General features: G+C 45.6%; 4 protein-coding genes across 6 annotated transcripts in view; 1 reads left to right on the top strand and 3 right to left on the bottom strand.

Annotated features, from left to right (window-relative positions):
* The window catches only part of ippk (inositol 1,3,4,5,6-pentakisphosphate 2-kinase), a 17,674-nt gene extending 12,847 nt beyond the window's left edge, over positions 1-4,827 (bottom strand). For both annotated transcript variants that reach the window (XM_084167248.1, XM_084167249.1), the window contains exons 1-4: positions 4,594-4,827; positions 4,087-4,146; positions 3,327-3,422; positions 3,030-3,096 (exon numbers count right to left, since the gene is read on the bottom strand). In XM_084167248.1, coding sequence (XP_084023374.1) covers positions 3,030-3,096; positions 3,327-3,422; positions 4,087-4,146; positions 4,594-4,674 — 304 coding nt within the window. In that variant the 5' untranslated portion in view covers positions 4,675-4,827. The remainder of the gene's footprint in view (positions 1-3,029; positions 3,097-3,326; positions 3,423-4,086; positions 4,147-4,593) is intronic.
* A 2,969-nt stretch (positions 4,828-7,796) lies between these two features.
* Positions 7,797-9,376, bottom strand: LOC311133580 (protein BTG1). Of its 2 annotated transcripts, none has more exons than XM_084167089.1 (3): positions 9,210-9,376; positions 8,906-9,042; positions 7,797-8,449 (listed from the first exon to the last, which is right to left on the bottom strand). In XM_084167089.1, the coding sequence occupies exons 2-3, from the start codon at positions 9,021-9,023 to the stop codon at positions 8,055-8,057; spliced, it is 513 nt and encodes a 170-aa protein (XP_084023215.1). In that variant the 5' UTR covers positions 9,024-9,042; positions 9,210-9,376; the 3' UTR covers positions 7,797-8,054. The 2 variants fall into 2 exon arrangements, with proteins under 2 accessions (XP_084023215.1, XP_084023216.1); XM_084167090.1 differs by having other exon boundaries at positions 8,826-9,042; positions 9,210-9,361.
* Positions 9,377-10,788: 1,412 nt separating this feature from the next.
* atrip (ATR interacting protein) lies at positions 10,789-42,625 on the top strand. The gene is made up of 14 exons (XM_084167752.1): positions 10,789-11,425; positions 11,722-11,798; positions 11,963-12,133; positions 14,392-14,510; positions 21,740-21,921; positions 22,458-22,538; positions 26,193-26,316; positions 26,424-26,951; positions 28,419-28,658; positions 34,504-34,646; positions 35,778-35,869; positions 36,011-36,097; positions 36,370-36,649; positions 42,101-42,625. Exons 1-14 carry the CDS (start codon positions 11,107-11,109, stop codon positions 42,172-42,174), a joined length of 2,517 nt encoding a protein of 838 aa, XP_084023878.1. The 5' UTR covers positions 10,789-11,106; the 3' UTR covers positions 42,175-42,625.
* A 1,960-nt stretch (positions 42,626-44,585) lies between these two features.
* Positions 44,586-71,069, bottom strand: shisa10.1 (shisa family member 10, tandem duplicate 1). Its single transcript, XM_084167586.1, has 5 exons — positions 70,930-71,069; positions 67,107-67,272; positions 63,207-63,331; positions 49,784-50,050; positions 44,586-46,952 (listed from the first exon to the last, which is right to left on the bottom strand). Exons 1-5 carry the CDS (start codon positions 70,991-70,993, stop codon positions 46,744-46,746), a joined length of 831 nt encoding a protein of 276 aa, XP_084023712.1. The 5' UTR covers positions 70,994-71,069; the 3' UTR covers positions 44,586-46,743.
* Between the last annotated feature and the right edge of the window lie 419 nt (positions 71,070-71,488).

Here is a 71,488-nt window from a genome sequence, read left to right as displayed (position 1 = left end):
TGTACATTACACCAGGGACGTCGGTAGACACAATGTGGGTAACCTAATTTAGTTCCCTACCATTGTGACGCAGAGTTGTCAAAATGCTCCAGCAAATGTACATTACACCAGGGACGTCGGTAGACACAATGTGGGTAACCTAATTTTGTTCCCTACCATTGTGACGCAGAGTTGTCAAAATGCTCCAGCAAATGTACATTACATCAGGGGCGTTGGCAGACACAATGTGGGTAACCTAATTTTGTTCCCTACCATTGTGACGCAGAGTTGTCAAAATGCTCCAGCAAATGTACATTACACCAGGGACGTCGGTAGACACAATGTGGGTAACCTAATTTTGTTCCCTACCATTGTGACGCAGAGTTGTCAAAATGCTCCAGCAAATGTACATTACATCAGGGGCGTTGGCAGACACAATGTGGGTAACCTAATTAAGGTCCCTCTAACTGCCCTGAATGCCTCTGCTGATCCTGCAGCTATTGGATGCAGTAATCATGTGCCCAAGAACCAGATTTATACTGTTAGCACTGAGCTGGTGTGCCCGAGGAGGAAGGCCACTGTGTGCAGCTCATCCTGTACTAACATAAAGAACATGACCACATCTACTGCTGCTAAGCTTCCCAGTAAAGCCATAAAAACAAGTAAGCATCCCAGAAGAAAAGTGCTCAAAATATAGCCCACGTTAACATATGTAGCTTAAGAAACAAGGTTCATGAAATCAATAACTTGCTAGTAACAGATGACATTCATATTCTGACTATCTCTGAAACTCACTTAGATAATACCTTTGATTATACAGTGGTAGCAATACAAGGTTATAACATTTACAGACAAGACAGTAATGCCAATGGTGGAGGTGTTGCTGTTTATATTCAGAACCACATTCCTGTAAAGATTAGAGAGGATCTCATGTTAAATGCTGTTGAAGTAATATGGCTACAGGTTCATCTGCCTCACCTAAAGCCCATTCTGGTGGGAAGCTGCTATAGACCACCAAGTGCTAACAGTCAGTATCTGGATAACATGTGTGAAATGCTTAATAATGTATTTATCAATAGAGAGGTATACTTTCTGGGTGATTTGAATATTGACTGGCTTTCATCAAGCTGCCCACTCAAGAGAAAGCTTCAAACTGTAACCAGTGCCTGCAACCTGGTTCAGGTTATCAGTCGACCTACCAGGGTAGTTACAAACTGTACAGGAATTAAATCATCTTTACTAATGTTGCATAGATTTGTTTGAAAGCAGTATCCAAATCCATTGGATGTAGCGATCACAATATAGTAGCCGTATCTAGGAAAACCAAAGTTCCAAAGGCTGGGCCTAATATTGTGTATAAGAGGTCACACACGACGACAAGTCCACACACACACGACAAGTCCACACACACACACACACGACAAGTCCACACACACACACACGACATGTCCACACAAATAATTTTGGTTCCTGGATCCTTTCACAGCATTATAAGCCTGCATTGTGACAATGACTTATCAATGACCCAAGCCCAGCTCAGCTAATCCCTACCACTGTGACTCAGAGTTGTCAAAATGCTCCAGCAAATGTACATTACATCAGGGGCGTTGGCAGACACAATGTGGGTAACCTAATTAAGGTCCCTCTAACTGCCCTGAATGCCTCTGCTGATCCTGCAGCTATTGGATGCAGTAATCATGTGCCTAAGAACCAGATTTATACTGTTAGAACTGAGCCGGTGTGCCTGAAGAGGAAGTCCACTGTGTGCAGCTCACCCTGCACTAACATAAAGAACATGACCACATCTACTGCTGCTAAGCTTCCCAGTAAAGCCATAAAAACAAGTAAGCATCCCAGAAGAAAAGTGCTCAAAATATAGCCCACGTTAACATATGTAGCTTAAGAAACAAGGTTCATGAAATCAATAACTTGCTAGTAACAGATGACATTCATATTCTGACTATCTCTGAAACTCACTTAGATAATACCTTTGATTATACAGTGGTAGCAATACAAGGTTATAACATTTACAGACAAGACAGTAATGCCAATGGTGGAGGTGTTGCTGTTTATATTCAGAACCACATTCCTGTAAAGATTAGAGAGGATCTCATGTTAAATACTGTTGAAGTAATATGGCTACAGGTTCACCTGCCTCACCTAAAGCCCATTCTGGTGGGAAGCTGCTATAGACCACCAAGTGCTAACAGTCAGTATCTGGATAACATGTGTGAAATCCTTAATAATGTATGTGATATCAATAGAGAGGTATACTTTCTGGTTGATTTGAATATTGACTGGCTTTCATCAAGCTGCCCACTCAAGAGAAAGCTTCAAACTGTAACCAGTGCCTGCAACCTGGTTCAGGTTATCAGTCGACCTACCAGGGTAGTTAAACTGTACAGGAATTAAATCATCTTTACTAATGTTGCATAGATTTGTTTGAAAGCAGTATCCAAATCCATTGGATGTAGTGATCACAATATAGTAGCCGTATCTAGGAAAACCAAAGTTCCAAAGGCTGGGCCTAATATTGTGTATAAGAGGTCACACACGACGACAAGTCCACACACACACGACAAGTCCACACACACACACACGACAAGTCCACACACGACAAGTCCACACACACACACGACAAGTCCACACACAGACACACACGACAAGTCCACACACACACACGACAAGTCCACACACAGACGACAAGTCCACACACACGACAAGTCCACACACACGACAAGTCCACACACACGACAAGTCCACACACACACACGACAAGTCCACAGACGACAAGTCCACACACAGATGACAAGTCCACACACAGACGACAAGTCCACACACACACGACAAGTCCACACACAGACGACAAGTCCACACACAGACGACAAGTCCACACACAGACGACAAGTCCACACACACAGACGACAAGTCCACACACGTCCCACAGCTTAGTCTGCTGATATATTCCACAACACGAGGAAATGTGGTGTCATATTTCATGAAAACCTGAAGATGCCAAACCCTGACAATAAGTAAAAGACAACACGTACCTGGCCTTTCCTGCTGGACCTTCAACGACAGCTGTCGGACAAAGTCTAACGGGAGCTTCACAGCCTCCTACACAAACAACAATGTATTGATTGATTTATCTATATCATATACTATCATACAAAGCTATATCAGGGAATATAAGAACTGCCCATAACCTTTTAACTGTATTTGATTACTTTATTAGTTCCATGTGGCAAAGAACTGTCTTTTAACCAAACAGTTAATCTCATAACTACATAAATCATTTAAGATATTGGGGGAAAGGCACCATGCTATTAGCACAGAAGAAGTCTTACTCCGTCGTGGACAAATTTCTCCCCCAGCAGTGGCTTCATGACATTTAGACTATAGTCAACTATGTTCTGTATGTGTCGGAAAGCTTGTTCTGTTGTCTGGAAGAGAAGAAACAGATCATCAAGAGAAATTAGGTTTCTGTGTTCAACCCTGGAGTGTTCATTTTCAGAGCTATCCATGATGCATACTTGTGTTTGTGCCTTCACTTGCTTGGTTGATACAAGCGGTCACTTTTTTTTCTTCCATTTAGCAGACGCTCTTATCCAGAGCAACTTACAGTTAGTGAGTGCATACATTATTTTTTTGATTTTTCATACTGGCCCCCCGTGGGAATCGAACCCACAACCCTGGCATTGCAAACGCCATGCTCTACCAACTGAGCTACATCCCTGCCGGCCATTCCCTCCCCTACCCTGGACGACGCTGGGCCAATTGTGCGCCGGCCCATGGGTCTCCCGGTCACGGCCGTCTACGACAGAGCCTGCCATTAAACCTAAACTGGACCTTTGAGGACCTTACACAAGTAAGGATCTAGGATCAGCTTCCCCTTCCACAACCCTAACCTTTAGTGGGGAAAATACAAAACGGACCCAGGATCAGAATCTGGGGCAATGTCACCCTACCCCGCCTTGCCTGACTCTCACAAGTGCTGATTAACAAAAATGTGTTACAAAACATGATCTGACAGGTTATGGTTGTAATTGTTATTAAATAATTAGTAAACTGATGAGACACATATTTTGCTGGATAGGATTTTCTAACCTTATGCGAGTTTTCGGCATCTTCTGTAGAATACTTCAGGAGCCGAAGGACTCTGGCGTGCTAGATAGGAGAGGAGGGTTAATAAAACACATCAGCATGGGGAATCATTTTTTAAAAAGGTACCTAAATATAAATACGGGAGAGTGAGAGTTATTTGCTCTAACCCATGTGATAACTCCGCAAGGTTAAAGTTAGCTAGCTAGCTTGCTACCGTATATTCATTGCTAGTTTGATTTCCAAGGGACCAAAAACAGGCAGCTAAGTTTAGCTAACGTTAGCTACGACGCTTGCTAGCTAGCAACTTGTGTGGAAAAAAGACCACAATAATCAGATGACTCCTAGGCAAACTATCTTGTGACAAGTAAAATAAACAATATTTTACTTTCCACTGTTCCGCTTTTACAAACGTGGCCGGCGCCAGACAACCTGACCAGTTAGCTAATGTTAGCTAGTAGCATATGTTAGCTACCAAGATTGTTGCTACAGACCTAACGTTTGCTAACTCACCTGGACATTAGAAACCACTAGGCTTTTGTTGCCCTCTCCGTGGTATTTCCAGTCGTTCTCGTCCATTTTGTCCAGTTCCATAACAGAACTGTACGTTATAGGCAAAAATAATCTCTATAACTATTAACTCCAGCAACTTTGCCAGGCAAACACACAAGTTCTGAAGCTAAAACAAATAATTATATCTACTGACACCAAATGACCGCTTCTACTGCTTTCTGGAGGATCTTCTTCTTTTTCAATGAGGTTTAACGGCGGTTGGCATCCATTTTGTTGCATTACCGCCACCTACTAGACTGGAGTTCAACTTCCTTACCTTTCCTTGAAAAATAAACCAAAGCAAACAAATATCCTACCATCTAACATTACACTCACACCTTCAACACTACAACTAATAATGAACCCCACCCTTCTCCACTGTTTAAATACACTCACTCCTACCTCATGCCCTCAACCTGAATTGATGGGACACCACCACTGAACACTCCCTGTAACTCTTCTGCTGTCAAGTCTCGCACACCCAAATTTCTCTCTGCAGCTGCCACCACAACCTCAATTTTCTTCGATTTGCGTTCCATCCCTGCAGTACCATTAATAACCATTGCTATAAACGCTAAAAATCCAATCTTGCTGAACCATATATCACTTTTTGGTTTATCCCTCTGTACTGGTACATCTCTACTACTCCCACCACTCCTCTCAGGATCCCTCCCCCTTGACCCATCTTCCTCTACTTTCTTCACTGCCTCCGCATATGACAACTTCTTCTCTACTCTTACCCTGGAAACCTCAACCTGCTTCTCTCGCACGGGACATGTCTGATCCCCAGCCCCATGGCCACCCCTACAATTAGCACATACCACTACTTTCCCTACTGCTTCACACTCCTTAGTCTCATGCCCTTCTGCACACTTCTCACACCTTGGAATCTCCCTCCTACCCACTGCTGCCACATGCTCATAAGTTTGACACCTGTAACATCTTAAGGTATTTGGCACACATGCTCGCACTGGATAACTTATATATCCTAACCTCACTTTCTCAGGCAAAGACTCAACTTCAAAACTCAAAAGAACGGACAATGGCTCTTCTGTTTCCCCACTCCCCTTTTCTGGAGGATGTCCCGCCCACTCTCATCGTATTGGCCAGATGTTTGTAGATGCGATTTTCATTGGATACTTCAGCCAGACACGCCACTTTTTGCCAATCACACCTGTTATTCTAATGACCCCAAGATAATTTTCCTGTGATCTAAGATTCACTACATGACCAAAAGTATGTGGACACCTGCTCGTCGAACATCTCATTCCAAAATCATGGGCGTTAGTATGGCGTTGGTCCCCCCCCCCTTTGCTGCTATAACAGCCTCCACTCTTCTGGGAAGGCTTTCCACTAGATGTTGGAACATTGCTGCGGGGGACTTGCTTCCATTCACCATTCAGCCACAAGAGCATTATTGAGGTCGGGCACTGATGTTGGGCGATTCGTCCTGGCTCGCAGTCGGCGTTCCAATTCATCCCAAAGGTGTTCGATGGGGTTGAGGTCAGGGCTTGATGCAGGCCAGTCAAGTTCTTCCACACCGAACGCAACAAACCATTTCTGTATGGACCTCGCTTTGTGCACGGGGGCTTTGTCGTGCTGAAACAGGAAAGGGCTTTCCCCAAACTGTTGCCACGAAGTTGGAAGCACAGAATCGTCTAGAATGTCATTGTATGCTGTAGCATTAAGATTTCCCTTCACTGGAACTAAGGGGCCCGAACCATGAAAAACAGCCCCAGACCATTATTCCTCCTCCACCAAACTTCACAGTTGGCTCTATGCATTGGGGCAGGTAGCGTTTTCCTGGCATCCGCCAAACCCAGATTTGTCCAATGGAGCCGACGCTTGGCATTGCGCATGGTGATCTTAGGCTTGTGTGCGACTGCTCGGCCATGGAAATCCATTTAATGAAGCTCCCGACGAACAGTTATTGTCCTGACGTTGCATCCAGAGGCAGTTTGGAACTCCGTAGTGAGTGTTGCAACCGAGGACAGACTATTTTTACCCTCTACGCGCTTCAGCTCTCTGCGGTCCCGTTCTGTGAGCTTGTGTGGCCTACCACTTCGCGGCTGAGCCGTTGTTGCTCCTAGAAGTTTCCATTTCACAATAACAGCACTTACAGTTGACCCGGGGCAGCTCTAGCAGGGCAGAGATTTGACAAACTGACTTGTTGGAAAGGTGGCATCCTATGACGGTGCCACGTTGAAAGTCACTGAGCTCTTCAGTAAGGCCATTCTACTGCCAGTTTTTGTCTATGGAGATCGCATGGCTGTGTGCTCGATTTTATACACCTGTCAGCAACGGGGTGTCCACAGACTGTTGTGTATATATAGTGTATCTGACTCACCGTTCTTATTTTGATTTCACTTTATATCGACTTATTCTAATTCTTAAGTTAAAAAACGGTTATTCCACAGCATAACTTTATTAAAATATATTTCAAAACGACCTTTTAGAGATGTTTTACCTCACTTGAAAGTTCAAAATATGTAAAAGATCTCCATAACATAAGGCAGTGGTTCCCAACCTGTTCGGTAGATGATCCATGTGTTAGTGGAGTGTACACCAGTGGTTCCCAACCTTTTTCCATTACTGTACCACTAACTGAATTTGGCTCTGCCCGGAGTAACCCTGAAGTACCCCCTTCATGTGCATTTTACCAGTAGGTCTATGGTCTCATGAGTCTTCTCAAGTACACCCTGTGGATAGACTGAGTACCCCCAGGGGTCCTAGTACCCCTGGTTGGGAACCACTGACATAAGGCACAATTGGCCCAGCGTCGTCCAGGGTAGGGGAGGGAATGGCCGGCAGGGATGTAACTCAGTTGGTAGAGCGTGGCGTTTGCAATGCCAGGGATGTGGGTTCGATTCCCACGGGGGGTATGATTTTTTTTAATTTTTATAATAATGTATGCACTCTAACTGTAAGTCGCTCTGGATAAGAGCGTCTGCTAAAATGACTAAAATGTACATATGTGTTCTGTATTATCAATATAATATCAGACACAACTTTTTGCGTCTTTATGGTTGTTTATATTTTTTGAAATATTGCCTTCTGAGCCTCCCGGACCCTCCCTTTTCAAAGTCACACTGCTGACCATTTGGAGATGCAGACATAATCAAATAATATGATGTTTGACAAAATCATTAGCCTATGACATTCCATTCAAATGCAGTGTGTTTAATATACTGTGTATAAATTAGCAACATCAAGAACATACGTTAAAAATTAATCTTCTGTCAATAATCTATCTCAAAATAGACCCATGTAGTATCAATATCCATAAAGGTGAACAAGTTGATCTTCAAAGTAGTAAACATGTTTTTTAATATTAAAAAAGAAAGAAAGAAATGAACAATTATTCTAACCAATATGTGTGTAACCTAGGTCCAAGTGTCCAGGAGGGTGGGGCAGGTAAACATTTAGCTGCTGGAGATCCTTATCATGGTGAAGGACTTGGGCTTTTTGGACCTCCCCATCCCCACTCTCAGTTCACCTTTGCAACTGCCTGCTCTGTTGTTGCTGTCCCCTTGGCTCTGGTTAGAGGCTGTAGATGATGATGATGATGATGATGGCTCAGATTCATAGAGGACGCAGATGGAGCCGTCCTCTCCGATCCTGTATGACACCTCGTACGGGTCCACCCACATGGTGAGCTCGCTGGGCAGAAGGGAGAAGAGCTGTTCTCTGGTCAGTCCAATGGTGCCGGCGGCCTCCCCGATCACCGGGTCCATCTTGTGGTTCTCATTGATTCTGATGCATCTGTAAGCTGAGCCCCGGCAGGGAGCGTTAGGGAACCAGTGGTGCTTGTAGTGATCTGCAAAGAGAAATTACAAAGTCATGTCAGAATTGACGTATAGAAAAGGATTGGCCGTTCAAAAATGCAGTTCTTTACCCTGATAATAATAGACATTTTTGTTCTCTGTCCTTCATGTTTCGTCATTGTGTGTGTGTCAATGAATGACACGTCTGCTACTCAGACATCAATCACCATTGAAGATTTTAACAGCAAGAATATCCCCAGAAATGACAAAACAAAGCAATCCACACAATGATTATTATGGCCTATCCTGGTGTCTACGTTGTCTGTCCTACAGGTAGCTAGCTAAGTGACAGCCTAATGTTCATACATAGCCTGTAGCCCTAAACTACTACTTGATCTGCATAAGAAAAAAGAAGACAGTGTTACTGACCATGTGATTGAATGCATACTTGTCTGGTGATTTTATAGGCTACGCTATGCATGAACAGACATATTCCCCATCCATTTTACCTCCCAGAGATTTTTCGAGGGAATGGCTGAAATGCTGAAGTTGCTCCTGGGATAGCAGTCCAGTTGTTTTCAGTAATCTGGAGATGAAATTCGCTGCAGTGGATACTTCAGTTTTCATTTTATATCCGTATCATCAGCTATAGAGTCAACCAAGGGAGAACATTAGTTCACAACCAACGTATAGGCTACATTTAGACCAAGATTGTAACGGAAAGAACAACCTAGGTAATAACAATGTTATAACCACCGACACGTCTCTCTTTGTTGCAATTATTAACATAAATTACGAGCAAAAACAACAAACCTGGTCTACAATCAGGAAAAAGTTACTGGATCGCTTCTTCTTCTTGCAAATAGGACTGCGAGATTTTGAAAAGGGGAAAATGTAGATTACGTGGAAAAAACGTATTTCAGTGCAATCTCTTTCGCGCTCACTACACAGCTGCTTCTTTTTCTGCTCAGCTGGTAAACATTCTAGAGGACCACAAACCCAGCCAACCAATCCTGTCACACATCACCTATGACGTCATAAAGAAAGATTTCCGCTCATTTTGTAAAACTGGAGAATTTATAGAAATGTTTTTTCTCAATCATTTACTACACAGAATAATGCCATAATGATATCACCACAATATTCACCCATATTAAAACATTTGGTCGATGTATTCATGATCTGCTATGTACCACTGACACAATATCATGGATTGAAATGGTGCGTAAACAATCTCATGGGCATCAATTAAAAAGTATTGTCTGTCCCTTTCTTTTTTTGTGCAGATTTTGGTCTGTCCGCGAGAGTAGAGGGACTAAGAGTGAGAGTTGGAGTGAGAGTGAGAGTTGGAGTGAGAGTTATCGTGAGTGAGTAAGAGCGAGGGTGAGAGAGAGAGAGAGAGAGAGAGAGAGAGAGAGAGAGAGAGAGAGAGAGAGACAGAGAGAGAGAGAGAGAGAGAGAGAGTGACTATGTACAGACTCAGTGAGCATAGCCTTGCTATTGAGAAAGGCCGCCGTAGGCAGACCTGGCTCTCAAGAGAAGACAGGCTATGTGCACACTGCCCACAAAATGAGGTGGAAACTGAGCTGCACTTCCTAACCTCCTGCCAAATGTATGACCATATTAGAGACACATATTTCCCTCAGATTACAGCGATCCACAAAGAATTCGAAAACAAACCCAATTTTGATAAACTCCCTTATCTACTGGGTGAAAAACCACAGTGTGCCATCACAGCTGCAAGATTTGTGACCTGTTGCCACAAGAAAAGGGCAACCAGTGAAGAACAAACACCATTGTAAATACAACCCATATTTATGTTGATTTATTTTCCCATTTGTACTTTAACTATTTTGCACATCATTACAACAGTGTATATATACATAATATGACATTTGAAATGTCTTTATTCTTTTGAAACTTCTGAGTGTAATGTTTACTGTTAATATTTATTGTTTATTTCACTTTTGTTTACTATCTACTTCACTTAACACACGTTTCCCATGCCAATAAAGCCCTTAAATTGAATTGAGAGAGAGAGAGAGAGAGAGAGAGAGAGAGAGAGAGAGAGAGAGAGAGAGAGAGAGAGAGAGAGAGAGAGAGAGAGAGAGAGAGAGAGAGAGAGAGAGAGAGAGAGAGAGAGAGAGAGAGAGAGAGAGAGAGAGATAGACAGAGAGAGAGAGAGAGAGAGAGAGAGAGAGAGAGAGAGAGAGAGAGAGAGAGAGAGAGAGAGAGAGAGAGAGAAGAGAGAGAGAGAGAGAGAGAGAGAGAAACTCTCGCGTTGTTATTTTTGTCCCATTTGGCTACCCATACAGTTTTATCAACGGAGCGCTTTCTAGACCAATAGGATTGCTGTTTAAGTTGAGGTCGTGAATAAGGAGCGTTGTAATTTGCTCATTCTGTAAAACGTTCGAAACATGGTTTGATAGCTTGCTAACTGAGCTAGCCTGAAGGTGTTTTTTTGTGAACTATTTTAGGAATGCCTTCTAAATTGTGACACGTGCGACAAATAACTAGTCAGAGGTTTGCTTTGAATGGCCATACCAGAGAGGTTCAGGTTTTATGGTTGAGTTCCCTGACCCACATTGACTGGCTCTAGTTAGGTAGCTAAAACGTTTCTACTTGGCTATCCAAGCTATACGTTTTCTAGTAACGTCAGGGGCAAAACAAAGTAGGTATTCCAGCCCAGCCGCATCCCTGGACCGGTAACATGGACTACCCACCCAGCAAGCGCCTCAAGAGGATGAGCCATACGGCTCCATGTAACGACCCCTTCGGAGATGACGATGACTTCACCCAGGATGATCTAGAAGAGATTGATATTATAGCATCTCAGGCCGTGAACGGGGAGCTAGCAGAACCAGGGCCAAGCTCCAAAGGGACAACTATGGCGATGGGGTCCATTGGTCCTCGACCAGGGGAGTTGAAGAAGTCTTATTCGGGGAGCAGACAACAACCCTCTGGTCTGGCCATGAGTAACCCCATGAGAGACGGAGAGATCCCTGAGTTTCCATGTAAAGAAACTTTTGGTAAGACGTCTGAAATAAATGTACTGTCTGTGGCCTAAAGCACTTAACGTACCTATTCCTGACAGGATATATATTGTTCTCTTGTTTTTTTAAATTCCTGACAGAATTTTTTTATTTATTATTTATATTTTCCTCTTGTTTTTCTGCTCCTGACAGATATATATATATATATATATATATATATATATATATATATATACATACACCTGTTGTATCTGGCGCATGTGAGAAATAAATAAGATTTGATTTGTTCTTCCAATGCCGACAGAATATATAATTTCCACTCGTTTTTGCAGGAAACGGACATCAGTCAAAAACTGACGGGGAGCATTTAAAGCAACTGGAAGCCCAACAAGCAGACCTCAAGAAAAAGGTTGGAAACTGACATGCTGAGGTGTTAAACTCAAATCCTGGAAAGTCTCATGACATGTACTCACATTGCTAGTTTACTTTTTAGAAGTCTCAGCAGCATGCTCAATAGCATGTTTGGCTAGTCATAAACCAAATATGACGGTGTGATGTGGTTGTGTTCTACAGCTGAAGGAGGTAGAAGAGGAGATCCTGATGAAGAACGGAGAGATCAGAGTTCTGCGTGACTCCCTCAGGGTCGCCCAGCAGGAGAAGGAGGCGCAAAGACAGGCTCAGCTCCTCCTGGAGAGGGAGAAGAGAGACGCTCAGAGCGAGAAGGAGAAGGAGCTTTCCAAGAAGGTAGACGTCCAAGTCTGTTTTTGATACTGTACAACTATCAAACCCTGATGTATTAAGAAACGACCCTTTACACACTATCCTGCCGAGTCCGACCTAGAGTTGCAAAATTCCCAGGTTTTCCAGAAATCCTTGTTTTAAAATTCCAGGTATCAGGAGGGAACAAGCAGGAAATCCAGAATCCTCCAGCCTGGATTTCTGGAAAACCTTATCCTTTTTTCAAAGTGACAGGAATTTTGCAACCCTATGCTGACCCGAACCGTATGTAATGTAGTTAAGAGCGTACCCTAAGCTCACTTCACAGTTGGCTTGAAATGTCGCAGATGAAACCATCCAAGAGGTACCTTTTGGGTTGCTCAACCCGTTGGTACGTTGTCAAGGAGGACAGTCACATGTGTTTGCGAGCAGAGTATCACTGGTTCGAGTCGGACAGCTGTTAGCAGCACACTGACCCCCGTTGCAGTGGAGGAAGCTCAACTGTTAGCAGCACCTTGGAAGTCAGTTTTGCGTACACAGGACAGTCTGGCTCGGCTCAGCTTGGCTTGGATCAGTAGTGAACAAAGAGTACAGAGGTAGCCTACTCCTTTACTTGAATGGTTATTTACATGTCTGACACAAGATGATGGGCCACTGCTTTATGGTTTAAATAAATAAACCTTTCTCATCCATTCTGGCTGATATTGTATGCATCCCAAATGGCATCCTATGCTACTTTTAACCAGAGCCTTTATATATATATAAATATATATATATATTGCACTATAAAGAGAATAGGGTGCCGTATGTATGTATATGTAGATATATAATGGTCAACTGGCAGCTTCATTAAATAGTACCCGCAAAACACCAGTCTCAACGTCAACAGTGAAGAGGCGGGATGCTGACCTTCTAGGCAGAGTTGCAAAGAAAAAGCCATATCTCAGACTGTCCATCTTTTTATTGGCCAGTCTGAGATATGGCTTTTTCTTTGCAACTCTGATTAGAGTGGCACAGTGGTCTAAGGCACTGCATCACAGTGCTAGCTGTGCCACTAGAGATCCTGGTTTGATTCCAGGCTCTGTCGAAGCTGGCCGCGACCGGGAGACTCATGGGGCGGCGCACAATTGGCCCAGCGTCGTCCAGGGTAGGGGAGGGAATGGCCGGTAGGGATGTAGCTCAGTTGGTAGAGCATGGCGTTTGCAACGCCATTGTTGTGGGTTTGATTCCCACGGGGGGCCAGTATGAGAAAAAAATTAAATAAATGTATGCACTCACTAACTGTAAGTCGCTCTGGATAAGGGCGTCTGCTAAATGACTTAAATGTAAATGTAGAAGGTCAGCATCCCGGAGTCGCCTCTTCACTGTTGACGTTGAGACTGGTGTTTTGCGGGTACTATTTAATGAAGCTGCCAGTTGGGGACCTGTGAGGCGTCTGTTTCTCAAACTAGACACTAATGTATTTGTCCTCTTGCTCAGTTGTTTACCGGGGCCTCCCACTCCTCTTTCTATTCTGGTTAGAGCCAGTTTGCACTGTTCTGTGAAGGGAGTAGTACACAGCATTGTACGAGATCTTCAGTTTCTTGGCAATTTCTCGCATGGAATAGCCTTCATTTCTCAGAACAAGAATAGACTGACGAGTTTCAGAAGAAAGTTATTTGTTTCTGGCCATTTTGAGGCTGTAATCGAACGCACAATTGCTGATGCTCCAGATACTCAACTAGTCTCAAGAAGGCCAGTTGTATTGCTTCTTTAATCAGCACAACAGTTTTCAGCTGTGCTAACATAATTGCAAAATGGTTTTCTAATGATCAATTAGCCATTTAAAATGATAAACTTGGATTAGCAAACACAACGTGCCATTGGAACACAGGACTGATGGTTGCTGATAATGGGCCTCTGTACGCCTATGTAGATATTCCATTAAAAATCAGCCGTTTCCAGCTCCAATAGCCATTTACAACATTAGCAATGTCTACACTGTATTTCTGATCAATTTGATGTTATTTTAATGGACAAAAAAATAGCTTTTCTTTCGAAAACAAGGACATTTCTATGTGACCCCAAACTTTTGAACGGTAGTGTATATATATATATATATATATATATATATATATTATATTTATAATGGTCTTCTGATGACCATCTAACCCTAACCCATTGGTTTGTCTGGCTGTATTTTAACTCTCCAACCTATCCAACCTATGCGTGTCTTACGGAGGGGTTGGAATGAAGCAGAAGACAAGTTTCCGTTGGACGTCCAATAAAGTGATCTGTGTCAACAGGTGCAGTCCCTGCTGTCTGAGCTGCACTTCAAGGAGGCTGAGATGAATGAGATGAAGACTAAACTACTGAACACAGAGAGAGGAAGGAAAGCAGCGGCTTCACCTGTCACCAGAAACAGGTAACCAAACACACACGCTGTCACCAAGAAACAGGTAACCAAACACACACGCTGTCACCAGAAACAGGTAACCAAACACACACGCTGTCACCAGAAACAGGTAACCAAACACACACGCTGTCACCAAAAACAGGTAACCAAACACACACGCTGTCACCAAGAAACAGGTAACCAAACACACACGCTGTCACCACAAACAGGTAACCAAACACACACGCTGTCACCAGAAACAGGTAACCAAACACACACGCTGTCACCAGAAACAGGTAACCAAACACACACGCTGTCACCAAGAAACAGGTAACCAAACACACACGCTGTCACCAAGAAACAGGTAACCAAACACACACGCTGTCACCAGAAACAGGTAACCAAACACACACGCTGTCACCAGAAACAGGTAACCAAACACACACGCTGTCACCAAGAAACAGGTAACCAAACACACACGCTGTCACCAGAAACAGGTAACCAAACACACACGCTGTCACCAGAAACGGGTAACCAAACACACACGCTGTCACCAGAAACAGGAAACCAAACACACACGCTGTCACCAGAAACAGGTAACCAAACACACACGCTGTCACCAGAAACAGGTAACCAAACACACACGCTGTCACCAGAAACAGGTAACCAAACACACACGCTGTCACCAGAAACAGGTAACCAAACACACACGCTGTCACCAGAAACAGGTAACCAAACACACACGCTGTCACCAGAAACAGGTAACCAAACACACACGCTGTCACCAAGAAACAGGTAACCAAACACACACGCTGTCACCAGAAACAGGTAACCAAACACACACGCTGTCACCAAGAAACAGGTAACCAAACACACACGCTGTCACCAGAAACAGGTAACCAAACACACACGCTGTCACCAGAAACAGGTAACCAAACACACACACTGTCACCAAGAAACAGGTAACCAAACACACACGCTGTCACCAGAAACAGGTAACCAAACACACACGCTGTCACCAGAAACAGGTAACCAAACACACACGCTGTCACCAAGAAACAGGTAACCAAACACACACGCTGTCACCAAGAAACAGGTAACCAAACACACACGCTGTCACCAAGAAACAGGTAACCAAACACACGCTGTCACCAAGAAACAGGTAACCAAACACACACGCTGTCACCAAGAAACAGGTAACCAAACACACACGCTGTCACCAAGAAACAGGTAACCAAACACACACGCTGTCACCAAGAAACAGGTAACCAAACACACACGCTGTCACCAGAAACAGGTAACCAAACACACACGCTGTCACCAAGAAATAGGTAACCAAACACACACGCTGTCACCAAGAAACAGGTAACCAAACACACACGCTGTCACCAGAAACAGGTAACCAAACACACACGCTGTCACCAAGAAACAGGTTAGCTGCTCTTCAGTCTACCAGTCTTTCTGTATATGATATGTAATGAGATGATTGAACATAAGACGAAAGTACGCAGACCAACAATTTTCAGGCAGACATTAGACCGTTTTCAATCTGGGAGGGTTAGCTATTGTCTTCATTTTGTTATGACTTTACTAATATTTGTCTGATATGGATCAGGGTTCTCGCCAAAGAATGTAAGACAGGCGCTGCGCCACCTTGTGGACTGGCTGCACCATTTTCCTTTATTTGTTATTATATAAGGCCTTTTTTTTTTTTTGCTTTCGGTTGCTGGAAATGCGTAGTTTGCAGGATTTTACAATATTTGCACATTATTCTTTTAAAAATTCTTCAAACTCTTGTCAAGTTGGGTGTTGATAATTGCTAGATAGACATTTTCAAGTCTTACCATAGATTTCGAAGCCGATTTAAGTCAAAACTGTAACTAGGCCACACAGGAACATTCAATGTCGTCTTAGTAAGCAACTCCAGTGTATATTTGGCCTTGTGTTTTAGGTTATTGTCCTGCTGAAATGTGAATTTGTCTCCCAGTGTCTGTTGGAAAACAGACTGAAACTGATTTTCCTCTAGGATTTTGCCTGTGTTTAGCGCTATTCTGTTTCTTTTTAATTAAATAAAACTCGCTGGTCCTTGCCGATGACAAGCATACCTATATATAAGGAGGATGGGATCCACACAAATCATTTGGGTTCCTGGATCCTTTCACACCATTAAAAGGCTGCGTTGAGACAATTACTTAACAATGACCCAAGCCCAGCTCTGTTCATCCCTACCATTGTGATGCTGAGTTGTCATAATGCTTCAGCAAATGTACATTATCCCAGGAGCGTTGGAAGACAATGAAAGTAACTTCATTTATGTCCCCCTAATTGCCCTGGATACCTCTGTTGATCCTACAGCTGTTGTATGCAGTAATCATGAGCCTATGAACCAGAGTTATACTGTTAGCACTGAGGCGGTGTGCCCTAGTAGGAAGTCCACTGTGTGCAGCTCACCCTGCACTATCAGCTCCAATATAAATAACATGAGCAAGTCTACTTTTGCTAAGCTTCCCAGTAAAGCAATGAAAACAATCAAGCATCCCAGAAAAGTGTTACAAATAGCCCATATTAACATATATAGCTTAAGAAACAAGGTTCATTAAGTCAATAACTTGCTAGCAACAGATGACATCCATATTCTGACTATCTCTGAAACTCACTTAGATAAAACCTTTGATGATACAGTGGTAGCAATACATGGTTATAACATTTACAGACAAGACAGTAATGCCAATGGTGGAGGTGTTGCTGTTTATATTCAGAACCACATTCCTGTAAAGATTAGAGAGGATCTCATGTTAAATGCTGTTGAAGTAATATGGCTACAGGTTCATCTGCCTCACATAAAGCCCATTCTGGTGGGAAGCTGCTATAGACCACCAAGTGCTAACAGTCAGTATCTGGGTAATATGTGTGAAATGCTTGATAATGTATGTGATATCAACAGAGAGGTATATTGTCTGGGTGATTTAAATATTGACTGGCTTTCATCAGGCTGCCCACTCAAGAGAAAGCTTCAAACTGTAACCAGTGGCTGCAACCTGGTTCAGGTTATCAATCAACCTACCAGGGTAGTTACAAACAGCACAGGAATGAAATCATCAACATGTATTGATCTCATCTTTACTAATGCTGCATAAATTTGCTTTAAAGCAGTATCCAAATCCATCGGATGTAGTGATCACAATATAGTAGCCATATCTAGGAAAACCAAAGATCCAAAGGCTGGGCCTAATATAGTGTATAAGAGGTCATGCAAGAAGTTTTGTAGTGATTCTTATGTTGATGTAAAGAATATTTGTTGGTCCGTGGTGTGTAATGAGGAGCAACCAGACGCTGCACTTGACACATTTATGAAATTGTTTATTCCAGTTACTAATAAGCATGCACCCATTAAGAAAATGACTGTAAAAACTGTTAAATCCCAATGGATTGATGAGGAATTAAAAAAAACTATGTTTGAGAGGGATGAGGCAAAAGGAATGGCAAATAAGTCTGGCAGCACAACCGATTGGCAAACGTACTGCAAATGGAGAAACTAAACTGAATAAAAAGAAAGATGAAGAAGAAACTACACTATGAAACAAAAATAAATTACATAAAGAATGATAGTAAAAAGCTTTGGAGCACATTAAATGAAGTTTTGGGCAAAAAGGCAAACTCAGCTACATCATTCATTGAATCAGATGGCTCATTCATCACAAAACCCACTGATATTGCCAACTACTTTAATGATTTTTTCATTGGCAAGATTAGCAAACGTAGGCATGACATGCCAGCAACAAACGCCAACACCACACATCCCAGTATATCTGATCAAATTAATAAAGACAAGCATTGTAATTTTGACTTCCGTATAGTGAGTGTGGAAGAGGTGAAAAAATTATTGTTGTCTATCAACAATGACAAGCTACCTGGGTCTGACAACATGGATGGAAAATTACTGAGGATAATAGCGGACGATATTGCCACTCCTATTTGCCATATCTTCAATCTAAGCCTACTAGAAAGTGTGTGCCCTCAGGCCTGGAGGGAAGCAAAAGTCATTCCGTTACCCAAGAATAGTAAAGCCCCCTTTACTGGCTCAAATAGCTGACCAATCAGCCTGTTACCAACCCTTAGTAAACTATTGGAAAAAATGGTGTTTGACCAGATACAATGCTATTTTACAGTAAACAAATTAACACCCGACTTTCAGCATGCTTATAGGTAAGGACATTCAACAAGCACAGCAGAAATTGATGATAAAAATATTGTGGGGTCTGTTTTGTTAGACTTCAGTGCGGCTTTTGACATTATCGATCATAGTCTGCTGCTGGAAAAACTAATTAGAGCTGCAGTAAAATAAAATAACAGTAGGGAGGCTGTATACAGGGGGTACCGGTACAGAGTCAATGTGCAGGGGTACAGGTTAGTCCAGGTAATAATGAGGCTATATACAGGGGGGTACCGGTTCCGAGTCAATGTGCAGGGGTACATTTACCAGGTGGCGAATCGCGTCTCTGCATGTCTGGCAGACATATCAGTATGGATGACGGATCACCACCTCAAGCTGAACCTTGGGGGGTACCGGTACAGAGTAAAGGTGCAGGGGTACAGGTTAGTTGAGATGATTGAGGTAATATGTACATGTGGGTAGAGTTAAAGTGACTATGCATAAATAATAAACAGAGTAGCAGCAGCGTAAAAGAGGGGGTTGGGGGGGGGGGGGGGGGGGGGGCAATGCAAATAGTAGCCATGATTAGCTGTTAAGAAGCCTTTTGGACCTAGACTTGGCGCTCCGGTACCGCTTGCCGTGCGGTAGCAGAGTGAACAGTCTATGACTAGAGTCTTTGACAATTTTTAGGGCCTTCCTCTGACACCGCCTGGTATAGAGGTCCTGGATGGCAGGAAGCTTGGCCCCAGTGATGTACTGGGCCGTACGCACTACCCTCTGTAGTGCATTGCGGTCGGAGGCCGAGCAGTTGCCATACCAGGCAGTGATGCAACCAGTCAGGATGGTCTCTGACCTCCTCCCTATAGGCTGTCTCATCGTTGTCGGTGATCAGGCCTACCACTGTTGTGTCATCAGCAAACTTAATGATGGTGTTGGAGTCGTGCCTGGCCATGCAGTCATGGGTGAACAGGGAGTACGCACCCCTGAGGGGCCCCCGTGTTGAGGATCAGCGTGACAGATGTGTTGTTACCTACCCTTACCACCTGTGCTATGGGTCGGTAGTCATTTAGGCAGGTTACCTTGGTGTTCTTGGGCACAGGGACTATGGTGTTCTGCTTGAAACATGTTGGTATTACAGACTCAGTCAGGGACATGTTGAAAATGTCAGTGAAGACACTTGCCAGTTGGTCAGCACATGCTCGGAGTACACGTCCTGGTAATCCATCTGGCCCTGCGGCCTTGTGAATGTTGACCTGCTTAAGTCTTACTCACATTGGCTACGGAGAGCGTGATCACATAGTCATCCGGAACAGCTGGTGCTCTCATGCATGCTTCAGTGTTGCTTGCCTCGAAGCGAGCATAAAAGGCATTTAGTCCATCTGGTAGGCTTGTGTCACTGGGCAGCTCGCGGCTGTGCTTCCCTTTGTAGTCTGTAATCGTTTTCAAGCCCTGCCACATCCGACGAGCGTCAGAGCCGGTGTAGTACGATTCAATCTTAGTCCTGTATTGACTCTTTGCCTGTTTGATGGTTCGTCGGAGGGCATAGCGGGATTTCTTATAAGCGTCCGGGTTAGGGTCCCGCTCCTTGAAAGCGGCAGCTCTATCCTTTAGCTCAGTGCGGATGCTGCCTGTAATCCATGGCTTCTGGTTGGGATATGTACATACGGTCAATGTGGGGACGACGTCATCGATGCACTTATTGATGAAGCCAGTGACTGATGTGGTGTACTCCTCAATGCTATCTGAAGAATCCCGGAACATATTCCAGTCGGTGCTATTAAAACAGTCCTGTAGCTTAGCATCTGCGTCATCTGACCACTACCTTATTAACCGAGTCACTGGTGCTTCCTGCTTTAGTTTTTGCTTATAAGCAGGAATCAGGAGGATATAATTATTATCAGATTTGCCAAATGGAGGGCGAGGGAGAGCTTTGTATGCGTCTCTGTGTGTGGAGTAAAGGTGGTCTAGAGTTTTTTTTCCTCTGGTTGCACATTTAACATGCTGGTAGAAATTAGGTAGAACGGATTTAAGTTTCCCTGCATTAAAGTTCCCGGCCACTAGGAGCGCTTTCTCTGGATGAGCGTTTTCCTGTTGACTTATGGCCTTATACAGCTCATTCAGTGCAATCTTAATGCCAGCATCGGTTTGTGGTGGTAAATAGACAGCTATAAATAATATAGATGAAAACTCTCTTGGTAGATAGTGGATCTACAGCTTATCATGAGATACTCTACCTCAGGCGAGCAAAACCTCGAGACTTCCTTAATATTAGATTTCATGCACCAGCTGTTGTTTACAAATATACACAGACCGCCACCCCTTGTCTTACCGGAGTCAGCCGTTCTATCCTGCCGATGTAGCGTATAGCCCGCTAGCTGTATGTTGTCCATGTCGTCGTTCAGCCACGACTCGGTGAAACATAAGATATGACAGTTTTTAATGTCCTGTTGGTAGGATATCCGTGATCGTAGGTCGTCTATTTCGTTTTCCAATGATTGTACGTTGGCTAATAGGAATGATGGAAGAGGCAGATTACTCGCTCGCCGTCGGATCCTTACAAGGCACCCCAACCTATGTCCACGATATCTCTGTCTCTTTCTCATGCGAATGACGGGGATTTGGGCCTTGTCAGGTGTCTGTAGAATATCCTTTGCGTCCGACTCTTTGAATAAAAATCTTCGTCCAATACGAGGTGAGAAATCGCTGTCCTGATATCCAGAAGCTCTTTTTGGTCATAAAAGACATCTACCAATAGGTGCCCTTCTTTGCGAGGCATTGGAAAACCTCCCTGGTCTTTGTGGTTGAATCGGTGTTTGAAATTCACTGCTTCACTTAGGGGCCCTACAGATAATTGTATGTGTGGGGTACAGAAATTAGGTAGTCATTCAAAAATCAAGTTAAACACTATTAGTTCACACAGAGTGAGTCCATGCAACTTATTATGTGACTTGTTAAGCAAGTTTTCACTCCTTAAGTTATTTAGGCTTGCCATAACAAAGGGTGTTGAATACTAATTGTACTTTCAGAAAGCACTGTAAATCTTTTGTCTTGCCCATTCACCCTCTAAATGGCATGGTACTAATGAACCCCTGTCTCTGGGCCCCAGACTGTCTGGTCCTGCTGCTCAGCTCCAGGGTGCCAGTGGTGCCAGTGGTGCCGCCAGCAGCAGCCCCCACTGTGTAGCCTTTCCTGGAGGAACAGCCTTCATCACCAAGGAGACGTTTGGTGCCCAGCTGCCCTCCAGGTCAACGCCGGGCACGACCTCCGGACCAGGACACCTCAGAGACGGTACGTATGATTGGCTGATCGATTGACTATGGATTATCATGTTCCTACCGGTTCCTTCCATTTTAAAACCATTTTGTTCCAAGTCCCCTGTGTTATGTAACATAATTAACGCTCCTATTTAGTGGTCAACCAAATGTGTATTTAGAGACATGGCTTGTAGTCCCTCTCAATTACTATGAAGACATTTACATTTTACATTTTAGTCATTTAGCAGACGCTCTTATCCAGAGCGACTTACAGTTAGTGAGTGCATACATTTTTCATACTGCCCCCCCCCCCCCCACAGGGGACATGTCTCAAGGCTACAAGTCCCCATGTGTTACATTTTAAATGTAGTCATTTAGCAGACGCTCTTATCCAGAGTGACTTAAAGGTAGTGCATTCATCTGAAGACAGCTGGGTGGCACAACCACATATCACAGGCGTAAGTATATTTTCCTCAATAAAGTAGCTATCGGCAAAGTCAGGGGGGAAAAGAGTCCAGTGTGAGTGTTTGTAAGGCTCTTCTGACTAGGCGCATGTCGTCTTGTGTTCAGATGGAAAACCACAGTTCAGCAGCAGACAGGAAGTGACTCACTCAGACCCTTTTAACACATTTCAACCCTCTCATCATCAAGGTGAGTTACCTAACCCTCAGTCTATTCTCTATATATAGTTGTACTATTTACCTAACCCTCAGTCTATTCTCTATATATAGTTGTACTATTTACCTAACCCTCAGTCTATTCTCTATATATAGTTGTACTATTTACCTAACCCTCAGTCTATTCTCTATATATAGTTGAAAATCACTGCAACACTTAACAAAGAACTGCAGTTAGTTTCAGAATGGGTGGCAAGGAATAAATTAGTCCTAAATATTTCAAAAACTAAAATCATTGTATTTGTGACAAATCATTCACTAAACCCTAAACCTCAACTAAATCTTGTAATAAATAATGTGGAAATTGAGCAAGTTGAGGTGACTAAACTGCTTGGGAGTAACCCTGGAATGTAAACTGTCATGGTCAAAACATATTGATACAACAGTAGCTAAGATGGGGAGAAGTCTGTCCATAATAAAGCGCTGCTCTGCCTTCTTAACAGCACTATCAACAAGGCAGGTTCTACAGGCCCTAGTTTTGTCGCACCTGGACTACTGTCCAGTCGTGTGGTCAGGTGCCACATCCGACGACCGTCAGAGCCGGTGTAGTAGGATTCAATCTTAATCCTGTATTGACGTTTTTGCTTGTAGGCAGGAATCAGGAGTATAGAATTATGGTCAGATTTGCCAAATGGAGGGCGAGGGAGAGCTTTGTATGTGGAGTAAAGGTGGTCTAGAGTTTTTTTTTTTTCCTCTGGTTGCACATTTAACATGCTGGTAGAAATTAGGTAGAACGGATTTAAGTTTGCCTGCATTAAAGTCCCCGGCCACTAGGAGCGCTGCATCTGGATGAGCGTTTTCCTGTTTGTTTATGGCCTTATACAGCTCGTTGAGTGCGGTCTTAATGCCAGCATTGGTTTGTGGTGGTAAATAGACAGCTAGGAATACTATAGATGAAAACTCTCTTGGTAGATAGTGGGTCTACAGCTTATCATGAGATACTCTACCTCAGGCGACCAAAACCTCCAGACTTCTTTAATATTAGACATCGCGCACCAGCTGATATTGACAAATAGACACACACCCCCGCCCCTCGTCTTACCAGACGTAGCTTCTCTGTCCTGCGGTGTCGTCGTTCAGCCACGACTCAGTGAAACATAAGATATTACAGTTTTTAATATCCCGTTGGTAGGATATTCTTGATCGTAGATCATCCATTTTGTTTTCCAATGATTGCACGTTGGCCAATAGAACGGATGGTAGTGGAAGTTTACTCACTGGCCTACGAGTTCTCAGAAGGCAGCCCGACCTCCGAGCTCCGAGCTCCGCCCCCTTTTTCTCTGTATTTTCTTCACGCAAATTATGGAGATTTGGGCCCGTTCCCGAGAAAGCAGTATATCCTTTGCGTCAGACTCGTTAAAGAAAAAATCTTCGTCCAGTTCGAGGTGAGTAATCGCTGTTCTGATGTCCAGAAGTTATTTTCGGTCATGAGAGACGGTAGCAGCAACATTATGTACACAATAAGTTACAAAATAAGTTACAAACAACGCAAAAACACTAACAAAATAGCACAGTTGGTTAGGAGCCTGTAAAACGGCAGCCATCCCCTCCGGTGCCATTTCATGACCACTACTTGTTTTTGTAATTAGTGTTGACATGATGAATGCACCGAGCTGTCTGTTTAAACGACTAGCACACAGCTCAGACACCCATGCATACCCCACAAGACATGCCACCAGAGGTCTCTTCACAGTCCCCAAGTCCAGAACAAACTATGGGAGGCGCACAGTACTACATAGAGCCATGACTACATGGAACTCTATTCCACATCAGGTAACTGATGCAAGCAGTAAAATCAGATTTAAAAAACAGATTAAAAAAACACCTTATGGAACAGCGGGGACTGTGAAGCAACACAAACATAGGCACAGACACATGCATACACACACACAATAACATACGCACTATACACACACCTACACATGGATATTGTGTTGTAGATATGTGGTAGTAGAGTAGGGGCCTAAGGGCACACAGTGTGTTGTGAAATATGTTATGAATGTATTGTAATGTTTTTTAAATTGTATAACTGCCTTCATTTTGCTGGACCCCAGGAAGAGTAGCTGCTGCCTCGGCAGGAACTAATGGGGATCCATAATAAACCACAGGAAGAGTAGCTGCTGCCTTGGCAGGAACTAATGGGGATCCATAATAAACCCCAGGAAGAGTAGCTGCTGCCTTGGCAGGAACTAATGGGGATCCATAATAAACCCCAGGAAGAGTAGCTGCTGCCTTGGCAGGAACTAATGGGGATCCATAATAAACCCCAGGAAGAGTAGCTGCTGCCTTGGCAGGAACTAATGGGGATCCATAATAAACCCCAGGAAGAGTAGCTGCTGCCTCGGCAGGAACTAATGGGGATCCATAATAAACCCCAGGAAGAGTAGCTGCTGCCTTGGCAGGAACTAATGGGGATCCATAATAAACCCCAGGAAGAGTAGCTGCTGCCTTGGCAGGAACTAATGGGGATCCATAATAAACCCCAGGAAGAGTAGCTGCTGCCTTGGCAGGAACTAATGGGGATCCATAATAAACCCCAGGAAGAGTAGCTGCTGCCTTGGCAGGAACTAATGGGGATCCATAATAAACCCCAGGAAGAGTAGCTGCTGCCTTGGCAGGAACTAATGGGGATCCATAATAAACCCCAGGAAGAGTAGCTGCTGCCTCGGCAGGAACTAATGGGGATCCATAATAAACCCCAGGAAGAGTAGCTGCTGCCTCGGCAGGAACTAATGGGGATCCATAATAAACCCCAGGAAGAGTAGCTGCTGCCTTGGCAGGAACTAATGGGGATCCATAATAAACCCCAGGAAGAGTAGCTGCTGCCTTGACAGGAACTAATGGGGATCCATAATAAACCCCAGGAAGAGTAGCTGCTGCCTTGACAGGAACTAATGGGGATCCATAATAAACCCCAGGAAGAGTAGCTGCTGCCTTGGCAGGAACTAATGGGGATCCATAATAAACCCCAGGAAGAGTAGCTGCTGCCTTGGCAGGAACTAATGGGGATCCATAATAAACCCCAGGAAGAGTAGCTGCTGCCTTGGCAGGAACTAATGGGGCTCCTTAATAAACCCCAGGAAGAGTAGCTGCTGCCTTGGCAGGAACTAATGGGGATCCATAATAAACCCCAGGAAGAGTAGCTGCTGCCTTGGCAGGAACTAATGGGGATCCATAATAAACCCCAGGAAGAGTAGCTGCTGCCTTGGCAGGAACTAATGGGGATCCATAATAAACCCCAGGAAGAGTAGCTGCTGCCTTGGCAGGAACTAATGGGGATCCATAATAAACCCCAGGAAGAGTAGCTGCTGCCTCGGCAGGAACTAATGGGGATCCATAATAAACCCCAGGAAGAGTAGCTGCTGCCTTGGCAGGAACTAATGGGGATCCATAATAAACCCCAGGAAGAGTAGCTGCTGCCTTGGCAGGAACTAATGGGGATCCATAATAAACCCCAGGAAGAGTAGCTGCTGCCTTGGCAGGAACTAATGGGGATCCATAATAAACCACAGGAAGAGTAGCTGCTGCCTTGGCAGGAACTAATGGGGATCCATTTACCATGTTAACTGTTGTCTGGTTCTCTCTGTGTTGGTGGGGACACCATGTTAACTGTTATCTGGTTCTGTAGGGTCGGTCCTGTTAAGTCTGCTGCTACAGCATCCTCTAGAACCCAGCAGTCTGGGTCTGGGTCACCTACTCTGCATCAGCCCTGACGCGCTACCAGGTCTCCTGACCAACACCTGTCTCAGCTCGTAAGACCCCCATTGTGGGTTTTTGTATCAGCCCTCATTTGGCTGTTTTATTTGAGTGTATTTGTTGGTTGATGCAGTAATTGTAACACCGTGTCCACCCTTTACAGAGGGTCTTCAGTTGGCTCCGGTTCCTCCTCTCCAGATCCCAGTGTTGTTCCCCGCCACAACAAGCCCCACAGTCAACAGCCACGCTTCAGACACTACCAGAATCTGGCCCTGTCTGGCCTCAACATGATGGCCCTACCCAGCCACCACACTGCCCTTCCTCAGGACCTGCCCAACCCGAACCCCTCTCACTCTGCCCCTGCCCTGACCAACACTACCAGGTCCTGTCCCGGTGCTGTCCACCTTCTCCCCCTCCTCGACTACCACATCGGCCTGTTCTGCCAGAGCCTGGAGGCCGTAGCTCTGGACGGCTCAGGGACGGGGTCTGGTAAGAGGACCCCGAGAGGGAGCTCTCTGTCCGGGTCCTCGGACGGCAGCCTGGCCTCCAGCGTGGAGGATTCCCTGGGGAGTCAGGAGGAGTTTGCCCTGGCAGCCCTGAAGGTCCTGCATCATAGCGTGGCCCAGAGCTCTGAGGTGGTGAACACCCTGCTGGCCCTAAAAGGTGGAGCAGAGGGGAACACAACACACAGGTTTGGATGATTTTGAAAACTTTTAATGTCCTGAATGAGGAAATTCAAGTCGACACTTTTAAAAAACACAACAACAGATAAGCAGTGGATTACGTTATGGTCAGCAGGCTGAACAACAGATAAGCAGTGGATTACGTTATGGTCAGCAGGCTGAACAACAGATAAGCAGTGTATTAAGTTATGGTCAGCAGGCTGAACAACAGATAAGCAGTGGATTACGTTATGGTCAGCAGGCTGAACAACAGATACGCAGTGGATTAAGTTATGGTCAGCAGGCTGAACAACAGATAAGCAGTGGATTAAGTTATGGTCAGCAGGCTGAACAACAGATAAGTAGTGGATTAAGTTATGGTCAGCAGGCTGAACAACAGATAAGTAGTGTATTACGTTGTGGTCAGCAGGCTGAACAACAGATAAGCAGGCGGCAGGTAGCTTAGTGGTTAAGAGCGTTGTGCCAGTAACCGAAAGGTCACTGGTTCTAATCCCCGAGCTGACTAGGTGAAAATCTGGCTGAACAACAGATAAGCAGTGTATTACGTTATGGTCAGCAGGCTGAACAACAGATAAGCAGTGGATTATGTTATGGTCAGCAGGCTGAACAACAGATAAGCAGTGGATTACGTTATGGTCAGCAGGCTGAACAACAGATAAGCAGTGTATTACGTTGTGGTCAGCAGGCTGAACAACAGATAAACAGTGGATTACGTTATGGTCAGCAGGCTGAACAACAGATAAGCAGTGTATTAAGTTATGGTCAGCAGGCTGAACAACAGATAAGCAGTGTATTACATTATGGTCAGCAGGCTGAATGTCTGCAACATGTAATAATACATACGCTATGTGTACAGATTGAGGGCTTGATCTTTTTTTGCATGTTTGAAACATTTAATTTAATTGAGAAACGCCACTAGGCTGAACCGTCAGCTGCCATCACTGTTGACATGCATTAAAAGACACTAAATGTTTGCCTCCCAGTCTCTAATCTGTGTTAGATGTATTAACGTCCTTTGAGAGGGCAGTCTATAATCTGTGTTAGATGTATTAACGTCCTTTGAGAGGGCAGTCTATAATCTGTGTTGAGAGGACAGTCTATAATCTGTGTTAGATGTATTAACGTCCTTTGAGAGGACAGTCTATAATCTGTGTTAGATGTATTAACGTCCTTTGAGAGGACAGTCTATAATCTGTGTTAGATGTATTAACGTCCTTTGAGAGGACAGTCTATAATCTGTGTTAGATGTATTAATGTCCTTTGAGAGGGCAGTCTATAATCTGTGTTGAGTGGGCAGTCTGTGAAGCTCTGTTCTGTGCCCACATACTTAAGATAGTGACTATTTATTGTAATGTTTGATTTTATTGATTCAATGGATCCCAGGACTCCCTGGAAAACAGTGGCAAGTGTTACTGAGTGGACTATCCTGGCTAAATAAATTAAAATTTAAATGAAATTATTTTATTGACCAACAGGCCCATCCTGGCCCCCCTGGTGCCTGACACCTCCATCCAGCCTGGGACCTCCAGAACCTCTGAGACCCCAGTAGATGGGACCAGAGACAGCCTGGACCTCCACCCTCTCCTCGGGAAGCTCCTTCAGCTATCAGACCCCTCCTTCTCCACCAGCGCTGTTCAGAGGGAGGCCCTGGTGCCCGGCAGTCTGTCGACTCTCAACATGCTGCTGGAGAGAGCACAGGAGAGGCAGCTGTCCAGGCAAGCCCCTTGGATGCTTCCCAAATGGCACCCTGTCCCCAAAGTAGTGCACTTATGTAGGGAATAGGGAGCCATTTGGGACGTATTCTCTTTGTTAATGCAGAAAGGAAAGGGACAGGGAGTGTCTAGTTTGGTTAGTCTTATGTAAGACTGGTCTTTTAGTTTTGGCAGCTTTGTTCTGTTGTCAAATGACTGTTCAATCTTCAAAATAATTGAAATGTTTCCAGGTCCATGCGTTATTATAATGGTATGAGGCAGAGTGAAGAACGTGAACGGGAGTTTCCTGCCTTGTTCAGACATGTGATGTTGTCTCCTGGCTGCAGGTTCCTGTGATGTTGTCTAGTCAGGCCAGTTATGTGATGTTGTCTCCTGGCTGCAGGTTCCTGTGTGTTGTCTAGTCAGGCCAGTTATGTGATGTTGTCTCCTGGCTGCAGGTTCCTGTGTGTTGTCTAGTCAGGCCAGTTATGTGATGTTGTCTCCTGGCTGCAGGTTCCTGTGTGTTGTCTAGTCAGGCCAGTTATGTGATGTTATAGGCTAGTGGCAAGGCAGAACAAAACACAACCATGCTGTTCCACATTTCTAATGTCTCCCATTTATGAAATGGATGGTTGTGTAAAAATATTTTACTGCGAAAGTGGTTAAATTTGATAGATATTGTACAATATTGCCAGATCTGATATTGCAAAAATGTTGAATACAAGTAGCTAGTAAATTGTCTGCGCTACATACACAAACAAACAGCATTAGGATATCTTAATGCATCTAGGAAATATAGATACAATAGGTAGAAATATCAACTATGAATATGTATGACGAGTGTAAGCTTTTACTTTTTGGTAGCTGATCAATAGACAACTTTCCGAGTCAAATGTGCCGTCATTCAGCGCTGCCTGGTGCTGCCTGGCAACAAGACATGCAGTTGATGTTGTGGCTCTAAGGAAAACAAGTGGGCTCAGACATCAGAATTACATTTTCTTGGGTCCAAGGTTCCTTGAAGGATTTAGTATCTTTAGCCCCTACTCTTGCAATTTAGCCAGGAGGCCACTACAGATTATCCTTGGGGCCAGCCTGGACTTAGCCTCAAATCCAATATGGCTGCCATAATACCATTTTGATGGACGTCAAATCACCTGTACAACACTCATGTCCACTCATGACTGTTTTAGTGTAAATCAATTTCATTCTGAATCCAATATGGCCAACATAGTTACACTAAGACACCTTCGCCTACATATATAAATTGCCCTGGTTTATTTGGTCTTTACAAGAGTTTCATACGGCTCTTGATATAACCAGGACTATGAGTGGCACTTCCATGCCTCTGTAGTGTTTGAACAGATGAAGCCAACTTAGCTGTTCAATGTGTTCATGTTGTTCACTACACAAGCACATAGTACTGTAGTTACAGGAAAACAACCTGTAACACAACAACCATCCACTCTAGCAGCATATAACCCTTTTCCCCCCTCTGAAACTAAGTGTGCAAGGTTGATTCAGAGTCTTTGAGGTGTCCAGGACATGAGTGTGTCCTAACAGGGAAGAGGCAAAGTAACCAGTAGTGGTTGTAGTTCTGGGGCCTGACCAGGTTGTAGTTCTGGGGCCTGACCAGGTTGTAGTTCTGGGGCCTGACCAGGTTGTAGTTCTGGGGCCTGACCAGGTTGTAGTTCTGGGGCCTGACCAGGTTGCACAGCTAACTGGTCATTCTGGGCAAGCTGCAGCGACTAGGGCAGGATCCTTCCTGTATGACCGGCAGGGTATTGGGGCTGTGTAGTTCTACAACAGTTGGGTAAAGACACTCAGCAGATGCAGCTTGCACCCCATTGACTAACTGAAATGTTATCTCAGCCTGAATGATGCTGGGGACACTGTAGCAATGGAATGGTTGGTAGGTCTGGTTGTGAAGGAGAGCCTATGAAAGGGCTGTCACAAACAGACCTGCCCTTAGTTTTTTATGTTGAAGGAGGCAAAAATTCTACTTCTTCCTTTTGAAGTCGGGTAAGGTTTATTATGATTTGGCTGATATTTACTGTTGGCAGTTGGCTGAGATTACGGTCTGGGTAGGCCCAGCAGGAGATGAGGAGAGTGACAGAACCTGTGAGTGTGTATTATACGATCAGCTCCTTAGTTTTGTTGACGTTCAGGGAGAGCGTTATTTTCCCGGCACCACTCCGCCAGGGCTCTCACCTCCTCGCTGTAGGCTGTCTCGACGTTGTTGGTAATCAGGCCTACCACTGTTGTGTCATCAGCAAACTTGATGATTGAGTTGGAGACGTGCCTGGCCACCCTCGTGGGTGAACAGGAAGTAGAGGAGGAGGCTGAGCAGAGCACCCCTGTGGGGCCCCCGTGTTGAGGGTCAGCGTGGCGGAGGTGTTGTTGCCTCCAGGAAGTCCGGGACCCAGTTGCAGAGGGAGGGGTTCAGACCCAGGGCCCTGAGCTTAATGATGAGCTTGGAGGGTACTATGGTGTTGAAGGCTGAGCTATAGTCAATGAACAGCATTCTTACATAGGTATTTCTCTTGTCCAGGTGGGATAGGGCAGTGTGCAGTGCAATGGCGATTGCGTTGTTCATGGATCTGTTGGGGCGATAGGCAAATTGTAGTGAGTTTAGTGTGTCTGGTAAGGTGGAGGGGATATGATCCTTAACTAAACTCTCAAAGCACTTCATGATGACAGAAGTGAGTGCTACGGGGCAATAGTCATTTTGTTCAGTTACCTTCGCTTTCTTGGGTACAGGAACAATTAGACTGGGATATGGAGAGATTGAATATGTCTGTAAACACTCCAGCGTTCTGGTCTGCACATGTTGTGAGGACGAGGCTTGGGATGCCGTCTGTGCCGGCAGCCTTGCGAGGGGTTAACACGCTTAAATGATTTACTCACATCGACCCACGGAGAACGAGAGCACACAGTCCTCGTGAGCATCTGGGGCCCATGTCGGCGGCTCAATGTTTTCCTTGAAGGGAGCAAAGAAGGTTGTTTAGCTTTTCCGGGAGTGAAATGTCGGTGTCCGCGACGTGGCTGGCTTTCCCTCCATAATCTGGCTTTCCCTCTATCATCAGGCTTTCCCTCTATAATCTGGCTTTCCCTCCATAATCTGGCTTTCCCTCTATAATCTGGCTTTCCCTCTATAATCTGGCTTTCCCTCTATAATCTGGCTTTCCCTCTATAATCTGGCTTTCCCTCTATAATCAGTGATTGTCTGGAGTCCCTGCCACATACGTGTCGTGTCTGAGCCACTGAATTGCGTTCTAATCGTCACAGTGAGAACAACATCCTCTATGCACTTCCTGATGAACCCCGTCACTGAGTCAGTGTTATACATCGATACTATTCTCAGAGGTGACACGGAACATTTCCCAGTCCGCGTGATCAAAACAATCTTGAAGCATAGATTGCGATTGGTCAGAACAATGTTGAACAGTCCTTACCACGGGTTCTTCCTGTTTAAATTTCTACCTATAGGTGGGGAGGAGCAGAATAGAGGCGTGATCTGATTTGCCGAAGGGAGGGCGGGAGAGGGCCTTGTAGCCTTCTCAGATGGGAGAGTAGCAATGATCCAGGGTCCGTGTTGCGCATGTAGCACAGGAGATGTGTTGATAGAAGTCCCCAATTACAATAGATGCGGCATCAGGATATGCGGTTTCCAGTTTGCACAAAATCCAGTGGAGTTCCTTGAGAGCCGTCGTGGTGTCTGCTTGGGGGGAATATAAATGGCAGTGACGATGACCGATGAAAATTATCTTGGGAGGTAATGTGGTCGGCATTTGATGGTATAACAGATCTGGAGAACAAAAGGACTTGAGTTCCTGTACGTTATCACAATCACAAGTTGTTAAACATGAAACAAACCCCTCTGCCTTTCTTTTTTCACAGAGAGTTCTGAATGGACGAGGACAATATATCCGGAGAGAGCCATGATTCCGTAAAACAGAGTATGTTACAGTCCCTGATGTCTCTCTGGAAGGAGATCCTCGCCCTGAGCTCGTCTACTTTATTGTCCAGGGACTGAACGTTAGCGAGTAATATACTCTGAAGGGGTGGATGGTGTGCCCGCCTCCTGAGCGACTAGGGCCCACTCCTTCTACCTCTTCTCCGGTGTCAGCGTTTTGGTGCAGCCCCTCGGGATGAATAGAGCTGCCTCGGGAAGTTCAAACAAAGGATCCGTGTCAGGGAAGTCGAATTTCTGGTGACCGCCGATCTAATATCCAAATGTTCTTTCCGGCTGTAGGTAATAATACAAGAATTCTTCTGAGCAAATAATGTAAGAAAAAACACAAAAAATTAAAATACACTATCTAATGGTAATTTGGCAGCCATATTGGATTGTCGATGCCATAATGGATTTGGAGCAGAGGAGGCTGGTGTGAGGAGCTACAGGAGGACGGGTTCATTGCAATGGCCCGTCCTCCTATAGCTCCTCCCACCAGCCTTCTCTGATTTGGAGTCAAATATTAGGGACGCACCCTAACGTAATTGCAAGAGGTTGAACATGTAAAATCTAATAGAGGAACCTTTGACTGAAAAGAATCAACAGTTTTCACTGTCTCAGCCCACATGTTTTCCTTGGAGCCGATTTAGATTAATAGCCACAACATCATAAAACATGTGTAACTATTACAATAAAGCAGTGAATGACGGCAAATTTGACTCGGAAAGTTGTCTATTGATCAGCTACCAAAAAGTAAAAGCTTACACTCGTCATACATCTTCATAGTTGATATTTCTACCTATTGTATCTATATTTCCTAGATGCATTAAGATATCCTAATGCTGTTTGTTTGTGTATGTAGCGCAGACAATTTACTACTTGGATTCAACATTTTTGCAATATCAGATCTGGCAATATTGGGTTACATGAGTTTATTTGGCCCACCCCTCCTCCAGCCAGGCACTAATCTGCACTTTGAGTTTAGGGGGGGGGGGGGGTCACAATATCTATCAAATTACCAATTTTTGCAGTAAAATATTCCATTTATTTAAAGGGAGACATTAGAGATGTGGAAAAACATGGTTGTGTTTTGTTCTGCCTTGGGTTGAGGTGTGTTTTGTTCTGCCTTGGGTTGAGGTGTGTTTTGTTCTGCCTTGGGTTGAGGTGTGTTTTGTTCTGCCTTGGGTTGAGGTGTGTTTTGTTCTGCCTTGGGTTGAGGTGTGTTTTGTTCTGCCTTGGGTTGAGGTGTGTTTTGTTCTGCCTTGGGTTGAGGTGTGTTTTGTTCTGCCTTGGGTTGAGGTGTGTTTTGTTCTGCCTTGGGTTGAGGTGTGTTTTGTTCTGCCTTGGGTTGAGGTGTGTTTTGTTCTGCCTTGGGTTGAGGTGTGTTTTGTTCTGCCTTGGGTTGAGGTGTGTTTTGTTCTGCCTTGGGTTGAGGTGTGTTTTGTTCTGCCTTGGGTTGAGGTGTGTTTTGTTCTGCCTTGGGTTGAGGTGTGTTTTGTTCTGCCTTGGGTTGAGGTGTGTTTTGTTCTGCCTTGGGTTGAGGTGTGTTTTGTTCTGCCTTGGGTTGAGGTGTGTTTTGTTCTGCCTTGGGTTGAGGTGTGTTTTGTTCTGCCTTGGGTTGAGGTGTGTTTTGTTCTGCCTTGGGTTGAGGTGTGTTTTGTTCTGCCTTGGGTTGAGGTGTGTTTTGTTCTGCCTTGGGTTGAGGTGTGTTTTGTTCTGCCTTGGGTTGAGGCATCTCAAAAACTAAAGCCCTTTGTGAGGACTGGCCACTAGCCTACTATGTCATGTTATGTCATGTTATGTCATGTTATTTCATGTTATGTCATGTTATGTCATGTTATGTCATGTTATGTCATGTTATGTCATGTTATGTCATGTTATTTCATGTTGTGTCATGTGTTGCATTACCTCCTGCAGGTTCCAGTGTGTCGTGTCCAGTCCGGCTTTGTCTCGCTGCCTGTCTCTAGACTCGTCCTACCAGACCCTGTTTCTGTCTGTCTCTCTGCTAGCTGGCCTGTCCCACAGTGATGAGCTAGCTTTTAGAATCTGCTGCCATACAGGTAACTAAGGGGCCTCCTCTGCTGTCATACAGGTAACTAAGGGGCCTCCTCTGCTGTCATACAGGTAACTAAGGGGCCTCCTCTGCTGTCATACAGGTAACTAAGGGGCCTCCTCTGCTGTCATACAGGTAACTAAGGGGCCTCCTCTGCTGTCATACAGGTAACTAAGGGGCCTCCTCTGCTGTCATACAGGTAACTAAGGGGCCTCCTCTGCTGTCATACAGGTAACTAAGGGGGCCTCCTCTGCTGTCATACAGGTAACTAAGGGGGCCTCCTCTGCTGTCATACAGGTAACTAAGGGGCCTCCTCTGCTGTCATACAGGTAACTAAGGGGCCTCCTCTGCTGCCATACAGGTAACTAAGGGGCCTCCTCTGCTGTCATACAGGTAACTAAGGGGCCTCCTCTGCTGTCATACAGGTAACTAAGGGGCCTCCTCTGCTATCATACAGGTAACTAAGGGGCCTCCTCTGCTATCATACAGGTAACTAAGGGGCCTCCTCTGCTATCATACAGGTAACTAAGGGGCCTCCTCTGCTGTCATACAGGTAACTAAGGGGCCTCCTCTGCTGTCATACAGGTAACTAAGGGGCCTCCTCTGCTGTCATACAGGTAACTAAGGGGCCTCCTCTGCTGTCATACAGGTAACTAAGGGGCCTCCTCTGCTGTCATACAGGTAACTAAGGGGCCTCCTCTGCTGTCATACAGGTAACTAAGGGGCCTCCTCTGCTGTCATACAGGTAACTAAGGGGCCTCCTCTGCTGTCATACAGGTAACTAAGGGGCCTCCTCTGCTGTCATACAAGTAACTAAGGGGCCTCCTCTGCTGTCATACAGGTAACTAAGGGGCCTCCTCTGCTGTCATACAGGTAACTAAGGGACCTCCTCTGCTGCCATACAGGTAACTAAGGGGCCTCCTCTGCTGTCATACAAGTAACTAAGGGGCCTCCTCTCATTGACTGGGTCTCCTTCAAATTCATTGATTAGATGATTGGGTCTCCTTCATATTCACTGATTAGATGACTGGGTCTCCTTCATATTCACTGATTAGATGACCTTATGTACTTGACCAACGTTGAATAAATCTGTATTTCCATGAATATGCTGGTCGTCATGATATTGTTGTCCCCCCAGATTGGTGTTTGTTCCTGAAGGTATTCCAGTATATCACCTCCAGGCCTGACAAGACCGTCACAGACTCTCACTGGTCTCAGCTGGAGGTGGAGGTAACTAGGACTATGTGTTGTTGAAAACAGAACAAAATCACAACTTCTATGTTGGGAGGACCAGATATGTGATTATCTCTGATCTGACAGAGAACATGTTTCTGTTCATACATGCTGTGTGTGTGTGTCCTCTGTTGACAGGTGGTGCGTTTCCTGACCAGTCTGTTCAATAGGAAAGCTTCCACGTGGACCGTGTTCGTTGAGTCGTCCTGTCAGTGCCACAGTGAGGTAAGAAGCAGAGCTGTTTGTCAGCGCTACAAAAATAGAATGAATAGCTTGGCGTTTTTGGAACCTCTCACCATAGTGACCTGAATGGGGGATGCCGTTCTATTCATTCTAACTCTATGGTCAGAGCTTTGGAGAGTTGGTCGACCAGCGTGCCTTTTGGTGTCTGTCATGGAATTCTTATCTGTCGACATGGAAAGTGTCTTAAGAGTAGGAACCCTGATTTTTATTTTGAAACATCTTCTGACGGTGGTTGTGTCTGTCTCTGTGAGCAGGTAGTGAAGACCACGGTGGTGCTCCTCCACAGGCAGTGGCTGGCCCTCCTGGGCCGAGTGGAGGGGGGCCCTGGGGTCGAGGCAGCGACCCAAAGCCCAGCGTGGTGCACCTCTCCTGGGGTTGACTTGCTGAGGGAGGCCCTGATGCTGCTCCACTGGCTCTTCCTCAACAACAGTAGCTTCTCGGAGCACTGCCTCCCTGTCCTCCACATGTACGACCAGATGATTCCTGCCATTAGAGACACCTTCAGGAGGATCCCCTACCTCTCAGAGAGTGAAGGTAGGTAATAGAGCTGGGGTGGGCAAACAGTGTCCAGCGGGAAATATGTCTTTTAATAAAAATATACACTGAACAAAAATATAAACGCAACATGTAAAGTGTTGGTCCCGTGTTTCTTGAGCTGAATTTTTTTTTTCTTCCCATACGCACAAAAAGCTTATTTCTCTCATATTTTGTGCACAAATTTGTTTGCATCCCTGTTAGTGAGCATTTCTCCTTACGCGAAGATAATCCATCCACCTGACAGGTGTGGCATATCAACAAGCTGATTAAACAGCATGATCAAAGATGACGCCGACAGACATGGCAGCTCTGCTTCTAGCTCCTAAGCAACTTTGCAGTATTTTGTTTTTTTGTGTGTTATTTCATACATTATTAGCCCAGAACGTTTTTTTGTTATTACACACAGCCGGAAATAACTTTTGGATATCAGAGCGGCGGTAACTCACCAGCATTACGACCAGGAATACGACTTTCCCGAATTGAATCCTTTGTTCGTACCCCCCAGGGCAATTGAACTTATCCCAGAGGCTGCTCCAAGAGGTATTCGGAGTGGACATCTAGTCCGACTCAGGAGGCGGGCACACCATCCACAGCTTCAGAGTATATTACTCGCTAATGTTCAGTCTCTGGACATTAAAAGTAGACGAGTTCAGGGCGAGGATCTCCTTCCAGAGAGACATCAGGAACTGTAACATACTGACCCCGTCCATACAGCCAGCTGGGTTTTCAGTACATCGCGCAGACAGGAATAAAGAACTATCCGGGAAGAAGAAAGGCGGTGGTGTATGTTTCATGATTAACTACTCATGGTGTGATTGTGATAACATACAAGTCCTTTTGTTCACCCGATCTAGAATACCTCAATCAAATGCCGACCGTATTACCTCCCAGGAGAAGTCTCTTCGGTTATAGCCGTGTATATTCCCCCTCAAGCCGATACCACGACGGCCCTCAAGGAACTACACTGGACTTTGTGCAAACTGGAAACCACGTATCCTGAGGCCGCATTTATTGTAACTGGGGACTTTAACAAAGCAAATTTGAGGAAAACGCTACCGAAGTTCTATCAACACATTGACTGTAGTACTCGCGCTAGTAAAACGCTCGACCACTGCTACTCCCCCTTCCGGGATGCCTACAAGGCCCTCCCCCCGCCCACCCTTCGGCAAATCAGATCACGACTCCATTTTGCTCCTCCATTCCTATAGGCAGAAACTCAAACAGGAAGTACCTGTGCTAAGGTCTATTCAACGCTGATCTGACCAATCGGAGAATCCATGCTTCAAGATTGTTTTGATCACGTGGACTGGGATATGTTCATATCCACCTCTACCTTACCTGACACCCTAGACCCACTTCAATTTGCATACTGCCCCAATAGATCCACAGACGATACAATCACCATCGCACTGCACACTGCCCTATCCCATCTGGACAAGAGGAATACCTATGTAAGAATGCTGTTCAATGACTATAGCTCAGCCTTCAACACCATAGTACCCTCCGAGCTCATCATTAAGCTCGGGGCCCTGGGTCTGAACCCCGCCCTGTGCAACTGGGTCCTGGACTTCCTGACGGGCCGCCCCCAGGTGGTGAAGGTAGGAAACAACATCTCCACTTCGCTGATCCTCAACACTGGGGCCCCACAAGGGTGCGTGCTCAGCCCCCTCCTGTACTTCCTGTTCACCCGTGACTGCGTGGCCACACACGCCTCCAACTCAATCCTCAAGTTTGCAGATGACACAACAGTAGTAGGCCTGATTACCAAGAATGACGAGACCGCCTACAGGGAGGAGGTGAGGGCCCTGGTGTAGTGGTGCCAGGAAAATAACCTCTCCCTCAATGTCAACAAAACGAGGGAACACGCCTCTATCCACATCGACGGGACCGCAGTGGAGAAGGTAAAAAGCTTCAAGTTCCTCGGCGTACACATCACTGACCATCTGAAATGGTCCACCTATGCAGACAGTGTGGTGAAGAAGGTGTGACAAGACATTTGGCTTGGCACCTAAGACCCTCACAAACTTTTACAGATGCACAATTGAGAGCATCCTGTCGGGCTGTACCACCGCCTGGTACGGCAACTGCACCGCCCGCAACCGCAGGGCTCTCCAGATGGTGGTGCGGTCAGCCCAACGCATCACCGGGGGCACACTGCCTGCCCTCCAAGACACCTACAGCACCCGATGTCACAGAAAGGCCAAAAAGATCATCAAGGACATCAACCACCCGAGCCACGGCCTGTTCACCCCGCTATCATCCAGAAGGCGAGGTCAGTACAGGTGCATCAAAGCTGGGACCGAGAGACTGAAAAACAGCTTCTATCTCAAGGCCATCAGACTGTTAAATAGCCATCACTAGCCGTCTCCCACCCGGTTACTCAACCCTGCACCTTAGAGGCTGCTGCCCTATGTACATAGACAGGGAATCACTGGTCACTATAATAATGGAACACTAGTCACTTTAATAATGTTTACATACTGCTTTACTCATTTCATATGTATATACTGTATTTTAGTCAATGCCACTCCGATATTGCTCGTCCTAATATTTATATATTTCTTAATTCCATTCTTTTACTTTTAGATTTGTGTGTATTGTTGTGAATTGTTAGATACTACTGCACTGTTGGAGCTAGGAACACAAGCATTTCGCTACACCCGCAATAACATCTGCTAAATATGTGTATGTGACCAATATAATTTGATTTGATTTGAAACAGGTGCACCTTGTGCTGGGGACAATAAAAGGCAGCTCTAAAATGTGCAGTTTTGTCACACAACACAATGCCACAGATGTCTCAAGTTTTGAGGGAGCGTGCAATTGGCATGCTGACTGCAGGAATGTCCACCAGAGCTGTTGCCAGAGAATTGAATGTTAATTTCTCTACCGTAAGCCGCCTCCAACGTCGTTTTGGAGAATTTGTCAGTACGTCCAACTGGCCTCACAACCACGTGTATGGCGTTGTGTGGGCGAGCGGTTTGCTGATGTCAACGTTGTGAACAGAGTGCCCCATTGTGGCGGTGGGGTTATGGTATGGGCAGGCATAAGCTACGGACAACGAACACAATTTCATTTTATCGATGGCAATTTCAATGCACAGAGATACCTTCACGAGTTCCTGAGGCCCATTGTCGTGCCATTCATCCACCGCCATCACCTCATGTTTCAGCATGATAATTCACAGCCCCATATCACAAGGACCTGTACACAATTCCTGGAATCTGAAAATGTCCCAGTTCTTCCATGGCCTGCATACTCACCAGACATGTCACCCATTGAGCATGTTTGGGATGCTCTGGATCGACGAGTACGACAGCGTGTTCCAGTTCCCGCCAATATCCAGCAACTTTGCACAGAGGAGTGGGACAACATTCCACAGGCCACAATCAACAGCCTGATCAACTCTATGTGAAGGAGATGTGTCGCGCTGCATGAGGCAAATAATGGTCACACCAGATACTGACTGGTTTTCTGATCCACGCCCCTACTGACCAACAGATGCATATCTGTACTCCCAGTCATGTGAAATCCATAGATTAGGGCCTCATTTATTTATTTCAATTGACTGATTTCCTTATGAACTGTAACTCAGTAAAATCTTTGAAATTGCTGCATGTTGCATTTATATTTCTGTTCTGTTCAGTTTTTTTTTTTTTTTAAACACTCCAGGTCACACTACAGCTTGGTCCAAAAAGTTTGACCACCCCCTGTCGTAGAGGGTGGTCACTCCACATGGACCCAGCCAGCCATACAGTGAGAGAAAAAAGTATTTGATCCTGTGCTGATTTTGTACGTTTGCCCACTGACAAAGACATGATCAGTCTATCATTTTAATGGTAGGTTTATTTGAACAGTGAGAGACAGAATAACAACAAAAAAATCCAGAAAAATGCATGTCAATTTAAAAAAAAATTGATTTGCATTTTAATGAGGGAAATAAGTATTTGACCCCTCTGCAAAACATGATTTAGTACTTGGTGGCAAAACCCTTGTTGGCAATCACAGAGGTCAGACGTTTCTTGTAGTTGGCCACCAGGTTTGCACACATCTCAGGAGGGATTTTGTCCCACTCCTCTTTGCAGATCTTCTCCAAGTCCATTAAGGTTTCGAGGCTGACTTTTGGCAACTCGAACCTTCAGCTCCCTCCACAGATTTTCTATGGGATTATGGTCTGAAGACTGGCTAGGCCACTCCAGGACCTTAATGTGCTTCTTCTTGAGCCACTCCTTTGTTGCCTTGGCCGTGTGTTTTGGGTCATTGTCATGCTGGAATACCCATCCACGACCCATTTTCAATGCCCTGGCTGAGGGAAGGAGGTTCTCACCCAAGATTTGACGGTACATGGCCCCGTCCATCGTCCCTTTTATGCGGTGAAGTTGTCCTGTCCCCTTAGCAGAAATACACCCCCAAAGCATAATGTTTCCACCTCCATGTTTGATGGTGGGGATGGTGTTCTTGGGGTCATAGGCAGCATTCCTCCTCCTCCAAACACGGCGAGTTGAGTTGATGCCAAAGAGCTCGATTTTGGTCTCATCTGACCACAACACTTTCACCCAGTTCTCCTCTGAATCATTCAGATGTTCATTGACAAACTTCAGACGGGCCTGTATATGTGCTTTCTTGAGCAGGGGGACCTTGCGGGCGCTGCAGGATTTCAGTCCTTCACGGCATAGTGTGTTACCAATTGTTTTCTTGGTGACTATGGTCCCAGCTGCCTTGAGATCATTGACAAGATCCTCCCGTGTAGTTCTGGGCTGATTCCTCACCGTTCTCGTGATCATAGCAACTCCACGAGGTGAGATCTTGCATGGAGCCCAAGGCCGAGGGAGATTGACAGTTATTTTGTGTTTCTTCCATTTGCGAATAATCGCACAAACTGTTGTCACCTTCTCACCAAGCTGCTTGGCGATGGTCTTGTAGCCCATTCCAGCCTTGTGTAGGGCTACAATCTTGTCCCTGACATCCTTGGAGAGCTCTTTGGTCTTGGCCATGGTGGAGAGTTTGGAATCTGATTGATTGCTTCTGTGGACAGGTGTCTTTTATACAGATAACAAACTTAGATTAGGAGCACTCCCTTTAAGAGTGTGCTCCTAATCTCAGCTCGTTACCTGTATAAAAGACACCTGGGAGCCAGAAATCTTTCTGATTGAGAGGGGGTCAAATACTTATTTCCCTCATTAAAATGCAAATCAATTTATAACATTTTTGACATGCGTTTTTCTGGATTTTATTGTTGTTATTCTGTCTCTCACTGTTCAAACAAACCTATCATTAAAATTATAGACGGATCATTTCTTTGTCAGTGGGCAAACGTACAAAATCAGCAGGGGATCAAATACTTTTTTCCCTCACTGTATATTGAATGTCTCCTCTTTCCTTGCAATGATCCTTTTATGTGTAAATCTTCCCTGTTTCCTGTGTAACTCATGTATTCTGTTTTGTTAGAACTGGCTTTGGATGAGATTTGTCGTCCTGAGTCTGAGGATACTGAAGATGTGGACCTAGATACTGGCTCCTGACCTGTTGTTCCTTCTCTGTTGTGTACCGGATTAGCGTGAAGTTGCCCCCTAGATACTGGCTCCTGACCTGTTGTTCCTTCTCTGTTGTGTACCGGATTAGGACTGGGGGAAGAGAACTGAATTGAACCCAGCCCTGCTTTGTACAGCTACTAATGCCAGCGTCCCAAATTGGGCCCGTTTCCCTATATAGTGCACTACTTTTGACCAGAGCCCTGTGGGCTACAGTAGTGCCCAGAAAAGGGTCCCATTTGGGACGCTGGTAATGTCTTGTCTTTCTGAGGAATGCTGACGAAGATGACTGTTCTTGATATTGGAATGTAAAAAAATTCAAATTTTCAACAGTTTTTCTATGATTACTGTACTGAGCTCTTTGTGAGTTTTTACTCGAATGTGTTCAATCCATGAAATAGCATCAATGACATCAGTGTTGCAAAAATAAATATTTGATGACAAGAAAACTCTTGGCGCAAACGACAATTCATTGTACTCACCAGAGTATGTGCCATCATACCAACTCCTCGTCAGTCATTGTTATGCCATGTTGGTCCTTTATATAAAATAGTGTAGGTAGATATGTCTGTTCCAGATGTGTAGGTAGATATCATGTCTGTTCCAGATGTGTATGTAGGTATCATGTCTGTTCCAGATGTATGTAGGTATCACAATGAGAATACTGGAGGAGACTGAGACGAGTTGGCAAGAGCACCAACAGATCTGGGACCAGGCAAAATAAGTACAGTCATGAGACAAGAGTTGAAAAAAAGTTTATTTGCCATTGTAGCAGAGTGGTATTTAATCCTGATAAAATAACATTAAAACTACAGCATGTCATTTTAAATCAGTCAAATAAGCAGCTGGTTAAAGCAGATATGGCTGAAAAGGTGCTCACAACCTGAAGTCACATGAACAAACAGACAAAGGCTACATTCCAAATGACCAGTATCCTGTCTCAAGTTATCCTATCCCCCGATAGAGGACCACAGTATGAGTCATAATACCCATCAAACCCAGCGGTCAAACAGGGAAATGGTTCCAATCGGTTTTTCAACATTCATTTTTCACATAGGGGATTTTTTAGAAAGACTTAAAATAAGGTCTGTGTTTTGTGTAGGCTTACCCTGGCGTGACGTTTTAATAACCGTGTAAATCTCTTGGACAAAGTGACTTATCAATATATTTCGCCTGTATTTACCCCCAACAAATTAAATGCTAATTAGCTACTAATGTTGCTATCATAAAGAACTACAAATGCTATGATGATCTAGACTAGACTGCCAAATCGAGGCAAAGGTAAGAATCTCTGGATTAACGATCTAATGTTAGCTAAATACAGTAATGAACAAATTGGCATCTTTAAATGTACCTGTTAGCAAAGGTTCCGGCTAGAGATGACGCGCAGGAGCTTGCAGGGATTTGTAGTCTTGCGTGATGTCTACTTTGATGCTAATTAGCATTTTTGAATCTGACAGTACATAGAGCCGAATATATTGATAAACATCAACTTTGTCCTAGAGAGATTTACACGGTTATTAAAACGTCACGCCAGGGTAAGCCTACACGAAACACAGACCTTATTTTAAGTCTTTCTAAAATCCCCTATGGGAAAAATGAATGGTGGAAAACAATTGGAACCATTTCCCTGTTTGACCGCTAGGTTTTATGGGTATTATGACACATCCACTGTGGGGCTCTATATCACTCAAACTCAACTCTGGACCTCTGGGCCTGACATGATTCTTCACTCCTAACATACCAGAAGCATCTATGGTTCTACTCAACATTTCTGATCATTCCACAATGTGGCCTTTCTGGACACGGCTTTTCACAGATACAACATGGAAAACCACGTCTGGCTTCCCCCATTTAGTGCAGTACTTTTGACCAGGGCCCATAGGACCTCAATAGTAGTGCACTATATAGGGAATAGGGTGCCATTACAGACGGGGGACGGTATCAACAGAGAAGAGGTCACTCATAGAAAATACAAATAAAAAAGATTTGAAGGATTTACATTTCATTTGAAGGCTGGTAGCGTTTCAATTCAGCGTTGGTTCACCTGCAAGGCTTGGTTCAGAATGCTTTTACATGATCTCACAGCATCAATGGAAAAACAACAGGGCTTAAAATGGTGGAGGTTTAACATTCTTAGAACGGGGTTGCGTCCAAAATGGAACCCTATATTCCCTACATAGGGCACTACGTTTGACCAGAGTTCATAGGGCACTACGTTTGACCAGAGTTCATAGGGCTCTGGTCAAAAGCAGTGCACTACATGGAGAATATGGTGCCGTTTGGGACAGACATATGAAGGTCAACACTGCTTTAAATGTCTAAAAAACTGATCGTTTTAATTAAAAACCAACAGAAATATCATTTGGTTGAACCAAGAATTTGTGGTAAATTTTTTTTTTAAAAGGCACAACTGTTTCTTGCATCTAGTTTCTGTACGAGAGAGGATAGGTTGAATTTTAATAGGACATACGTTTTACCACTGAAGTACATTTACGTATATTTCATAATTGTGTGAACGAGGATTCAGACGTTTGATTCTTGGCTGTCTTCTACGTCATTCAACTACAGTGCAAAAAGGTTTTTAAACCACAAAACTACTTTTAGTTCATCGTACAACGCAGGTCAGTTTTGGGTTGGGTCTGAAAGACAGGGGCACAGAAATACATGAGGATTCCCTTTTGCTGTTTGTTTATTCAGTAATAATAATAATAATAAACCTGGCCCTAACAACGTATATAGGAATGCATCCCAAATATCACCCTATTCCCTGTGTAGTGCACTATTTTTGACCAGGGTAGTGCACTATTTAGAGAATACGGTGCCATTTGGGATGCAAACAGTTCAGTTCTCTCCCAGGTGAGCTCTATAAGCTCATGAAACCAAGAAATTTGATCATATTACTCCAGTGCTAGCTTCCCTACACTGGCTTCCTGTTAAGGCAAGGGCTGATTTCAAGGTTTTACTGTTAACCTATAAAGCGTTACATGGGCTTGCTCCTACCTATCTTTCCGAGTTGGTCCTGCCGTACATACCAATACGTACGCTACGGTCACAAGACGCAGGCCTCCTAATTGTCCCTAGAATTTCTAAGCAAACAGCGGGAGGCAGGGCTTTCTCCTATAGATCTCCATTTTTATGGAACAGTCTGCCTACCCATGTGAGAGACGCAGACTCGGTCTCAACCTTTAAGTCTTTACTGAAGACTTATCTCTTCAGTAGGTCATATGATTGAGTGTAGTCTGGCCCAGGAGTGTGAAGGTGAACGGAAAGGCTGGAGTAACGAACAGCCCTTGCTGTCTCTGCCAGGCCGGTTCCCCTCTCCACTGGGGTTCTCTGCCTCTAACCCTGTTGCAGGGGCTGAGTCACTGGCCTGCTGGTGCTCTTTCATGCCGTCCCTGGGAGGGGTGCGTCACTTGAGTGGGTTGAGTTACTGACGTGATCTTCCTGTCTGGGTTGGCGCCCCCCCCCCCCCTTGGTTTGTGCTGTGGTGGAGACCTCTGTGGGCTATACTCGGCCTTGTCTCAGGATTGTAAGTTGGTGGTTGGGGATATCCCTCTAGTGGTGCGGGGGCTGTGCTTTGGCGGAGTGGGTGGGGTTATATCCTTCCTGTTTGGCCCTGTCCGGGGGTTTCTTCGGATGGGGCCACAGTGTCTCCGGACCGCTCCTGTCTCAGCCTCCAGTATTTATGCTGCAGTAGTTTATGTGTCGGGGGGCTGGGGTTAGTTGGTTATACCTGGAGTACTTCTCCTGTCTTATCCAGTGTCCTGTGTGAATTTAAGTATGCTCTCTCTAATTCTCTCGTTCTCTCTTTCTCTCTGAGAACCTGAGCCCTAGGACCATACGTCAGGACTACCGGGCATGATGACACCCTGCTGCCCCCAGTCCGCCTGGCCTTGCTGCTATTCCAGTTTCAACTGTTCTGCCTGCGGCTACGAAACCCCTACCTGTCCCAGACCTGCTGTTTTCAACTCTAAATGATCGGCTATGAAAAGCCAACTGAGAGACCTGAGCCCTAGGACCATACGTCGGGACTACCGGCCGTGGTGACTCCTTGCTATCCCCAGTCCGCCTGGCCTTGCTGCTATTCCAGTTTAAACTATTCTGCCTGCGGTTATGGAACCCCTACCTGTCCCAGACCTGCTGTTTTAAACTCTAATGATCGGCTATGAAAAGCCAACTGAGATTTATTCCTGATTATTATTTGACCATGCTTGTCACTTATGAACATTTTTGAACATCTTGGCATGGTTCTGTTATAATCTCCACCCGGCACAGCCAGAAGAGGACTGGCCACCCCTCATAGCCTGGTTCCTCTCTAGGTTTCTTCCTAGGTTTTGCCTTTCTAGGGAGTTTTTCCTAGCCACCGTGCTTCTACACCTGCATTACTAGCTGTTTGGGGTTTTAGGCTGGGTTTCTGTACAGCACTTCGAGATATTAGCTGATGTAAGAAGGGCTATATAAAATAAAATTGATTGATTGATTGATGATTGGATGTATGGCTTCAGACAGACAGACAGACAGAGGGTGGAGGGAGACTGAGAGGGAGGGAGAACTGCTTCAGTAGCCAGTCTTCGGAGGTTGGGAGTCCACGAAGGCAGGGTTGTAGGCGGGCTGGGTGGGAGGCGCACCGGGCTGGGTGGGAGGCGCACTAGCCTGGGCTGGGAAGGATGGCTGCTGGGCTGGAGGCTGGATGGGGTAGGACGGCTGTCCTGGACTGAAACCAGCCTGACTATAAGGCACTGGAATAGCAGGAGGATACGCTGGACCTGGTAGAGAGAGAGAGGACATTAAACACACCACACTGAGAACACACCACACCAGACACACTGAGACCACACCACACTGAGAACACACCACACCAGACACACTAAGAATACACCAGACACACTGAGACCACACCATACCAGACAGAGGTGGTGTTTTTGGGGCTTTGACAGGAACCACCAGGCTCTACCTCTCCTCAACTACCACCAGGCTCTACCTCTCCTCAACTACCACCAGGCTCTACCTCTCCTCAACTACCACCAGGCTCTACCTCTCCTCAACTACCACCAGGCTCTACCTCTCCTCAACTACCACCAGGCTCTACCTCTCCTCAACTACCACCAGGCTCTACCTCTCCTCAACTACCACCAGTAATACTTCCATCTCCTCTGTTCTCAACTACCACCAGTAATACTTCCATCTCCTCTGTTCTCAACTACCACCAGTAATACATCCATCTCCTCTGTTCTCAACTACCACCAGTAATACTTCCATCTCCTCTGTTCTCAACTACCACCAGTAATACTTCCATCTCCTCTGTTCTCAACTACCACCAGTAATCCATCCATCTCCTCTGTTCTCAACTACCACCAGTAATACTTCCATCTCCTCTGTTCTCAACTACCATCAGTAATACTTCCATCTCCTCTGTTCAACTACCACCAGTAATACTTCCATCTCCTCTGTTCTCAACTACCACCAGCAATACTTCCATCTCCTCTGTTCTCAACTACCACCAGTAATACTTCCATCTCCTCTGTTCAACTATAAGTCAGACTACCATCAGTAATACTTCCATCTCCTCTGTTCTCAACTACCACCAGCAATACTTCCATCTCCTTCCTCTGTTCTCAACTACCACCAGTAATACTTTCATCTCCTCTGTTCTCAACTACCACCAGCAATACTTCCATCTCCTCTGTTCTCAACTACCACCAGTAATACTTCCATATCCTCTGTTCTCAACTACCACCAGTAATACTTCCATCTCCTCTGTTCTCAACTACCACCAGCAATACTTCCATCTCCTCTGTTCTCAACTACCACCAGTAATACTTCCATCTCCTCTGTTCTCAACTACCACCAGCAATACTTCCATCTCCTCTGTTCTCAACTACCACCAGTAATACTTCCATATCCTCTGTTCTCAACTACCACCAGTAATACTTCCATCTCCTCTGTTCTCAACTACCACCAGTAATACTTCCATCTCCTCTGTTCTCAACTACCACCAGTAATCCATCCATCTCCTCTGTTCTCAACTACCACCAGTAATACTTCCATCTCCTCTGTTCTCAACTACCATCAGTAATACTTCCATCTCCTCTGTTCTCAACTACCACCAGTAATACTTCCATATCCTCTGTTCTCAACTACCACCAGCAATACTTCCATCTCCTCTGTTCTCAACTACCACCAGTAATCCATCCATCTCCTCTGTTCAACTATAAGTCAGACTACCACCAGTAATACCACCTGAGGTAAATCTAATACTATCCTAACATTCTGTATTAAGTCACATGTTTCAACCAAGTGAAACCCTGGTAACCAGAGACAGTAGTAACTACAGGTTCTAGCTACATTATGTTCGCTCTGAATAGTCTACCAGTTAGTCTACTAGACCTTAACCTTTACATCCCAAACGACACCCTATTCCCTATATAGAGCACTACTTTTGACCAGGGCCCACAGCTGTATATGGAATAGGGCCACGATCAAAAGGAGTGCTCCATATAGACCAGGACTCTCCAACCCCGTCCCTGGCGCGCTACCCTCCCCGTCCCTGGAGCTCTACCCTCCCCGTTCCTGGCGCGCTACCCTCCCCGTCCCTGGAGCGCTACCCTCCCCGTCCCTGGAGCGCTACCCTCCCCGTCCCTGGAGCGCTACCCTCCCCGTCCCTGGAGCGCTACCCTCCCCGTTCCTGGAGCGCTACCCTCCCCGTCCCTGGAGCGCTACCCTCCCCGTCCCTGGAGCGCTACCCTCCCCGTCCCTGGAGCGCTACCCTCCCCGTTCCTGGAGCGCTACCCTCCCCGTCCCTGGAGCGCTACCCTCCCCGTCCCTGGAGCGCTACCCTCCCCGTCCCTGGAGCGCTACCCTCCCCGTCCCTGGAGCGCTACCCTCCCCGTCCCTGGAGCGCTACCCTCCCCGTCCCTGGCGCGCTACCCTCCCCGTCCCTGGCGCGCTACCCTCCCCGTTCCTGGCGCGCTACCCTCCCCGTTCCTGGAGCGCTACCCTCCCCGTTCCTGGAGCGCTACCCTCCCCGTCCCTGGAGCGCTACCCTCCCCGTTCCTGGCGCGCTACCCTCCCTGTTCCTGGAGCGCTACCCTCCCCGTTCCTGGAGCGCTACCCTCCCCGTTCCTGGAGCGCTACCCTCCCCGTTCCTGGAGCGCTACCCTCCCCGTTCCTGGAGCGCTACCCTCCCCGTTCCTGGAGCGCTACCCTCCCCGTTCCTGGAGCGCTACCCTCCCTGTTCCTGGAGCGCTACCCTCCTGTAGGTTTTAACTCCAACCCTGTTCCTGGCGCGCTACCCTCCTGTAGGTTTTAACTCCAACCCTGTTCCTGGAAAGCTACCCTCCTGTAGGTTTTAACTCCAACCCTGTTCCTGGAAAGCTACCCTCCTGTAGGTTTTAACTCCAACCCTGTTCCTGGAAAGCTACCCTCCTGTAGGTTTTAACTCCAACCCTAATCTAGCGCACCCGATTCTGGTTGATAAGCTGAATCAGGTTAGTTACAACGGGTTTGGAGTGAAAACCTTCAGGAGGGTGGATCTCCAGGAACAGAGCTCTGATAAAGGGTGCCATTACGTCATAACCTGTAGGTCTATGACACTTACCAGTCTCTTGGTAGGGAGGGGGTGGTCCTGGCTGGAAGGGCTGTCCCTGGTAGCCTGGTGCTGTGGGTATGGGCTGGCCACCTCCGTAGCCAGGCTGAGGCTGAGCCCCATACCCAGGCTGGACGGGTATCGGCTGGTAGGCTGGGTACTGGGCACCCTGGTAGGGCTGCTGGGGCTGCTGGGGGTACTGGGGGTACTGGGGCTGCTGGGGCTGCTGGGGGTACTGGGTGTTCACCACTGTGGTGTGGGTGGTCGTCGCCATCACCGCTGTGGGGAAGATGCATAAAATAAATCATAGTTAAACATGTACATTTTTGCGAATCAGATGTTAGTTCACACAGCTCTTTGAAGCATTGTACAACAGTGGAGGCTCCTCAGAGGACGAATGGGAGGACCATCCTCAGTGAATTTCATAAAAATGGTAAAACATTGAAAACGTTATCCTTTTTAGATAAAAAATATATTCACGTCACCAAATAATTGATTAAAACGCAATAAAGGTCAACAGTAGCCGCAACAGCACTCTGTAGGGTAGCACCATGGTGAAGCCGGAGGACAGCTAGCTTCCATCCTCCTCTGGGTACATTGACTTCAATACAAAACCTAGGATGCTCTTGGTTCTCAACCCCTTCCATAGACTTACACAGTAATTATGACAACTTCCGGAGGACGTCCTCCAACCTATCAGAGCTCTTGCAGCATGAGCTGACATGTTGTCCACCCAATCAAAGGATCAGAGAATGAATCTAGTACTGAAAGCATACGCTACAGCTAGCTAGCACTGCAGTGCATAACATGTGGTGAATAGTTGACTCAAAGAGAGAGAAAGACAATAGTTGAACAGTTTTCAACAAATTAATTTCTTCAACAATGAAGGAGAAGAGAGTCATTATTTTCCAGTTTCACTTCCTTAGCTAGCAAATGTAGCCTAGCTAGTTTAGCCTACTGAAGCCCCCAGCTCAAACAGAGGGATGCTATGTTAGCTAGCTGGCTATGACTATCCAACACAACACTGGAACTCTTCCAAGTCAAGGTAAGCTTTTGGTTTTATTAATTTATTGCCACCGGGACCTGCCGGTGTAACTGCTTACTTGACTGTACACTAACGTTACTGCATGTAACCTGCCTAAATGACTACCGCCCCGTAGCACTCACGTCGGTAGCCATGAAGTGCTTTGAAAGGCTGGTCATGGCTCACATCAACACCATCATCCCGGAAACCCTAGACCCACTCCAATTCGCATACCGCCCCAACAGATCCACATGACGCAATCCCTATTGCACTCCACATTGCCCTTTCCCACCTGGACAAAAGGAACACCTAGGTGAGAATGCTGTTCATTGAATACAGCTCAGCGTTCAACACCATAGTGCCCACAAATCTCATCACTAAACTAAGGACCCTGGGACTAAACACCTCCCTCTGCAACTGGATCCTGGACTTCCTGACGGGCCGCCCCCAGGTGGTGAGGGTAGGCAATAACACATCTGCCACGCTGACCCTCAACACGGGGGTCCCCCAGGGGTGCGTGCTAAGTCCCCTCCTGTACTCCCTGTTCACCCATGACTGCGTGACCAAGCACGACTCCAACACCATCATTAAGTTCGTTGACGACACAACAGTGGTAGGCCTGATCACCGATAACGATGAGACAGCCTATAGGGAGGAGGTCAGAGACCTGGCAGTGTGGTGCCAGGACAACAACCTCTCCCTCAACGTGATCAAGACAAAGGAGCTGATCATGGACTACAGGAAAAGGAGGGCCGAACACGCCCCCATTCACATCGACGGGGCTGTAGTGGAGCAGGTTGAGAGCTTCTTGGTGTCCACATCATCAACAAACTAACATGGTCCAAACACACCAAGACAGTCGTGAAGAGGGCACGACAACACCTTTCCCCCTCAGGAGACTGAAAAGATTTGGCATGGGTCCCCAGATCCTCAAGGTTCTACAGCTGCACCATCGAGAGCATCCTGACTGGTTGCATCACTGCCTGGTTTGGCAACTGTAAGGCATCCAACCGTAAGGTGCTACAGAGGGTAGTGCGTACGGCCCATTACATCACTGAGGCCAAGCTTCCTGCCATCCAGGACCTCTATACCAGGCGGTGTCAGAGGAAGACCCAAAAAATTGTCAAAGACTCCAGTCACCCAAGTCATAGACTGTTCTCTCTACTACCGCATGGCAAGCGGTACCGGAGCGCCAAGTCTAGATCCAAAAGGCTCCTTAACAGCTTCTACCCCCAAGCCATAACACTGCTGAACAACTAATGAAATGGCCACCCGGACTATTTGCATTGACTCGGTACCGGTACCCCCTGTATATTGGCCGCCATTCCTTCCAGTTCTCTGCTGCCAATGACTGGAACGAACTGCAAAAATCTCTGAAGCTGGAGACTCTTATCTCCCTCACTAACTTTAAGCATCAGTTGTCAGAGCACCTTACCGATCACTGCACCTGTACACAGCCCATCTGTAATTAGCCCACCCAACTACCTCATCCCCATATTGTTATTTATTTTGCTCATTTGCACCCCAGTATCTCTATTTGCACATCATCTTCTGCACATCTATCACTCCAGTGGTAATACTAAATTGTAATTATTTTGCACTATGGCCTATTTATTGCCTTACCTCCATAACTTACTACATTTGCACACACTGTATATAGATTTTCTATTGTGTTATTGACTGTATGTTTTGTTTATTCCATATGTAACTCTGTGTTGTTGTTTTTATCGCACTGCTTTGCTTTATCTTGGACAGGTCGCAGTTGTAAATGAGAACTTGTTCTCAACTGGCTTACCTGGTTAAATAAAAATAAATATAGCCTCGTTGTTATTTTATTTGTTACTTTAGTTTATGTAACATCGATAGGTTTAGGCTACTACATGATACTAGAATTTGCACTATACCCATCATGAGGTTGTTGGACTAGATGCAGGAAAGAGTGTGCAAGGAGGTATTGAACGTGTCACTGTCATCTCAAATGTGTCTCTCGACCTGTGTGCACCTACGTTGTATACGTTCATTCATAGGCTAGGTTGTAGCAACCTCATGATGGGTAAATTCCAGTATCATGTAGTAGCCCAAACCTATCACTGTTACGTTGAACTGGGTGAATATGAATGAGAGTCATCCAGTATGCTGTAATAGAAATAAGGCCATGCTCATGAAAAACAAAAAATCGGCCTCCCTCATCATAAACGGCACCGACTGCCACTGCTTTGATACAATGGTTATTATATCAATGTGGGCGTATTAAAGCATTTCCAAAAGACATTTCTCGCAGAATTCATTTTACCGACACAAAAAGATCCCACTTTGTCTAGCGTGTTTTGTTTTGTCGACATTTGGAAAGTTTAACGAAAAATTATTTTTTATTTGTGATTTGAGTTATACATTTTTTTTCCCTCCTTTCTTAAATTGGAAATATTGCAAAGAAATGACTATGTTTTGTAAGAACCTTGACACAAATCCAGCTGTATTTTAACTAGTAGAATTAATGATATATATGGAGAAGAAAAAAAGCTATTAGCGAGTTTCACAACTAAACTAATAATTGGAAACAAACTAAAATGCAAACATTTATTTGACTGGTACTGGTGCCAGCTTCCCCATCAGAAGCATTCATCACAACAGTTGAATTCATATCAACCGCCACTGTTGTACAACTATTTGTTGAAATGGGTGGGGTGAATGAGAACCTAGGGAACCCCGTTGTTCAACAGCCCTAGTGTCTGTTTTAAGAATAACGTTTCTAATACCCCGGCGTAAACGACAGTATTTAGGTGGACGCTGAGAGCTGTGACATCATACTGGAGGGACAGGCCAGGAGTTAGCAGTGTGTTTGTGTGTAAACAGAGGTTACGTGTGGGCAGAAACAAAGCCTGATGGTCAGAAAAGGGAAGTGTGAAGCCCCAGTCCAGCTCAGCACGGAGGGTATCTGCCATAAAACGTATATATGGGGTTAAGCGCAGCAGTGTTCTAGAATATTGGACTGTTGGCTTTTATACTTTTTTTTTTTTGAATTCTCAGCGCATCTCAAGCGATTTCTCCGTCCAAACATTCGAATGAGGAGGATGCGTCGTAATTGTGGGGAGGTGCGCCTTCGGGCTGTGCCTCCAACCCGGATGGTGGGCTCAGAGCCGCACAGCGGGATGCTGGACTATCACGTCTCAGTGTCTGTGGACTCTGATTAAGGCTTAATGCCACTGGTTTACACACATTTACAGGGTGTGTTCATTAATAAATAAAATGTCAAACAACCTGGTAACGTTCCACTCAACGCTGCCAGTTTCCAGATGTACCTAAGCGAATCTTACACTACAGGTCTACGAATGTTGAATCATACCGTTGAATAAAATCAGCAATGCTCAAAAAGTTTGAATTATTGTTTTATGTTCATTCCTGTTTGGAATTCAAAAACGAGTTGTCTTTTCCAGAACTCGAAAGAGGAGGAGATGCCATGTTCAACTAAGGTTAGGTTACGAACACTAGATTCCTTCTCCATTTGTGAGGAGGAATTGGTTACATAAATGGGTGTTGTCTGAAATCAACCCTCATGTCCCAGCCCAGGGTGCATTCCAAATGGCAACCTATTCCCTATATAGTGCACTGCAGGTCAAAAGTAGCGAACTATATATAGGGGACAGGGTGACATTTGGGACGCGCATAATCATTGTTTGTGGATTCCTCCTACCGCCTGGCGGGGTTCCAAGTGGGGGTGGTCTGACCACTTCCTGTATGACAGGGGGCTCTGAAGGCTCCGCCCCATGTGGAAAGTATGAGTCAGACTCACTGGCTGGAAGAAACCCCACTGTATCATTCTAACAGCCACAGACATGTTCAAATAGACACGAAACGGGATAACACTTTTTCAAAACGTGGTCATATAAAAGAAACGCCACTGTCTCAATCCACGAAACAAGAGAACTTCTCTCATTCCAACAGACACGGCGCAGGTCAGCCAGATGATACCTGCCTGGATCCTGTTCAGTAGGCGCTAAAAAAGGAGACTACTTTTCAAAACAAGTGTGAAACACGGAAGGGACGTCCATTAAAGAAACGCTCATTTTCAGTTTCCAAACTTTTTAAACAGTTCTGCCCTACTGAACACGAGTCACGACCCTGTTCTTTGGGAAGTAGGCCTTTCCCCACATTCACTCTGAACTAAAGACATGCTAGGGGAAGTGGCATACACCCACGTCTTGTCTATATTTAAAGCCTTTTGGTGTTTAAGTAAAATAACTTGTCATGTGGGAGCCAGAGGCTGTGGACCAAATAGCACCCTATTTCCTATGTAGTGCACTACCTACAGGGCTATGGTCAAAAGTAGTGCACTGCATAGGGAATAGGGTACAATTTAGGATGCAGACATATTGCCCTCCTTCACATTAACCAGTTGTGACTAGACTACCGGCATGTAGGTGTCTGCTCTATATGAATGGGAACCATTTAGAACAAACAGAAACCTAAGGTGTGTTCAACAAGGGGAAATAGTTTGAACGTTAGCTAGCGCATTCCATTTGTTTTGTGTTCGTCAAGAACATTGGCCAACAGTCTGAGAAGGTAGTGTGTGGTGAGAACATTGGCCAACAGTCTGAGAAGGTAGTGTGTGGCGAGAACATTAGCCAACAGTCTGAGAAGGTAGTGTGTGGTGAGAACATTAGCCAACAGTCTGAGAAGGTAGTGTGTGGTGAGAACATTAGCCAACAGTCTGAGAAGGTAGTGTGTGGTGAGAACATTAGCCAACAGTCTGAGAAGGTAGTGTGTGGTGAGAACATTAGCCAACAGTCTGAGAAGGTAGTGTGTGGTGAGAACATTGGCCAACAGTCTGAGAAGGTAGTGTGTGGTGAGAACATTGGCCAACAGTCTGAGAAGGTAGTGTGTGGCGAGAACATTAGCCAACAGTCTGAGAAGGTAGTGTGTGGTGAGAACATTAGCCAACAGTCTGAGAAGGTAGTGTGTGGTGAGAACATTAGCCAACAGTCTGAGAAGGTAGTGTGTGGTGAGAACATTAGCCAACAGTCTGAGAAGGTAGTGTGTGGTGAGAACATTAGCCAACAGTCTGAGAAGGTAGTGTGTGGTGAGAACATTGGCCAACAGTCTGAGAAGGTAGTGTGTGGTGAGAACATTAGCCAACAGTCTGAGAAGGTAGTGTGTGGTGAGAACATTAGCCAACAGTCTGAGAAGGTAGTGTGTGGCGAGAACATTAGCCAACAGTCTGAGAAGGTAGTGTGTGGCGAGAACATTGGCCAACAGTCTGAGAAGGTAGTGTGTGGCGAGAACATTAGCCAACAGTCTGAGAAGGTAGTGTGTGACGAGAACATTGGCCAACAGTCTGAGAAGGTAGTGTGTGGCGAGAACATTGGCCAACAGTCTGAGAAGGTAGTGTGTGGCGAGAACATTGGCCAACAGTCTGAGAAGGTAGTGTGTGGCGAGAACATTGGCCAACAGTCTGAGAAGGTAGTGTGTGGTGAGAACATTAGCCAACAGTCTGAGAAGGTAGTGTGTGGTGAGAACATTAGCCAACAGTCTGAGAAGGTAGTGTGTGGCGAGAACATTAGCCAACAGTCTGAGAAGGTAGTGTGTGGTGAGAACATTAGCCAACAGTCTGAGAAGGTAGTGTGTGGTGAGAACATTAGCCAACAGTCTGAGAAGGTAGTGTGTGGTGAGAACATTAGCCAACAGTCTGAGAAGGTAGTGTGTGGTGAGAACATTAGCCAACAGTCTGAGAAGGTAGTGTGTGGTGAGAACATTAGCCAACAGTCTGAGAAGGTAGTGTGTGGTGAGAACATTAGCCAACAGTCTGAGAAGGTAGTGTGTGGTGAGAACATTGGCCAACAGTCTGAGAAGGTAGTGTGTGGTGAGAACATTGGCCAACAGTCTGAGAAGGTAGTGTGTGGTGAGAACATTGGCCAACAGTCTGAGAAGGTAGTGTGTGGTGAGAACATTGGCCAACAGTCTGAGAAGGTAGTGTGTGGTGAGAACATTGGCCAACAGTCTGAGAAGGTAGTGTGTGGTGAGAACATTAGCCAACAGTCTGAGAAGGTAGTGTGTGGTGAGAACATTAGCCAACAGTCTGAGAAGGTAGTGTGTGGTGAGAACATTAGCCAACAGTCTGAGAAGGTAGTGTGTGGTGAGAACATTGGCCAACAGTCTGAGAAGGTAGTGTGTGGTGAGAACATTGGCCAACAGTCTGAGAAGGTAGTGTGTGGCGAGAACATTAGCCAACAGTCTGAGAAGGTAGTGTGTGGTGAGAACATTAGCCAACAGTCTGAGAAGGTAGTGTGTGGCGAGAACATTAGCCAACAGTCTGAGAAGGTAGTGTGTGGTGAGAACATTGGCCAACAGTCTGAGAAGGTAGTGTGTGGTGAGAACATTGGCCAACAGTCTGAGAAGGTAGTGTGTGGTGAGAACATTGGCCAACAGTCTGAGAAGGTAGTGTGTGGTGAGAACATTGGCCAACAGTCTGAGAAGGTAGTGTGTGGTGAGAACATTGGCCAACAGTCTGAGAAGGTAGTGTGTGGTGAGAACATTGGCCAACAGTCTGAGAAGGTAGTGTGTGGCGAGAACATTGGCCAACAGTCTGAGAAGGTAGTGTGTGGCGAGAACATTGGCCAACAGTCTGAGAAGGTAGTGTGTGGTGAGAACATTGGCCAACAGTCTGAGAAAGTAGTGTGTGGTGAGAACATTGGCCAACAGTCTGAGAAGGTAGTGTGTGGTGAGAACATTGGCCAACAGTCTGAGAAGGTAGTGTGTGGCGAGAACATTAGCCAACAGTCTGAGAAGGTAGTGTGTGGTGAGAAAATTAGCCAACCGTCTGAGAAGGTAGTGTGTGGTGAGAACATTAGCCAACAGTCTGAGAAGGTAGTGTGTGGCGAGAACATTAGCCAACAGTCTGAGAAGGTAGTGTGTGGTGAGAACATTAGCCAACAGTCTGAGAAGGTAGTGTGTGGTGAGAACATTAGCCAACAGTCTGAGAAGGTAGTGTGTGGCGAGAACATTAGCCAACAGTCTGAGAAGGTAGTGTGTGGCGAGAACATTAGCCAACAGTCTGAGAAGGTAGTGTGTGGCGAGAACATTAGCCAACAGTCTGAGAAGGTAGTGTGTGGTGAGAACATTGGCCAACAGTCTGAGAAGGTAGTGTGTGGTGAGAACATTAGCCAACAGTCTGAGAAGGTAGTGTGTGGTGAGAACATTAGCCAACAGTCTGAGAAGGTAGTGTGTGGCGAGAACATTAGCCAACAGTCTGAGAAGGTAGTGTGTGGCGAGAACATTAGCCAACAGTCTGAGAAGGTAGTGTGTGGCGAGAACATTAGCCAACAGTCTGAGAAGGTAGTGTGTGGTGAGAACATTGGCCAACAGTCTGAGAAGGTAGTGTGTGGTGAGAACATTAGCCAACCGTCTGAGAAGGTAGTGGCGAGCGTAAGTGTCTGTTTCAGGTCTAAACTGCCGCTACAAATAATAAGTTAAGAATAGCAAAGTAATTTGCAGTTTGAATATTGCCGCTAAAAATACACAGTAATCCACACAAAAAGTAGCTATTTGTGGCTTCACCATAATATAATGGAATGTTCATTCAAATCATTCAACTAAAATTGTTACTAAGTAACATGTTTGCCGCAAACGGAAGCCTTGTTGAACTCCCCTCTACTGTTACCTTTACCATCAACAAGAACTGACCACCACACTACACAGAGGTAATACAGACAGAACTGACCACCACACTACACAGAGGTAATACAGACAGAACTGACCACCAGACTACACAGAGGTAATACAGACAGAACTGACCACCACACTACACAGAGGTAATACAGACAGAACTGACCACCACACTACACAGAGGTAATACAGACAGAACTGACCACCACACTACACAGAGGTAATACAGACAGAACTGACCTCTAGACTACACAGAGGTAATACAGACAGAACTGACCTCCAGACTACACAGAGGTAATACAGACAGAACTGACCTCCACACTACACAGAGGTAATACAGACAGAACTGACCACCAGACTACACAGAGGTAATACAGTCCGAACTGACCACCAGACTACACAGAGGTAATACAGACAGAACTGACCACCAGACTACACAGAGGTAATACAGTCCGAACTGACCACCAGACTACACAGAGGTAATACAGACAGAACTGACCACCAGACTACACAGAGGTAATACAGTCCGAACTGACCACCAGACTACACAGAGGTAATACAGACAGAACTGACCACCAGACTACACAGAGGTAATACAGTCCGAACTGACCACCAGACTACACAGAGGTAATACAGACAGAACTGACCTCCAGACTACACAGAGGTAATACAGACAGAACTGACCACCAGACTACACAGAGGTAATACAGACAGAACTGACCTCCACACTACACAGAGGTAATACAGACAGAACTGACCTCCAGACTACACAGAGGTAATACAGACAGAACTGACCACCACACTACACAGAGGTAATACTGACCACCAGACTACACAGAGGTAATACAGACAGAACTGACCACCAGACTACACAGAGGTAATACAGACAGAACTGACCTCCACACTACACAGAGGTAATACAGACAGAACTGACCACCAGACTACACAGAGGTAATACAGACAGAACTGACCTCCAGACTACACAGAGGTAATACAGACAGAACTGACCTCCCAGACTACACAGAGGTAATACAGACAGAACTGACCACCAGACTACACAGAGGTAATACAGACAGAACTGACCACCAGACTACACAGAACTTATTTTGTACATAATGTTGATGCTACCGTCTCTTATGACTGAAAAGAGCTTCTGGACATCAGAACAGCGATTACTCACCTTGAACTGGACAAAGATTTTTTCTTTAATGAGTCGGACGCGAAGGATATAACGTTGCTCCCAGACAAGGCCCAAATCCCTGTCATTCGCATGAAGAAAATACAGGGGGTGGTGATCAGGGTGCCTGGTGAGAATTCGTTGGTGAGTGGGTAACCCGCCTTTACCATCTGTTTTATTAGCCAACGTGCAATCACTGGAGAATAAACTGGATGGGCTCCGTTCGAGACTATCCTACCAACGATCTTATGTTTAACTGAGTCGAGGCTGAACGACGACACGGATAATGTACAGTTGGCTGGGTTTTCCGTGCATCGGCAGGACAGAACCGCTACGTCCAGTAAGACGAGGGGTGGTGGTGTGTGTCTATTTGTCAATAACAACTGGTGCGCGATGTCAAATATTAAAGAAGTCTCGAGGTATTGCTCGCCTGAGGTAGAGTATCTCATGATAAGCTGTAGACCACACTATCTACCAAGAGAGTTTATCTATATATATCTATTTACCACCACAAACCGATGCTGGCACTAAGACCGCACTCAACGAGCTGGGTTCGTTTCCCACGGGGGGCCAGTATGAAAATGTATGCACTCACCAACTGTAAGTCGCTCTGGATAAGAGCGTCTGCTAAATGACTAAAATGTAAATGTATAAGGCCATAAGCGAACAAGAAAATGCTCATCCAGAAGCGGCGCTCCTAGTGGCCGGGGACTTTAATGCAGGCAAACTAAAATCAGTTTTACCTCATTTCTACCAGCATGTTAAATGTGCAACCAGAGGGGAAAAACTCTAGACCACATTTCCTCCACACACAGAGACGCATACAAAGCTCTCCCTCGCCCTCCATTTGGCAAATCTGACCATAATTGTATCCTGATTCCTGCTTACAAGCAAAAACTAAAAGCAGGAAGTACCAGTGACTCGCTCAATAAGGGAAGTGGTCAGATGACGCGGATGCTACGTTACAGGACTGTTTTGCTAGCACAGACTGGAATATGTTCCATGATTCATCCAATGGCATTGAGGAGTTATACCACCTCAGTCACCGGCTTCATCAATAAATGCACTGACGACGTCGTCGTCCCCACAGTGACCGTACGTACATATCCCAACCAGAAGCCATGGATTACAGGCAACATCCGCACTGAGCTAAAGGCTAGAGCTGCCGCTGTCAAGGAGCGGGACACTAATCCGGACGCTAAAGTGAAATCCCGCTATGCCCTCCGACGAACCATCAAACAGGCAAAGCGTCAATACAGGACTAAGATTGAATCCTACTACACCGGCTCTGACGCTCGTCGGATGTGGCAGGGCTTGCAAGCTATTACGGACTACAAAGGTAAAACCAGCAGCGAGCTGCCCAGTGACGCGAGCCTACCAGATGGACTAAATGCCTTTTATGCTCGCTTCGAGGCAAGCAACACTGAAGCATGCATGAGAGCACCAGCTGTTCCGGACGACTGTGTGATAACGCTCTCCGTAGCCGATGTGAGTAAAACCTTTAAACAGGTCAACATTCACAAGGCCGCGGGGCCAGACGGATTACCAGGACGTGTACTCAGAGCATGCGCAGACCAACTGGCAAGTGTCTTCACTGACATTTTCAACCTCTCCCTGACCGAGTCTGTAATACCTACATGTTTCAAGCAGACCACCATAGTCCCTGTGCCCAAGAACACCAAGGTAACCTGCCTAAATGACTACCGACCCGTAGCACTCACTTCTGTAGCCATGAAGTGCTTTGAAAGGCTGGTCATGGCTCACATCAACACCATCATTCCGGAAATCCTAGACCCACTCCAATTTGCATACCGCCCAAACAGATCCACAGATGACGCAATCTCAATCGCACTCCACATTGCCCTTTCCCACAAAAGGAACACCTATGTGAGAATGCTGTTCATTGACTACAGCTCAGCGTTCAACACCATAGTGCCCACAAAGCTCATCACTAAGCTAAGGACCCTGGGACTAAACACCTCCCTCTGCAACTGGATCCTGGACTTCCTGACGGGCCACCTCCAGGTGGTAAGGGTAGGCAATAACACATCTGCCACGCTGGTCCTCAACACGGGCGCCCCTCAGGGGTGCGTGCTTAGTCCCCTCCTGTACTCCCTGTTCACCCACGACTGTGTGATGACAACGATGAGCAAGCCTATAGGGAGGAGGTCAGAGACCTGGCAGTGTGGTGCCAGGACAACAACCTCTCCCACAACGTGAGCAAGACAAAGGAGATGATCGTGGACTACAGGAAAAGGAGGGCCAAACACGCCCCCATTCATATCGACGGGGCTGTAGTGGAGTGGGTCGAGGGTTTCAAGTTCCTTGATGTCCACATCACCAACAAACTATCATGGTCCAAACACACCAAGACAGTCGATGAGGGCACAACAACACATCTTCCCCCTTAGGAGACTGAAAATATTTGGCATGGGTCCCCAGATTCTCAAAAAGTTATACAGCTGCACCATTGAGAGCATCCTTTCTGGTTGCATCACCGCCTGGTATAGCAACTGCTCGGCATCCGAACGTAAGGCGCTACAGAGGGTAGTGCGTACCGCCCAGTACATCACTGGGGCCAAGCTTCCTGCCATCCAGGACCTCTATACCAGGCGGTGTCAGAGGAAGGCCCCAAAAATTGGCAGACTCCAGTCACCCAAGTCATAGACTGTTCTCTCTGCTACCGCATGGCAAGCGGTACCGGAGTGCCAAGTCTAGGTCCAAAAGTCTCCTTAACAGCTTCTACCCCCAAGCCATAAAACTGCTGATCACTTAATCAAATGGCCACCCCCCCCCCCCCCTCCATTTGTTTTTACACTGCTGCTACCCACTGTTTATTATTTACATTTTTAGTCATTTAGCAGACGCTCTTATCCAGAGCGACTTACAGGAGCAATTAGGGTTAAGTGCCTTGCTCAAGGGCACATCGACAGATTTTTCACCTAGTCGGCTCGGGGATTAGAACCAGCGACCTTTCGGTTACTGGCACAACGCTCTTACCCACTAAGCTACCTGCCGCCCTGCCGCCCTATCTATGTATAGTCACTTTACCCCTACCTACATGTACAAATTACCTCGACTAACCTGTACCCCCGCACATTGACTCGGTACCGGTACCCCCTGTATATAGCCTCGTTATTGTTATTTTGTGTAATTTCTTGTAAAACTTGTTTTACTTTAGTTTATTTTGTAAATATTTTCTTAACTATATTTTTCTTAAAACTGCATTGTTGGTTAAGGGCTTGTAAGTAAGCATTTCCCCCTCCCACACTACCCCCCCCCCACACCACCCCCCCACCTCCACCACACTACCCCCCCCACACCACCCCCCCACCCGCCCCACACCTCCACACCACACCATCCCCCCCACACCACCTCCCCACACCATCCTCCCCACACCATCCTCCCCACACCATCCTCCCCACACCATCCTCCCCACACCACCCCCTCCTCCTCAGTAGTCATTGAGAATATAAACAACAAATACTGCATATAGTTATTGTTTTAAATCTAAATCAACCAGCATATTTGTATTGTATTTTAGCGTAAACATGTTGTGATGAAAGGAGACTTACGTCTGGGCCTCCGGCACATTTTGTACAAGCAGCAGCAGGGACACACGCAGCAACAGATGAAAATAATCATGATGATGACAGCTGCTGCTACGAACGATGAGATGGTTAACGTGCTTACATAGCCACTGAAACAGAGAGAAACATCAGTCAGTCAGCATTGCAGCAGTCAGACAGAGAAACAGTCAGTCAGCATTGCAGCGGTCAGAGAGAGAGAAACAGTCAGTCAGCATTGCAGCGGTCAGAGAGAGAGAAACAGTCAGTCAGCATTGCAGCGGTCAGAGAGAGAAACAGTCAGTCAGCATTGCAGCGGTCAGACAGAGAAACAGTCAGTCAGTCAGCATTGCAGCGGTCAGACAGAGAAACAGTCAGTCAGTCAGCATTGCAGCGGTCAGAGAGAGAGAGAAACAGTCAGTCAGCATTGCAGCGGTCAGAGAGAGAGAAACAGTCAGTCAGCATTGCAGCAGTCAGAGAGAGAGAAACAGTCAGTCAGCATTGCAGCGGTCAGAGAGAGAGAAACAGTCAGTCAGCATTGCAGCGGTCAGAGAGAGAGAAACAGTCAGTCAGCATTGCAGCAGTCAGAGAGAGAGAAACAGTCAGTCAGCATTGCAGCGGTCAGACAGAGAAACAGTCAGTCAGCATTGCAGCAGTCAGAGAGAGAGAAACAGTCAGTCAGCATTGCAGCGGTCAGACAGAGAAACAGTCAGTCAAACATACATCAGTCTAATACTGAACTAACAAAGCCAGATCGTAAAATACTTCTGAATTGTTTTGTACTGTTGCATTAAGCATTGTGTCCTATAGCATGTTAGCCCTGTGCAGCCAAAGACAGAGGCCAGAGGGCTATACTACGAAGCAGGATCAAGGAGTTAGCCATCTAACTTCTCTAAATATTCGGAAATAACATTTTATTTTTTAGTAAGATAAACTTGAAATGGGCATGGTCTAATTGACTCAACAACCAAAGACACATACAGTGCTATGAAAAAGTATTTGCCCCCTTTCTAATTTTCTCTACTTTTGCATATTTGTGATACTGAATGTTATCAGATCTTCAACCAAAACCTAATATTAGATAAAGGGAACATAAGTGAACAAATAACACAACAATTACATATTTATTTCATAAACAAAGTTATGCAACACCCAATTCCCCTGTGTGAAAAAGTAATTTCCCCCTGATGCACACTCAATAACTGGTTGTGCCACCTTTAGCTGCAATGACTCCAACCAAATGCTTCCTGTGGTTGTTGATCAGTCTCTCACGTCGCTGTGGAGGAATTTTGGCCCACTCTTCCATGCAGAACTGGTTTAACTCAGTGACGTGTGGGTTTTCAAGCTTGAACTGCTTGTTTCAAGTCCTGCCACAACATCTCAATTGGGATTAGGTCTGGACTTTGACTAGGCCATTCCAAAACTTCCAATTTGTTGCTTTTTAGCAATTTTCATGTAGACTTGATTGTGTGTTTTGGATCATTGTCTTGCTGCATGACCCAGCTGCGCTTCAGCTTCAGCTCACAGACGGATGGTCTGACATTCTCCTGTAGAATTCTCTGATACAGAGCAGAATTCATGGTTCCTTCTATTAAGGCAAGTCGTCCAGGTCCTGAGGCAGCAAAGCATCCCCAAACCATCACTCCACCACCACCATGCTTGATCTTTGGTGTGATGTTCTTACTGTGGAATGCAGTGTTTGGTTTTCGCCAGGCATTACTGGAACCATGTCGTCCAAAAAGTTGACTCAAGTTTGCCAAAAAGCACCTGGATGATCATCAAGACTCTTGGAAGAACGTTCTATGGACAGATGATTCAAAAGTATAACTTTTTGGACGACATGGTTCCAGTAAAGCCTGGCGAAAACCAAACTCTGCATTCCACAGTAAGAACATCATACCAAAGGTCAAGCATGGTGGTGGTGGTGTGATGGTTTGGGGATGCTTTGCTGCCTCAGGACCTGGACGACTTGCCTTAATAGAAGGAACCATGAATTCTGCTCTGTATCAGAGAATTCTACAGGAGAATGTCAGACCATCCGTCTGTGAGCTGAAGCTGAAGCGCAGCTGGGTCATGCAGCAAGACAATGATCCAAAACACACAATCAAGTCTACATGAAAATTGTTAAAAAGCAACAAATTTGAATTTATGGAATGGCCTAGTCAAAAAACCCACACGTCACTGAGTTAAAGCAGTTCTGCATGGAAGAGTGGGCCAAAATTCCTCCACAGCGACGTGAGAGACTGATCAACAACCACAGGAAGCATTTGGTTGGAGTCATTGCAGCTAAAGGTGGCACAACCAGTTATTGAGTGTGAGGGGGCAATTACTTTTTCACACAGGGGAATTGGGTGTTGCATAACTTTGTTTATGAAATAAATATGTAATTGTTGTGTTATTTGTTCACTTATGTTCCCTTTATCTAAAATTAGGTTTTGGTTGAAGATCTGATAACATTCAGTATCACAAATATGCAAAAGTAGAGAAAATTAGAAAGGGGGCAAATACTTTTTCATAGCACTGTATGTTTAGCTTTCTAAATGAATCAGACAAATCAACAGTTATTTCTGGTTGTTTATCAAAGTTAGCTAGCTAATTAATTGATCCTGTTTTGGATACGCCTCCGGTAGAAGTTGGTGTCGATGCTGAAACTCATCTGTGGGGTTGATATAATAATGATATATAATATACCATTTAGCAGACGCTTTTATCCAAAGCGACTTACAGTCATGCGTGCATACATTTTTTGTGTATGGGTGGTCCCGGGGATCGAACCCACTACCTTGGCGTTACAAGCGCCGTGCTCTACCAGCTGAGCTACAGAGGACCATGAGGGTGGTCTACTCTGCATTCGCTCCTGTTCTACTGGGGTGGTGACAGAGCCTGTTCTACTGGGGTGGTGACAGAGCCTGTTCTACTGGGGTGGTGACAGAGCCTGTTCTACTGGGGTGGTGACAGACCCTGTTCTACTGGGGTGGTGACAGAGCCTGTTCTACTGGGGTGGTGACAGAGCCTGTTCTACTGGGGTGGTGACAGAGCCTGTTCTACTGGGGTGGTGACAGAGCCGGTTCTACTGGGGTGGTGACAGAGCCGGTTCTACTGGGGTGGTGACAGAGCCGGTTCTACTGGGGTGGTGACAGAGCCTGTTCTACTGGGGTGGTGACAGAGCCGGTTCTACTGGGGTGGTGACAGAGCCTGTTCTACTGGGGTGGTGACAGAGCCTGTTCTACTGGGGTGGTGACAGAGCCTGTTCTACTGGGGTGGTGACAGAGCCTGTTCTACTGGGGTGGTGACAGAGCCGGTTCTACTGGAGTGGTGACAGAGCCTGTTCTACTGGGGTGGTGACAGAGCCTGTTCTACTGGGGTGGTGACAGATCCTGTTCTACTGGGGTGGTGACAGAGCCTGTTCTACTGGGGTGGTGACAGAGCCTGTTCCTGTATTACAAGGACGGATGCTTGTGCAAAGTTTCATTGCACTGATCTGAAGTGAGCTTGGTGTGAAAGAGGAAGTGAGAGAGGCTGTTGTTGACATCTTCGTAACAAAAAAATTGTATAGTGGTTATCCCACTGGCTATAAGGTGAATGCACCTATTTGTAAGTCACTCTGGATAAGAGCGTCTGCTAAATGACGTAAATGTAAATGTGTATCATAACCGAGCTAACGTGTTGTCGGCTCGGCTGAAGGATCAGCCTTAGTGCAATAAAGATATGTTCTTCAGGTCTCAGGCAAGGTTAGCAATCATCACACAAGCACAGTTCACTGAACCACATGGTCAGTGGTTTTATCTTTTAAGTCGGTCACAAATGGCACCCTATTCCCTATATATAGTGCACTACTTTTGACCAGAGCCCCATGGGGCATTGGGTACCATTTGATTTAGGACGTAGCCATGGTTGTTGTCCTCATACCTGACTGTCTTGCAGCTGTCCTGCTCTGACTCAGTCAACTGGAGAGACAGGCTGCTGCAGCAGTATCTCATGTCACACGTTCCACAGCACCACTGGAAACCACTGCAGTCCTGCTTGGATTTGTATTGGCCATAGGCATCTTTGTAGGCCTCACATTCACCACCAGCTGGGTGGAAAGGAGAAACACCATCATAGGTTTGAGTTGGACACAGCTTGGGAGAAAATACATGACTTGAAAGACAACAGCAATAACATTGGCAGGTATACAACAAACACAGCAGAGTTAAATGAGGGAGTTTGATTAAGCTGACCCGCGGTGTACCGGGCTATGGCCCATGACGGTGAGGGAGGAGCAGTAATCTGTGCCCGCTCAGTCATATTGTCAACCAGGTAGCATGGAGCAAGAAACATACAGCGCCTTGCAAAAGTATTCATCCCCCTTGGCGTTTTTCCTATTTTGTTGCATTACAACCTGTAATTTAAATGTATTTTTATTTGGATTTCATGTAATGGACATACACAAATAGTCAAAATTGGTGAAGTGAAATGAAAAAATTCAAAATAAATATAATAACGGAAAAGTGGTGCGTGCATATGTATTCACCCCCTTTGCTATGAAGCCCCTAAATAAGATCTGGTGCAACCAATTACCTTCAGAAGTCACATAATTAGTTAAATAAAGTCCACCTGTGTGCAATCTAAGTGTCACATGATCTCAGTATATATACACCTGTTCTGAAAGGCCCCAGAGTCTGCAACACCACTAAGCAAGGGGCACCACCAAGCAAGCGGCACCATGAAGACCAAGGAGCTCTCCAAACAGGTCAGGGACAAAGTTGTGGAGAAGTACAGATCAGGGTTGGGTTATAAAATGAGCTTCAAAGCTCCACAGCGGAGATTGGAGTATCTGTCCACAGGACCACTTTAAGCCGTACACTCCACAGAGCTGGGCTTTACGGAAGAATGGCCAGAAAAAAGCCATTGCTTAAAGAAAGAAATAAGCAAACACTTTTGGCGTTCACCAAAAGGCATGTGGGAGACTCCCCAAACATATGGAAGAAGGTACTCTGGTCAGATGAGACTAAAATTGAGCTTTTTAGCCATCAAGGAAAACGCTATGTCTGGTGCAAACACAACACCTCTCATCACCCCGAGAACACCATCCTCACAGTGAAGCATGGTGGTGGCAGCATCATGCTGTGGGGATGTTTTTCACCGGCAGGGACTGGGAAACTGGTCAGAATTGAAGGAATGATGGATGGCACTAAATACAGGGAAATACTTGAGGGAAAGCTGTTTGTCTTCCAGAGATTTGAGACTGGGACGGAGGTTCACCTTCCAGCAGGGCAATGACCCTAAGCATACTGCTAAAGCAACACTCTAGTGGTTTAAGGGGAAACATTTAAATGTCTTGGAATGGCCTAGTCAAAGCCCAGACCTCAATCCAATTGAGAATCTGTGGTATGACTTAAAGATTGCTGTACACCAGCCGAAACCCATCCAACTTGAAGGAGCTGGAGCAGTTTTGCCTTGAAGAATGGGCAAAAATCCCAGTGGCTAGATGTGCCAAGCTTATAGAGACATACCCCAAGAGACTTGCAGCTGTAATTGCTGCAAAACGTGCCTCTACAAAGTATTGACTTTGAGGGGGTGAATAGTTATGCACGCTCAACTTCTGTTTTTTTGTCTTATTTCTTGTTTGTTTCACAAGAAAAAATATTTTGCATATTCAAAGTGGTAGGCATGTTGTGTAAATCAAATGATCCAAACCCCACAAAAAATGCATTTTATTTCCAGGTTGTAAGGAAACAAAATAGGAAAAATACCAAGGGGGGTGAATACTTTCGCATGCCACTGTACATCTCTTTTCATAAAATATATGTTTCAAACTAGTTTTCATTGGGAAGGCAGATAAGTGTTTTTATCCAAAGCAATCCCTTTAGCATGTGAAAACACAGAATCCTACTCATTACTCCGTGTGCTTAACCTATGTAAAAAATTAATAATAAATGGAGCCGACTTCGCCGTCTGCCAGAGCGGGGCACCTGGCTCGCGCAGATAATCGAACCCCCTCATTGTTTTTTTAACCCTTATTTTACCAGGTCAGTTGACTGAGAACACATTCTCATTTACAGCAACGACCTGGGGAATAGTTACAGGGGAGAGGAGGGGGGATGAATGAGCCAATTGGAAGTTGGGGATGATTAGGTGGCCATGATGGTATGAGGGCCAGGTTGGGAGTTTAGCCAGGACACCGGGGTTTTCACCCCTACTCTTACGATAAGTGCCATGGGATCTTTTAGTGACCACAGAGAGTCAGGACACCCATTTAACGTCCACTCCGAAAGACGTCACCCTACACAGGGCAATGTCCCCAATCACTGCCCTGGGGTACTGGGATCTTTTTTTAGACCAGAGGAAATAGTGCCTCCTACTGGCCCTCCAACACCACTTCCAGGAGCATCTGGTCTCCAATCCAGGGACCGACCTGGACCAACCCTGCTTTGCTTCAGAGGCAAGCCAGCAGTGGGATGCAGGGTGGTGTGCTGCTGGAGTGGGTGATGATGGTAGCCCAACCACACAGGGCTGCTTGTGGATTTGACAGCTCTAATGCCGTGTTCAAAACAACAGAGAACTCGGAAATCTCTGACTTCTGACTTCAGTGCATTCAAGACAACTGGGAACTCTGTAAAAAAAAGGTAGCTCCGACTGGCAAAAATCGTTTTCAATGGTCATCCAACTCGGAATTCGCAGTCAGAAACTCGGGCGTCTTTCTAGAGCTCTGACTTTCCGACCTGAAGATCACTGACATGATTTTACCTCTTCCCCCCCCCCCCCCTCCCCCCTCCCCCCCCCCCAGAGTTTTGAAAGCACCATAATGCCGTGATCAAAACAACTGGGAACTAGGACATTTCCGACTTCTGAGCGTTCAAGACAACTGGGAACTTCGGGGGGAAAAAATACCGCTATGCAGATGTCGACTAAAGCGGATCTGATTTGAATTGGGCACATAAAGGTCAGAGACTATCTGGAGCCTAAAATGAGGTGTATGTTCATGCAGCTACCAGAAGATAACGTGAAGTCATGAGGTGGTAGGCCTGCCAGACAGACATCCTTGATTGCTTCCTCAAGATCTGGTTGATCGAATTACAGTGGCAGGTATGTGACTGACCTCTCACAATCAGGCACAGAGCAAATTATATAAATGGATCTCTCTCTGGCTAAATGCCCTCACAATACCGTATATTTCAAAATTCAACATTACAACCCAAGATGGGGTGAAACACTAGTCATGTCCCACCCCCATGTAATTTACGAGAACGTTACCTGTGACATCATGGAAGCAGATTTGTTTTTTAACTTTAGCTAGTTACAACTAAGTTAACAGCAAACAGTTAAACTCCACGAGTCACACGACACATATCGCATGTTTAACGTCAATCCACTCAGAAATACACAAGTTCATTTCGTCACCCCGTAACTTCGGAGGCAGTGGATATTGCGAAATAAGAATGATATAGCAAACTAATTAGATCATACTGCATAACGACATTTTTATGACTCTTTCATATGACTGCCTTTTAACTCTTATTAAATTTAGTTACCAACAGACACTAACTGGCGTTAGCAGCATGTTTGCCAGACTCGCCCCACCTGGAAGATGGAAGATGTCCTTTCACATTGCTAGCTAACTAACTAAATGTTAGACATGTAACGTTAGCTAGCTTTGGGGGAAAAAAACATCAACAAACTCTTAGCTACAATATCACAGACTGATACGAACAATGTTTGTTAATCACCGATTTCCAATTGACAAACTCACCGGTCACGAAGGGGATCAGAGTCCCACACAAAAGGAGAACAACAACGGACAGACTTTCCGCCATGGCTCGGTGTATTCAGATGCTAACAGCGCGACCCCCCAGTCCACAGCCCCCCCAATGCTATAGTTTCTTCTTCTATGGTATTATGGCGGTCCGCAAACAACGTTAGGAGGTGCATGCCGCCACCTACTGGATGGGGGGGGGGAACTGATAAACTTCGACGCAAAATAATATGGATTAGGGAAATGTGAAAAAAATACACTTTTAATAAAAAATAATTCAACAAAACCCAAAAACTACGACTGTACTCTTTCAGTCGGATTTAAATGTCTATTTAGATCCCTACACAGGCTCTGGAATCCGGGAGGGGGGAACCTTTTCATTCAGTATTCCCTGTAACATTTAGGCTGTAAAGTCCTGGAGATCCAGAAAACGTTTTGCCGCCTTCACAATGATGTCTACATTCTTTTACTTTTTTATTAGTTTGACTTGTGTAATTCATCACTTGCCTTATAAACACAACAAAGTCCACCTTCTTCACTGTCAGTGTGTCGGGAT

Source organism: Coregonus lavaretus, assembly GCF_964263955.1.
Source record: "Coregonus lavaretus genome assembly, chromosome: 8".
Lineage (NCBI taxonomy): Eukaryota > Metazoa > Chordata > Actinopteri > Salmoniformes > Salmonidae > Coregonus > Coregonus lavaretus.
This window is presented reverse-complemented; position numbering and strand designations above follow the sequence as displayed.

Excerpts from the sequence above, each read along its gene's own strand:
- shisa10.1 (XM_084167586.1), bottom strand. The coding sequence starts at position 70,993 with ATGGCGGAAAGTCTGTCCGTTGTTGTTCTCCTTTTGTGTGGGACTCTG. Across the intron at positions 63,332-67,106 it reads GACAGCTGCAAGACAGTCAG|TGGCTATGTAAGCACGTTAA; the intron begins GTATGAGGACAA and ends TCTCTGTTTCAG. Across the intron at positions 46,953-49,783 it reads CCCTCCCTACCAAGAGACTG|GTCCAGCGTATCCTCCTGCT; the intron begins GTAAGTGTCATA and ends TCTCTCTACCAG.
- atrip (XM_084167752.1), top strand. The coding sequence starts at position 11,107 with ATGGACTACCCACCCAGCAAGCGCCTCAAGAGGATGAGCCATACGGCT. Across the intron at positions 26,317-26,423 it reads ACCAACACCTGTCTCAGCTC|AGGGTCTTCAGTTGGCTCCG; the intron begins GTAAGACCCCCA and ends CACCCTTTACAG. Across the intron at positions 35,870-36,010 it reads GGTCTCAGCTGGAGGTGGAG|GTGGTGCGTTTCCTGACCAG; the intron begins GTAACTAGGACT and ends CTCTGTTGACAG.
- LOC311133580 (XM_084167089.1), bottom strand. The coding sequence starts at position 9,023 with ATGAAAACTGAAGTATCCACTGCAGCGAATTTCATCTCCAGATTACTG. Across the intron at positions 8,450-8,905 it reads CCTCGAAAAATCTCTGGGAG|ATCACTACAAGCACCACTGG; the intron begins GTAAAATGGATG and ends TTCTCTTTGCAG.